A 63,626-nucleotide genomic window follows, 5' to 3' on the forward strand; every position below is an offset into this window, starting at 1 on the left:
TCTACTTTTTTTTTAAGGTTTTTATTTTATTGATTTTAGACAGGAGACGGGGGGGGGGGAGGAGAGAAAGAGAGAGAGAGAAGAGTTGGGGGAGTGGAAAACATCAACTTGTAGTTGTTTCTCTATGACCCTTGACTGGGCAAGCCCGGGGTTTGGAACCAGTGACTTCAGCATTCCAGGTCAATGCTTTATTCACTGTGCCATCACAGGCTAGGATGGACTCTACTTCTTTTTTTTATATAACGAGAGAGACAAGAACAAAGAGAGACAGAGAGAAGGACAGATAGGGACAGACAGGCAGGAAGGGAGAGAGATGAGAAGCATCAATTCTTTGTTGCAGCTCCTTAGCTGGGGCTCCTTCATCTTTCATTGATTGCTTTCTCATATGTGCCTTGACCAGGGGGGATACAGCAGAGGAAGTGACCCTTTGCTCAAGCCAGTGACCTTGGGCTCAAGCCAGCGACCTTGGGCTTCAAGCCAGTGACATTTGGGCTCAAGTCAGCGACCATGGGTCATGTCTATGATCCCATGCTCAAGCCAGCAACCCTGCACTCAAGCTGGTGAGCCTGTGCTCAAGCCGGCCACCTCAAGGATTTGGACTTGGGTCATCTGCAACCCAATCCGATGCTCTATCTTCTGCGCCACTGCCTGGTCAGGCTGACTCTACTTCTTGATGAGAGGATAGAATGTGCATATTGGAAAAAGAAATTCTTGGTGACCATCTTTGTAGACTACCTACCACAAGTGGCTTAAACTAGAAGTTTCTTGCTCACATAACAGTTCAAGGCTGGTCTGATTCCTCTCCTCCAAGCTAATGGGCACTCAGACCTCTTCTGTGTTGTTGCTCTCTTTTGTTCTTATGATGTTGCCCTCATCTACTTGTTCCAAGATGACCCCTCCCACATTCAAAGTTCAGCAAATGAGAAGACAGAAGAAAATGCCTTGGCTGGATAGCTTGGTTGGTTAGAGCACTGTCCTGAAGCACAGAGGTTGTTAGTTTGATCCCCAGTCAGGGCACACACAGGAACAGGTGGATGTTTCTGTCTCTCTCTCTCCCTTCTTCTCTCACTAAAGTCAATAAATAAAAATAAAAAAAGAAAGAAAAAGAGTAGAGTGTACCCTTCACCTATAAATTGATCATTCACTTCCCATGCTACCCATCAGCCAGAAGGAGGTAATAGGGCTACTCTAAATGCAAATGAGGCCAGGAAATATAGTCTTTTTTTCCCAATTGCAGTTTACACTCAATATTATTCTGTATTAGTTTCAGATGTATAACATAATGGTTAGAAAATCATGTATTTTCAGAGTGGTCCCTCTAATATTTTCAGTACTTATCTGACACCATATATAGTTACTATAATATTATTTACTATATTCCCCCAGCTATAATTTACATCTCTGTGTCTATTCTGTAACTGCCAATTCGTACTTCCTAATCCCTTCACCTTTTTCATGCAGCCCCTACCTCCACCCCAACCAACTTCCCCTCCGTCACATGGCAGTCTGTTCTCTGTACCTATGTACTCTTGCCCTACTAAAAATTACAGGGAAAGAGCAGGAGGATACTAGTGTATGCTAGCATTTCTATTTGCCAAGTGATTAATTCAAGAACAATTGTGTACATGTCTGAGATCTGCAGAGATGAAGAGCCCTATTTAATCTCTCCTGTTATCACTGGTGGTCATTCGGTCCAAGTCAAAGAATATTTGTTGAGCATCTTATTTTGTCTGCTGGGGACACAACAGTGAACAAGACAGAAAAGTCCCTATTTTCATGGAGTTTCCTTTCTAGAGGAAGTGACAGACAGTAGAAATGGGAACACATACATCCTCTGTGAAGGTATGACATTTGAACTGAAACCTGGGAGATGAAGGGGCTGGTTATACAAAGACTTTGGGAAAAGCATCATGGGCAGGGGAACAGCAGGTACAAAGACCCTGAGGTGAGGATGAGCTTATTCAAGAAATAGCCACGAGGCCAGTGTAGCAGGAGTAGGGTAGGTAAGGGGAAGAGTGGTAGAAGGGGGGATACAGAGATGGGCAGATCTTTATGTGAACATGTTGTTTTGTTTGTTTTTTTACAGAGATAGAGAGAGAGTCAGAGAAAGGGATAGATAGGGACAGATAGACAGGAACGGAGGAGATGAGAAGCACCAATGATCAGTTTTTCGTTGCGACACCTTAGTTGTTCATTGATTGCTTTCTCATATGTACCTTGACCGTGGGCCTTCAGCAGACCGAGTAACCCCTTGCTCAAGCCAGCAACCTTGGGTCCAAGCTGGTGAGCTTTGCTCAAACCAGATGAGCCTGCACTCAAGCTGGCGACCTCAGGGTCTTGAACCTGGGTCCTCCGCATCCCAGTTCGACGCTCTATCCACTGCACCACCGCCTGGTCAGGCTGAGATTTTCAATTGCTCCACATCTCTACTGACAGAGTCAGTCTTTTTTTTTGTGTGTGTGTGTGTGTGTTTGTGTGTGTATTTTTCTGAAGTTGGAAACGGGGAGGCAGTCAGACAGACTCCCGCATGCACCCGACCGGGATCCATCCAGCATGCCCACCAGGGGGCAATGCTCTGCCCATCTGGGGCGTTGCTCTGTAAGCATGCAGTGTGAAGTGTCCGCAGTCTGTGCGGTGTTTGCGGTATTTGCAGTGTGCGCAGTATTTCCAGTGTGCAGGTCTGCACAATATGCAGTGTTCGCAATGTGTTCAGTAACTTTGCAGTGTGCAGTGTTCTCAGTATTTACAAAAGGCAGTGCAAAATGTCTGCAGTGCGTGCAGTGTGTAGTGTGCACACTGTGTGCAGTGTGCAGTATATGAAGTGTGCACGCAGCGCTTCTAGTGCTTGCAGTGAGCTTGTGGCATGCAGTGTTTACGCTGTGCATGGAGTATGCAGTGCGTGCAGTGTTTGCAATGTGAAGTGTGCACACGGTGCACAGTGTATGCAATGCCTGCATTATGTGTTGATAGTGCAGTGTGTGCAGTGATTGTAGTGTGCTTGCAGTGCGTGCAATATGCACAATGTGTGCGATGTGAAGTGTGCGCAGTGCCTGCAGTGTGCAGTGTCCAAAGCATGTGCAGTTTGCAAACTGCTTTGCGCAGTGTTTGTATTGTGTGCAGTGTTTGAGTGTGTGTTAAGCGTGCAGTGTTTACGGGGTGCACATTGTATAGTGTCTGCAGTGTTTGCGGTGTGCATAGTGCTTACAGTGTGCAGTGTTTGCAGTGTGACGTGTTTTCAGTGTTCACAGTGTGTGCAGTCTTTGTAGTGTCCACAGTTTTTATGGAGTGCAGTGTTTGCACTATGAGCGCTGTGTGCAGCATACACTGCATGCAGTGTTTGCAGTGTGAAGTGCGTGCAGTGCGTGCAGTGCTTCCATTGTGCAGTGTCCACAGTGTGTGTTCTGTGTGAAGTGTTTGCAGGGTTTGCGTTGTCTGCAGTGTCCGCAGTGTGCAGTGAGTGCTGTTCACAGTGATCACTGTGAAGTGTTTGCCATGTGCAGTGTCTGCAGTGTGTGTAGTGAGTACTGCTTGCAATGCTCACTGTGTGCAGTGTGCGCCATATGCTGTGTGTGATGCAGTATACCACTGTGCAGTGTCCAGAGTGTGTAGTGTGTGCAGTGAGTGTGTAGTGAGTTTGCAGTGTCTGTGGTGTGCGCAGTATCCAGAGTGAGCAGTAAGTATGCAGTGTGCAGTGTCTGCAGTCTATCCAGTGTGTGAAGTGTGCAGTATGTGCAATGTCTGCAATAGGAAGTGTACAAAATGTGTGCAGTGTGCCGTGTTAGCAGTGCATACTGTGTACAGTGTCTGCAATATACAGTGTCCACAATATGTGCAGTGTGCAGCGCGTGCATATTCCAGAGTGAGCAGTGAGTATGCAGTGTGCGTTCTGTGCGGAGTTTACAGTATTTGCAGTGTGCAGTATTTCCAGTGTGCAGGTCTGCAATATGCAGTGTTTGCAATGTTTTCAGTAATTATGCAGTGTACAGTGTCTGCAGTATGCAGTGTCTGCAGTGTTCAACGTTTGCTGTGTGCGCAGCATGCAGTGTTTGCAGTGTCTGCACTAATAATGCAGTGTGCACAGTTTTTCAGTGTGGTGTCTGCAGTATTCACAGGGTGAGCGGTGCACAGTGTACAGTGTTCACAGTGCACACTGTCTATAGTGCCTGCAATATGCAGCATCTGCAGTGTGTGCAGTGTGCACATTTTGCACCGAGTCCAGGATTCCAGTGTGTTGCAGTAGTTGCAGTTTGTGCACTGAGTGTGCAGTATGTGCAGTGTTTGCCATATGCAGTGTGTGCAGTATCCGCAGTGCATGAAATGTGCAGTGTCTGCATAGTGTGCAGTGTTTGCATTTTGTGCATTTAGTGCTTGAAGTATGCAGTGTCTGCAGTGTCTGAAGTGTGTGATGCAGTATACCAGTGTGCAGTGTCCAGAGTGTGCAGTGTGTGCAGTGAGTGTGTAGTGAGTATGCAGTGTCCGTGGTGTGCGCAGTATCCAGAGTGAGCAGTAAGTATGCAGTGTGAAGTGTCCGCAGTCTGTGCGGTGTTTGCGGTATTTGCAGTGTACGCAGTATTTCCAGTGTGCAGGTCTACACAATATGCAGTCTTCACAATGTGTTCAGTAACTTTGCGAACACTGCATACACTGAAGACAGTAGACATACTGCAAGCACTGCACACACTGTGGACAATGCGCACTGTATGCACACTGCACACCACATAGTGCAAGCACTGAACACTGCACGCACACTGTGAAACTTTACACTGCAGTACAAAAACACTGCACACACTTCAGACGCTGCACGCCGTGCACTGCGCACACACTGCAAAAACTGCGGATACTACATGCCGTACACACTGCACAGTGCAAACACTGCACACACTGCAGACACAGTGAACACTGCACACTGCACACACTACACGTGTACTGCACACTGTATGCCATACATACACTGCACACACTGCAAACTGCGCTCTGCACACACACTGGACACTGCACACAGCAAAATTGCACACTACAGTGTGCAAAGACTGCAAGCACTGCACTCTGGACGCTGTACACACAGTATGCTGCAGTTTGGAAACACTGCAAGCATTGCACTCTGCTCATGCAGTGAACACTGCAAACTGCAAACACTACACACTGAAGACACTGAAAACTGCACGCACACTGCACGCACACTGCACGCTGTACACAGAACACTGCAGGTTTTACACACTGCATGCATTTCTATCTGCACACACTGCAAACACTGCAGACTGCAGTTTGCAAAGACTGCGCACACTGCATACGCTGCACGCACAGTGCACACACGGCAAACACTGCACACTGCGCTCACACTGCACACACTGAGCGCCATAAACACGTTGCACACTTCAAATGCACTCTGCTCACTGTACACACAGTGCGGACACTGCACACTGAAAGCACTGCACACTGAAAACACTGAACATAACGTGCACACTGATCATTGCACCTTCCAGTTTACAACACAGCACACTGCAGACATTGCACACTGCACACACTCTGCCAACACTGAGCACCGCACTTTGCAAACACTGCACACTGCAAGTACTGCACACGGCACACTGCACACACTGTGAAACTTCCCACTGCAGTTTGAAAACACTGCGCACACTGTGCACACAGTGCACTGCACACACTGCATACACTGCACGCCATGCACTGTGCACACAGTGCAAAAACTGGATGCTGCATGTCGTACACACTGCAGAGTGAAAATACTGCACACACTGCAGACACAGTGAACACCACACACTGCATGCAAACATCAAACACTGCACACACGGAACACTGCAGTTTGCGAACACTGCACAGTGTGTTCACTGCACACTGCATGCCATAAAAACACTGCACACACTTCAAACTGCACAGTGCTCAGTGTACACACACTGCAGATGGACAGTGCACACTGCAACCACTTCATGCTGCAGTTTGCAAACACTGCTGACACTTTACACACTGAAAACACTGCCCACATTGCTGACGCTGTGTACTGCGCACACTGCAAAAACTGCACACTGAAGTTTGCAAACTGCACACGGTGCCCACTGCAAATGCTGAATGCCGCACACTGCGAACTGCACACTGCACAATGCACACACTGCAGACAATGCACACTGAAAGCACTGCACACTGCAAACACTGAACACAGCACGCACACTGTGATCACTGCACATTGCAGTTTGCAAAAAGCACAGTGCGGACATTGCGCAATGCACACACTGCCAACACTGAGTTTGCGAACACTGCGTACACTGCGGACTGTGGACATACTGCAAGCACTGCACACACTGTGGACAATGCGCACTGTATGCACACTTCACACCGCACACACTGCACACTGCATGTACTTCACACTGCACGCACATTGTGAGACTTTACATTGCAGTTCGAAAACACTGAACACACTGCAAACACTGAACTGCGCACACTGTAAACGCTGCATGCGGCACACTGCACAGCACACACACCGCAAAAACTGGATGCTGCATGCCGTATACACCGCACAGCGCAATCACTGCATGCACTGCAAACACAGCAAGCACTGCACACTGCACACACTGCAGGGGCACTGCACACTGCACACCATTAACACACTGCACACATTGCAAACTGCAGTGTGTGCACTGTACGCACAGTACACACTGCAAACATTGAGGACACTGCACACACTGCATACGGCAGTTTGCAAATACTCCCCACACTGCTGACGCTGCATACAACACAATTCAAACACTGGACACTGCAGCTTGCACACACTGCACACACTGTACACTGTGCATACTGCAAACGCTGAATGCCACACACTGCACTGCACGCACACTGCATGCACTGAAAACAATGCACACTGTATGCCATACACACTGCACACTGAAAGCACCGCACATACAGTAAACACTGCTCGCACAGAGAACACTGCACTGAAATACATGAACACTAAACACACTGCATACACTGCACACTGCAAGCACCGTGCTCACTATAGACATTGAACACTGCACGCACACTGCGAGCACAGCACATTGCAATTTCCAAACGCTATGCACAATGCAAACGCTGTACTCTGAACACTGCAAACAGCATATTGCAGTTTGCAAGCACTGTGTACGCTGTGGACACTGCACACTGCACGCACACTGCATGCCACACACCGCACACTGCAAGCACTGCCCATGGCAAGCCATACTCACAGTGAACACAGTGCAAACTGCACACTGCACTCACACTCTTGACACTGCACGCCACAAAAATTGCCCACTGCAATTTGAAAACACTGCGCACACTGTGTGTACCGCAAATACTGCACACACTGCAGACACTGTGAACAGAGGACACTGCACGCACACAGCAAACACTGCACATTGCAGTTTACAAACACTGCACACCCTTTGCAAACTTCACGCTCTACACACAGCACACTGCAGTTTGAAAACACTGCAAACACTACATACCGCACATTGTGCACTGCACGCACACTACACACTGCTAAAACTGAATACTGCCCTCACACTGCACATGGCATGCCATAGACACACTGCACACACTGCAAACTGTGCCTTGCGCTCTGTACATGCACTGCGGACACTGTAATCACAGCACGCTGCAATTTCAAAACACTGCACACACTGTTGACACCGCACACTGCAAACACTGTAAACAGAACCCACACTACTGACACTGAATACTGCACACAATACAGTTTGCAAACACTGCCCACACTGCACTCACTGTATACATACTGCACGAAGGACACTGCACACACAGCATTCACTGCACACTGCAAACACGGCACACTGACACTGCAAGCTGCAGGTTGAAAGCACTGCACACACTGCAAACACTGTACACTGGATGCATACTGCACGCCTCACACTACCCACACTGAACACTGCACGCACACTGCAAACAGTGCACACACTATGATCACTGCGCACTGCATGCACATTGCAAATACTGCACACTATTGTTTGAGTACACTGTGAACACTGGACACTGCACTCTGCAAGCACTGCATACTGAATATTGCAAAATGTGCACACTGCACACTGCAAACACTGAACACCAAGTGCACACTAAATACTGCGCAATGTAGTTTGCAAGCACTGAACACTGCAAACACTGCATGCTGCAATTTGCAAACACTGCAAACGGCGGACACGGCGTGCTATACACACCGCACACTAAATGCACTGCAATGTACAGTGTTTGCTGTGTACAGAGTGCGGCAATTGCACTGTGTAAACTGTGCAGTGTGCGCAGTGTTTGCCAATTGAAATGTGCAGTGTTCACAGTGTGCCTGCACTGTTCGGTGTGCAGTATTCAGTGTTTAGTATTCAGTGTCAGTAGTGTGGGCACTGTTCACAGTTTGTGTAGTGTGTGGTGTCAGCAGTGTGTGCAGTGTTTGCAAACTGCAGTGCGAAGTGATTACAGTGTTTGCAGTGTGTTTACATGGTGCAGTGTGCAGTGAGTGCAGTGTGCATATGGCATGCCGTGCACAGTGTGAGTGTAGCATGCAGTTTTTGCAGTGTGTACAGTGTGCTTGCAGTGCATAAGGTGTGGCAGGCAGGGTTTGCAGTGTTTGCAAACTGCAATGTGCTGTGTTTGCAGCGTGCTGTCCTCAGGGTTTGCAGTTTTTGCACACTGCAGTGTGCAGATTTTGCTGTGCGCAGAGCGTGCGCAGTGCACGGCGCAGTTTTCAGTGTGCACAGTGTGTTTATGGCGTGCCGTGTGCAATTCTTGCAGTGTGCACTGTGTGGCATGCAGTGCGCATGCAGTGCACAGTGTCCACAGTTTGCACATCGCTTGCAAAATGCAATGTGCTGTGTTTGCAGTGTGTGGAGTGCAACGTTTGCATTGTGCACAGTGCACATTGTGCATAGTGTTTCAAAATGGCAATGTGCAGTGATCACTGTGCACATTGCACACGGCATGCCTTAAACACTGCACACATTGCAAACTGCACTGTGCTCACTGTACATACACTGCGAACACTGCACACTGTGGACACTGCACACTGCAAACACTGAACACAGTACGCACACTGTGATCACTGCACATCGCAGTTTACAAACAGCATACTGCGGACATTGCACACTGCACACTGTGTGTTCAAACTGCACTGTGAAGATTTTACAGTGCATGGAGTGTTTGCAAACTGCAATGCACAGTGTTCATACTGTGTGTTCAGTGTTCAGTGTTTGTTTTGCAGTGTGCAGTATTTGCAGTGTGCACAGAGTGTACGGGGTGCAGTGCGAGCAGTGTGAAGTTCGCAGTGTGCAGTGCGTTTATGGCATGCCGTGTGCAGTGTGAGCGCACACAGCACACTGCAGTTTGCAAAAACTGCACACATTGCGAACACTGCACACACTGCAAACACTGCAGTTTTCAAATACTTCACACACTGAGGACACTGCACACTTAAAACACTGCCCGCCGCCCACGCTGAACAGTGCACACATACTACACAGAGTGAACAATGCACACTGCAAACACTGCAAACACTGCATACTACAGTTTTCAAACAATGCGCACATTGTGCACACTGCATGCCGAACTGAGCACACCACACACAGCAAACACTGCACACTACACATTAACTGTGGACACTGCGTGCTGTACACACTGCACACTGCAAAAACTGCACACTGCGAACACTGCACACTGGACACATTGTGCATGCCACACACTCAGCGCTGCGCACGCACTGAAAACACTGCACACTGCTGTTTGCTTACACTGCACATACTGCAGAAATTGTGCAATGCGCAATGCGTGCTCGGCAAACACTGCACACTGAAGTTTGCAAATACTGCACACATGCTGCGGAAACTACACACTGCACACATTACGCATACTGCAAACATTACACACTGTGTATGCTGCCCACACTGCTTACACAGCATGCTCTGCACAGTGCTGACAAAAGATTCCGTGCACACTGCACACAGCAAGCACTGCATACAGTGTAAATACTGCACACACTCTGCCAATACTGCGCACCGTGAATACAGTGCACAGTGTTTAAAGTGTGCACACTGCAGTTTACAAACACTGAAAACACTGCAACCACTGCACACACTGCAACCACTGCACACAATGTAAACACTGCACGCCATATGCACACTGCAAAAACTGCAGTTCATGAACACTGAACACACAGTGTTTCCAGTGCGTGCAGTGCTTGCAGTGTGTTCAAGGTGCAGTGTTTACAGGGTGCGCATTGTAGTGTCTGCAGTGTTTCTGCAGTATGCAGTGTTTGCGGTGTGCACAGTGCTTACAGTGTGCAGTGTCTGCAGTGTGTGCAGTGTGACACATTTGCAGTGTTCAGTCTTTGCATTGTCCACACTTTGTGCAGCGTGTAGTGTTTGCACTATGTCTGCTGTGTGCAGCATACACTGCGTGCCGTGTTTACAGTGCAGTGTGTTCGGTGAGTGCAGTGCATTTACTGTGCAGTGTCCACAGTGTGTTTTCAGTGTGAAGTCTTTGCAGTGTGTGGAGTGATTGTGGTGTTTGCAGTGTGAGTCGTAAGCAGTGTTGGTGCAGTGTGTGCGTGTAGTGTTCTCTCTGTGTGTGCAGTGTACAGTGCGTGCAGTGTTTGTAGATTGTGCAGTGTGTAGTGTCCACAGTGATTGTGAAGTGTGCAGTATACGCACAGTGTGCAATGTTTGCAGTTCTCACGTTGATAACACTGCACGGCTTGTACACTTCGAACATTGGGCACTGTGCACTGCTCATTCTGCACACTGCATGCACCACAAACATTGGAAGTGCGCTGCAAGCACTGTAAACACTGCAAACACTTCACACTGCACACTGCGGACATTGCATAGTGTGTGGCATGCAGCGTGCGCAGTATCAGCAGTGATTGCGCAGCGTGCAGTGTCTGCAGTGATTTTGCAGTGTGCAGTGCATGTAGAGTCTAGTGTTTGCGAACTACAGTGTGCAGTGCTTGTGGTGCACGCACTGTGCGGTATCCGCAGTATTTGCAGTGTTTGCAAACTGCAGTGCGCACTGTTTGTAGTGTGCAGTTTGTGTGCTGTGCAGGATTTTCAGTGCGTGCAGTATGTATTGTCTGCAGCAGTGATTTTGGTGTGTGCACTGTTCGCAGTATTTACAAAAGGCAGTGTGCAGTATGCACAGTGTGCAGTACACAATATCCGCAGTGTGCACAATGTGTGCAGAGTTCTCAATGTGAGTACTGCAAACATTTCACACGGCGTGTACACTGCACACTGCAAAATCATTGCGGGCACTGTAAGCTGCGCACACTAGAAACACTGCACACTGCACGCACAGAGTGAACACTACGTGCCGCACACACTGCACAAACTCTGCACACCACTCACACTGCATACACCACAACCACTGCACACACTGCACATTCATTTTGCAGATTGCAAACACTGCAACACACTGGAATTCCGCATAGTGTGGACACTACACACTGCACGCACACTGCACATTTCACGCACTGCAGATACTGCACACACCGAAACACTGCACACACTGCATATTGCAAACACTGCACATACTGCACATTCAGTGCACAAATTGCAACTACTGCAACACACTGGAATACTGGACACGATGCATAATGTGCATTCTGCACACATTGCGAAAACTGCATATTGCAGACACTATAGACAGTGTGCACTGCGAACACTGTACACTGTGCACTGCACACCCTCTGAATACTGTGGACACCACACTGAAACACTGCGCACACTGCATTATTAGTGCACACACTGCAAACACTGCGTGCTGCACACACAGCACACTTTGAACACAGCAGATGCTGCATACTCCAGGCCCTGTACACTGATTACTTACTGAACACTTTGCGAACACTGCATATTGTGCAGACCTGCACACTGGAAATACTGCGCACACTGCAAATACCGCAAACAACGCACAGACTGCGGACACTGCACACTGCATACTTACTGCTCACTCTGGATACTGCACACACCACGGACACTGCATACTCACTACACACACACTGCACACTCTGGACACTGCACACTGGTATACTGCATCACACACTTCAGACACTGCAGACACTGCATACTTCAAGCACTAAATGCACAAAATGCAAACACTGCACACTATGCAGACACTGCACATTTCATGCACTGCGGATACTGCACACACTGCATATGGCAAACACTGCACATACTGCACACTCAGTGCACAAACTGCAACTACTGCAACACACTGGAATCCTGGACTCGGTGCAAAATGTGCACACTGCACACACTGCAGAAGCTGCATATTGCAGGCACTATAGACAGTGTGCACTGTGAACACTGTACACTGTGCACCGCTCACCCTGTGAATACTGCGGACACCACACTGAAAAACTGTGCACACTGCATTATTAGTGCAGACACTGCAAACACTGCATGCTGCGCACACAGCAAACGTTGAACACTGCAGACACTGCATAATGCAGACACTGTACACTGCATAATTACTGAAAACATTGCAAACACTGCGGATATTGTGTACTGCACACTGTGCATACTGCACACTGCCTTTTGTACATACTGCGAACAGTGCACACACCAAAATCACTGCAGACAATACATACTGCACGCACTGAAAATCCTGCACAGCACACAAACTGCACACTACAAACAGTGCGCACTGCAGTTTGCAAACACTGCAAATACTGCGGATACCGCACAGTGCGTGCACCACAAGCACTGCACACTGTAGTTCGCAAACACTAGACTCTACATGCACTGCACACTGCAAAATCACTGCAGACACTGCACGCTGCGCAATCACTGCTGATACTGCGCATGCTGCATGCCACACACTATGCAATGTCCGCAGTGTGCAGTGTGAAGTGTTTGCAGTGTTTACAGTGCTTGCAGCGCACTTCCAATGTTTGTGGTGCATGCAGTGTGCAGAATGAGCAGTGCACAGTGCCCAATGTTCGAAGTGTACAAGCCGTGCAGTGTTATCAACGTGAGAACTGCAAACATTGCACACTGTGCGTATACTGCACACTTCACAATCACTGTGGACACTACACACTGCACAATCTACAAACACTGCACGCACTGTACACTGCACACACAGAGAGAACACTACACGCACACACTGCACCAACACTGCTTACGACTCACACTGCAAACACCACAATCACTCCACACACTGCAAAGACTTCACACTGAAAACACACTGTGGACACTGCACAGTAAAAGCACTGCACTCACCGAACACACTGCACAGTATGCAGTGTCTGCAGATAGAAATGCATGCAGTGTGTAAAACCTGCAGTGTTCTGTGTACAGCGTGCAGTGTGCGTGCAGTTTTCAGTGTCTGCAGTGTGTGTAGTGTTTGCAGTTTGCAGTGTTCACACTGCATGAGCAGACTGCAATGCTTGCAGTGTTTCCAAACTGCAGCATACTGTGTGTACAGCGTGCAGAGTGCAGTGCTTGCAGTCTTTGCACACTGTAGTGTGCAATTTTGCTGTGTGCAGTGTCTAGTGTGTGTGCAGAGCGCAGTTTGCAGTGTGTGCAGTGTATGTATAACATACAGTGTGCAGTACACGTGTAGTGTGTGCAGTGTGCAGTGTTCACTGTGTCTGCAGTGTGTGCAGTGTTTGCACTGTGCAGTGTGTACGGCATGTAGTATCCGCAGTTTTTGCAGTGTGTGCGCAGTGCACGGCGTGCAGCGTCTGAAGTGTGTGCAGTGTTTTTGTACTGCAGTGTAAAGTTTCAGTGTGCGTGCAGTGTTCAGTGCTTGCACTATGTGGTGTGCAGTGTGCATACAGTGCGCATTGTCCACAGTGTGTGCAGTGCTTGCAGTATGTCTACTGTCTGCAGTGTATGCAGTGTTCGCAAAGTTACTGAACACATTGTGAACACTGCATATTGTGTAGACCTGCACACTGGAAATACTGCGTACACTGCAAATACCGCAAACACCGCACAGACTGCGGACACTTCACACTGCATACTTACTGCTCACTCTGGATACTGCGCACACCACGGACACTGCATACTCACTACACACTCACTGCACATACTGCACACTCTGGACACTGCACACTGGTATACTGCATCACACACTTCGGACACTGCAAACACTGCATACTTCAAGCACTAAATGCACAAAATGGAAACACAGCACACCATGCAGACACTGCACATTTCATGCACTGCGGATACTGCACACACTGGAAACACTGCACACACTGCATATGGCAAACACTGCACATACTGCACACTCAATACACAAACTGCAACTTCTGCAACACACTGGAATACTGGACTCGGTGCATAATGTGCACACTGCACACACTGCAGAAGCTGCATATTGCAGGCACTATAGACAGTGTGCACTGTGAACACTGTAAACTGTGCATCGCTCACCCTGTGAATACTGCGGACACCACACTGAAAAACTGTGCACACTGCATTATTAGTGCAGACACTGCAAACACTGCATGCTGCACACACAGCAAACGATGAACACTGCAGACACTGCATACTGCGAACACTGTACACTGCATACTTACTGAAAACATTGCAAACAGTGCATATCGCAGACCTGCACACTGGAAATACTGCACGCACTGCAAATACTGTAAACATCGCACAGATCATAAAAACTGCACACTGCATACTCACTTCTCACTCTGGAATATGCACGCACTGCACTCTGAACATTGCACACACTGCACACTGCACATATTGTGGACACTGTATATTGCAGACACTGCACACAGTATGCACTGCTAACACGGCACACTGCACACATTTTGTAAACTTCCTATTGCAGAAATTGCACATACTGCACACTTCACACACTGGACAGACGGCAGACACTGCACACTGCATACTTACTGCTAACTCTGGATACTGCGCACACCACGGACAGTGCAAACTCACTACACACTCACTGCACACACTGCACACTCTGGACACTGCATAGTGTTGTACTGCATCACACACTGCATATGGTGCACACTGCACACAGTGAGCATTGCAAGCAGTACTCACTGCACACAGTGTAGACACTGCACATGGCAAAAACTTCACAGTGATCACTGCGAACAGTACTTACTGCACACTGCGGACACTGCACAATGAAAGCACTGCAAGCACTGCACGCACTTCACACTGCGAACACTGCATGCAGTGTATGCTGCACAGCGCGCATAGTGCAAACACTGCACGCCATACAAACTGTGGACACTGCAAAGACTGCACACACTGTAAACACTGAAAACACGTCACACTGCAAACACTGCACACTGTATGCACTGTGCACACCACAAACACTGCAGACACTATACAATGTGCACCCCGTAAACACTGCACGCTTAACACACACTCAAACACTGCACACAATACAAACACTGTGCAAAGCAGTTTGCAAACTGCACATGCTTTGGACACTGCGCACTGCAGGCAGTGCACACACTGCACATCGCACACATTGTGCATATTGCACGCACTGCAAGCACACTACAAACACTGCGCATACTGCACTATCAACACATAATGCAGACATTGCATACACTGTGCACCGTGCGCACACTGCGGACACTTCACATTGCAAACACTGCACGCACTGCATAATGCACGCACAGCGTAAACACTGCATGCCGCAACCTCACTGCAAGCACTGGAAGCGCTGCATGCACACTTCATATACTGCACACTGCACACAGTGTGCACACTACACACTGCACGCACTGCAGACATTTTGCACTGCCTTTTGTAAATACTGAGAACACTGCAAAATCACTGTGGACACTACATACTGCACGCACTGCAAATCCTGCACACCGCACAAACTGCACACTGCAAACGCTGCACGCCATAGCTTGCAAACACTGCACACGGAACACTGCAAGCACTGCGTGCTGCACACACTGCAAACACTGTACACTGCAGTTTGCAAACACTGCACACACTGCGCACGGCAAACACCGTGGACACTGCACAAACACTGCACGCTGTGCGCACACTGCAACACTTTACACTACACACACTGCGGACACTGAAAACAGTGCAAACACTGCATGCTAAGCGTACTGCAAGCAGTGAAAGCGCTGCATGCACACTTCGTACACTGGAAGTTTGTGAACACTGAACACACTGCAGAAACTGTAAACTGCAAGCACTGCACACACTGCGAATGCTGAATGCCACACACTTTAAGCACTGCGCATGGCGCAGCAAAAACACACTGCACACACTGTAAACTTTACACTGTACACAGAGCAAACACTGCAAACTCTACGCACTGCAGGCTGTAAACACAGCACACTGCAGCTTGCAAACACTAAGAACGCTGCATGTCGCACATTGCACACTGCGTGTGTACTGCACACACTGCGGAAACTGCACATGGCACGCCATACGCACACTGCACACACTGTAAACTATGCACTGCGCCCTGTACACACACTGCGGACACTATAATCACAGCACATTGTAGTTTTCAAACGCTGCACACACTGCTGACACTGCATACTGCACACATTATAAACAGTGCCCACACTACTGACACTGAATACTGCACACAATGCAGTTTGCAAACACTGCACACACTGTATGCGTACTGCACGAATGACACTGTACACACAGCACACTGCTTGCATTGCACACACTGCAAACACTGCTGGCTGACACTGCAAACTTCAGGTTGAAAGCACTGCACACACTGCCCACAGTGAACACTGCACGCACACCGCAAACACTGCACACACTATGACCACTGCACACTGCATGCATACTGTGAACACTGCACGCTACTCTTTGCGTACACTGCACACAGTGCAAACACTGCGCTCTGCAAGTACTGCACACTGAATATTGCAAACTGCACTTTGAATCACTGCAAACACTGCACACTGCAAACATTGAACACCAAATGCACACTGTGAGCACTGCGCAATGTAGTTTGCAAGCAGTGCGCACACTGCACACCGCAGTTTGCAAACACTTCACACGGCTGACACTGTGTGCAATACACACTGCACACTGCAGTTCATGAACAATGAACACACTGCAGACACTGCACACAGCAAGCACTGGAGACACTGCACACTTCACTCACGCTGCACACGGCAAGCCATACAAACACTGCACATTGCAAATAATGCACACTTTGGTTTGCAAACACTGAGGACACTAACGACACTTCACTGCACACATTCTGCAAACACTACACACTAGTTTTGAAACACTGCAGTTTGCAAACACCGCAGACACTGTGCATACTGCAAGCACTGCAAAATGCTGTTTTCAAATACCGCACACACTGCAAACACTGCACACTGTGAGCTCTGCACACTGCACACATACTGCAGACACTACTTTGGAAGCACTGCAAACTGGAACATTGCAAACTGCAAATTGCAAACACTGCAATCACTGCACACTGCGCTCACATTACACATGGCACACCATACAAACACTTCACACGGCAAACTGAAAACTGTGCGCTGTACACAGACTGCAGACACTGCACACTGCAAGAACTGTATACTGCCAAAACTGTACACTGCACACACTGTGAACACTACTCATTGCAGTTTGCAAACACTTCGTACACTGCAAACACTACACACTGGTTTGCAAACACTGCCCACAATGGTGACACTGCACACACTGCAAGGACTTTGCCGCACAATGTGCACTGCAAGCACATTGCACAAACACTACCGACTGTGGACAATGTGAACACTGAACTGCACACACTGTGAACATTGCACACAGCAGTTTTCAAACACTGCAAGCACTGCACACTGAAAATACTGCACACTGAAGTTTTCAAAAAACTGAACACACTACAGACACTAAACACCACAGATTCTGCAAACTCTGCACGCTGCCTGAGCACTGCACACATTGTGAACATTTCAAGCTGCAGTTTGAAAAATCTGCAAGCACTGCACACTGCAAACACTACACCCTGCGGTTTGCAAACACTGAGCACACTGCAGATATTGCGCATGGCATACATTATGCAAACACTGCACACTGTGCACAGTGCGAACACTACATACTGCACTCACACTACACATGGCAAGCCATAAACACACTGCGCACACTGGAAACTGCTCACTGTACATACACTGCACGCCATTTACACTGTACACTGAAAACACTGAACAGTGCAAGCACACTATGAACACTGTGCATTGCAGTTTGCAAAGACTGCACACTGCATTCACTGCAGACACTAAATGCTGTGCACGCACTGTGCACACTTTGAATACTGCACACTGCCAACAAATTACACACTGTAAACACTGAACACTGCACACACACTGCAAACACTACACATTGCAGATTGCAAACACTGTGCACACTGCGATCACTGCACACTGCAGTTTGCAAAGACTGCCCACACTGCTGACACTGTTTACTGCACACACTGCAATCACTTCACACTGCAGTTTGCAAATGCTGCGCACAGTGCGCACTGCATGCACACTGCACGCATTTCAAACCTCAGACTGTGAGCAGAGCAAACACTGCACACTGCAGTTTACGAACGCTGAACACAGTGCATACACTGCACTGCACACGCTGCGAACACTGCTCACTTTACAGGCACTGTATACAGTGCATGCTGTACACACTGCACACTTCACGCAAGCTGTGAACACTGCGCATTGCAGTTTGCAAACACTGCGCACAATTCACATTATGCGGACTGTACCGTGTTTTCAGTGTGTGCAGTGTGAAGCATCCGCTGTGTGTACAATACAGTGTGCAGGTTTCAGCATTTGCAGTGAATGCAGTGTGTGGTGCGCAGTGTTCGCAGCATCTGCAGTGTTTGCAAACTGCAGTGTGCAGTGTTCGCAGTCTGTGCAGTAGGCAGTGTCAGCAATGCAGGCAGTGTTTGCAATGTGTAGTGTGTAGAAAGTGCAGTGGTCTCCGTGTGTACAGTGTGCAGTGTGCAGTTTGCAGTGTGTATGGCAAGCCGCATGCAGTGTACGTGCAGTGTACAGTGTTTGCAGTGTGTTCAGTGTTTGTTTACTGCAGTTTTCAGTGTTTCATGTGCGTGAGCAGTGCGAACAGCATTGTGCTTGCAATGTGTGTAGTTACGTACAGTGCGAACTGTGTGTGCAGTGTGCAGTGTGCACAGGGTGTGCAGTATTTGCAAACTGCAGCCTGCAGTGTTTAAAGTGTATGCAGTGATTGCAGTGTGCAGTGTGTATGGCGTACAGTGAGTGTCCACAGAGTATGTACACAGTGTTGCAGTGTGTACGGTGTGTTGTGCGCAATGTGAGCGCAGTGAGCTAAGTTCGTGAACTGCAGTGCGCATTGTTTGCAGCGTAGACTGTTAGCAGTGTTTGTGCAGAGTGCAGTTTGCAGTGTTTGCAGTGTGTTCAGTGTCCACTCACAGCACTGTGCAGTGCTCACAATGCACATGCAGTTTTCACAGTGGGCAATGTGTGCAGTGTATGCAGTGTGCAGCATTCGCAGCATATGCAGTGTGCGCAGTGCAGTGCAGCCTGCAGTGTTTGTTGTGCTTGCAGTGCACAGTGCCCTCAGTGTGTACAGTGTTTGCAAACCACGGTGTACAGTGTTTGTAGTGTCTGCAGTGTGTACAGTGTGAAGTCTGCAGTGTGTGCAGTGTGTTTTTGGCATGCCATGTGCACTGCTCGCAGTGTGTGGTAGGCAGCACTCGCAGTGTGCATGTAGTGTTTGATTTTTGCAGTGTGCAGTGCTTGCAGTGTAGTTTCTGCTGCGTGTTCAGTGTTCATGAACTGCAGTGTTTGCAGTGTGCATACGGTGTGCAGTGTTTACAGTGTGTACAGTACTTGCTGTGTGCAGTGTATATGGCATGCAGTGTCAGGGGTATGGGCAGTGTTTCAGAACTGAAGTGTGCAGTGTTTTAAGTTTGGGAAGTGTTTGCTAACTGCAATGCAGTGTTCAGAGTGTGTGTGTAGTGTTCAGTGTTTGCAGTGTGTACAGCGTGCAATGTCCGCAGTGTGTGTGCAGTGAGCAGTGTGCAGTTTGCAGTGTGTGCAGTGTGTTTATGGCATGCTGTGTGCAGTGTAAGTGCATTGCACAGTGTTCACAGTGCAAACAGTGCGCAGTATGTGGCGTTCAACGTTTGCAGTGTGCGGCATGCAGCATTTACAGTGCACAAAATGTTTGCAAACTGCAGGGTGCAGTGTTTGCATTATGTGCAGTATGCACTGTCAACAGTGTAGGCAGTGTTTGCACTGTGTGCAGTGTGCACGGCGTGGAGTCCTCAGTGCGGGCAAAGTTCATAGTGTTCAGTTTTGAGTGCGTGCAGTGCATGCATGGCGTTCCGGGTGCAGTAAGAGCACAGTGCGCAGAGTTCAGAGTGTATTCAGTGTTCGTGACTGCAGTGTGCAGTGTTTGCAGGGTGCAGTGCACATGCAGTGTTCGATGTTTGCAGTGTGTGCAGTGGTTGAAGTGTGTTCAGTGTTTGCAAAGTGCAGTGTGCACACTAAACACTGTGCGCTGTATTCACAGTGCGCAGTATTGGCAGAGTGCACTGTTTACAGCGTATGCAGTGCTTGCTGTGTGCAGTGTGCACGGCATCTTGTGTCAGCAGTGTGCAGTGTTCAGAGCATGCTGTGTAAGCAGTTTGGGCAGCATATACAGTGTATAATGTTTGCAGTATGCGTTATGTGTGCAGTGTATAGTGTCCGCAGCATGTGTGCAGTATTTGCAAACTTCAGTGTGCAGTGTTTGCCGAGCACGCAGTGCGTATTGCACAATGTCTGCAGTATGTGCAGTGTAAGCAAACAGCAGTGTGCAGTGTTTTCAGTGCATGCGCAGCGCTCAGTGTGTGGCATGCACAATGTGTCCAGTGTGCAGTGTTCACAGTGTGTGCAGTTTTTGCAGTGTGCAGTGTGTACAGCATGCAGTGTCCACAGTTTATGTGTAATGTGCAGTGTTTGCTGTGTGTGGTGTGCTCAGTTCGGCATGCAGTGTGCACAATGTGCGCATTGTTTGAAAACTGCAGTATGCAGTGTTTGCAGTGTGTGCAGTGTGCAGTGTTCACTCTGTGTACTATGTGTGCACTGTGCAGCGTGGGCATCGGGCAGTGTTTTAAGTGTGCAGTGTCCTCAGTGTGTGAAATATTTGGAAACTGCAGTGTTTGCAGTGTGTGCAGTGCTTGCAATGTGTGCAGTGTTTGCAAACTGCAGCGTGCTGTGTGTGCTCACACTGCACACGGCATGCCATAAACACACTGCACACTGCAAACTTCACACTGCTCGCACTGCACGCCGTACACTCTGCGCACACTGCAAGTACTGCACACTGCAAAACAAACTCTGAACACTGAACGCACAGTATGAACACTGTGCATTGCAGTTTGCAAACACTCCATGCACTGCAAAAACTTCACACTGCAGTTTGAACACACAGTGTGCAGTGCGTAATGTCCACAGTGTGCTGTTTGTAAACTGCGATGTGCAGTGATCACAGTGTGCGTGCTGTGTTCAGTGTTTGCAGTGTGCAGTGTCCGCAGTGTGTATACAGTGAGCACAGTGCAGTTGGCAGTGTGTGCAGTTTTTAAGGCGTGTCGTGTGCAGTGCGCACACTGTGAACACTGCACATTGCAATTTCCAAACACTGTGCACAACTTGCACTGCGCACACTGCAAACGCTGCACTCCACACACTGCAAACACAGCACATTGCATTTTGCAAGCGCTGTGCAAACTGTGGACACTGTGCACTGCATGCGCACTGCATGCCACACACTGTGCACTGCAAGCATTGCATATGCCATGCCATAAACACACTGTGCACACTGAAAACTGTGTGCCGTGCACTGCACGCACACTGCGGACACTGTGCACAGCAAAAACTGCACACTGCAGTGTGCAAAACTGCAAACCCTGCGCACTGCACGCTGCAAACACAGCACATTGCAGTTTGCAAACACTGCAAACCCTGCGTGCCACACCTTGTGCACTGCAAGCACACTGTACACACTGCAAAAACTGCATACTACACTCACTGTGCATGGCGCGCCATACGCGCACTGCGCTCACTGCACACTGCACCATGTACACACACTGCAAACACTGTAATCACTGCGCACTGCAGCTTGCAAACACTGCACGCACTGCTGACACCACACACTACGCAAATTGTGAACAGTGCCCACACTACTGACACTGAATACTAAACACTGAATACTGCACACGGAACACTGCACGCACACTGTGATCACTGCGCATTTCAATTTGCAAACACTGCGCACACTGCGCACACTGCAAATGCTGCATGCTGCACACCGCCAACACTGCACATTGCAGTGCATTTAGTGTGCAGTGTGTATGGCACGCCGTGTAAGCCGTTTTCAGTGTTTGCAGTTTCTGCAGTGTGTACATTATGCACTGAGTCCAGTATTCCAGTGTGTTGCAGTAGTTGCAGTTTGTGTACTGAGTGTGCAGTATGTGCAGTGTTTGCAATATGCAGTGTGTGCAGTGTTTACAGTGTGTGCAGTATCCGCAGTGCGTGAAATGTGCAGTGTCTGCATTGTGTGTAGTGTTTGCATTTTGTGCAGTTTTTAGTGCTTGAAGTATGCAGTGTTTGCAGTGTCCGAAGTGTGTGATGCAGTATACCAGTGTGCAGTGTCCAGAGTGTGCTGTGTGTGCAGTGAGTGTGTAGTGAGTATGCAGTGTGCGCAGTATCCATAGAACCATCCTCAGCACCCCAGCAAACTTTGCTCCAATGGAGCCTTGGTTGCGGGAGGGGAAGAGAGAGACAGAGAGGAGGGAGAGGGGGAGGGGTAGAGAAGCAGATGGGCGCTTCTCCTGTGTGCCCTGGCCAGGAATCGAACCCGGTACTCCTGCATGCCAGGCCGATGCTCTACCACTGAGCCAACTGGCCAGGGCCAACAGAGTCAGTCTTTTTAGTTTCAGTCATTCTAGAGGATGTGTTATGGTATTTCATTGTGGTTTTAATTTGTAATCCCCTAATGACTAATGATGTTGCGCACTTTTCACATGTTTATTGGCCATTCATATTTCTTCCTTTCTGATGTGTGCAAAATCCTTTAGCTATTAAAAAAATTGGGTTCTTAGTCTGATTTTTCAAAAGTTTCCTCTGGTTACTGTAGACAGGATGGGCTGTAGGAGGCAAAAATGAAAGCGGGGATAGTGAGGATGGCTGTCACTTCCACAGAGATGAGCTTGTCACAGGCTCAACACGTTGCCTGCTTTTTGGGAAAGTCAGCTTTGACCTTCTCCAACTCTTGGGCTGCTGCCAGGATAGATTGAAACACTTAACAGATCTCATGGGGACAGAGGGGATAGCCCTGCTTCCTGGAGTGTGGCACTGTGGGGTGGGGTGGGGCAGTACTCACTCAGCTGACTGCACCTCCATCTCAGCCTGTTCTTTATCTAATGGAGTAGAGACCATGGCTGGCATTCTTTGGCCTGTACCAGTACAGTTACACTGGTTGCTATATCGAGATACTCCTTGTATGGCCAGTAGCCTCCAGCAAGGCCACTCCCTACCCCCATCAGGATATTTCACATTGTTCAAAATCCATAAGTCCATCCAACAAAGGAGCCAGTGCCCACTCTGGTCGTAGTCCAGGAAATCAGTCCACACACATGGGGCCTCAGCCACTTCCCTCATCCCTGCTGTCCTGGCAGGTCAGGTCTTACACTGTCCCAAAGAGGAGCACGTGGCAATGGCAGTCAGCATTTCCATCTTTGCTCTGGAGAGCATGATGGCATTCACCCCTATGTCCCAAATCTCAGAACTACCAGGAGCGTAGTAGGTACTCCTTGCTGCTGGGTTCTCACCTTCTGGAGACTGCGGATTGCAACTCCAGCCCAATTCTCCTCATCCTCCAAAGAGGAGCTGAAAACATCAGTTCCCGCTGCCGAGCTTGAACCCCGGGCTGCCACCTTCTGCTCTGTGGGCCTTGCAGCCCTGGCCCTGGCCTCCCGCCACTGCTGGCTCTCCACAACGTCCAGGGCAATCTCCAACTCACAAACCTGTGATTCTTTTTCCAGTGGCTGCTCCATTTCCAAGCGAATCTCACAAACCTGGTCAGCCTCATTCGGGGCTTGCTCCAGCTCCAGAGTCGGCATCTCTTTCTCCCACGTTTGCTCCAGCTCCTTCCACTGCAAGGTTTGCAGGTCCCGGGAAGCCTCTTCCACAGAGCTCTTGGTTTCCTCATGCATAGCTGTAAAAATCAGCCAGCCTACGGTCCCCAAAAGGACAGCCATGGGAACCATAACAGCAGCCAGTTCTCTACTCCACCACTCAAAGGTGGTGGTGGATCCTTGCTGATCTGTATTGAATCCTGCCACAGACTACGCCAAATGTATGGCCAGTAGCCATGGCTACCATCACAGCTACCTGGCCCATGCAGGTTCGTATTTGGTTTGGACAGACGGTAATGAAACAATGGAGCCAAGAACTGGTGGGCCATTAGCTTTAATCCTAGCTTGCACCCAGCGGGCAAGAAATACACACAGCAGGAAAACACTTCCCTTTCCATTCAGGGCTCCCAATGCCACTGACTTATTCGAGTTTCCTAGAATCAAAGGTTTCTAACTTCACCAGCCTTATTCACCTCTGTTCCCCATCTCCTTCTCTCTGCACAAACTCTGCACTAACTGGCTTCTCCTTCAGCACTCTGCCATCTTGGCTGATTCTCCTCTCTTCCACATGGCCTTTCTCTGCTCATCTCCAGCATGGGCTCCTCTGCCCCATTGTATAGTGTAGAAATCAAAACCTTTAATCCAATATACAAACAAGGAAGTCTCTGATACAAAGTCACTTATCTGAGGCATAATGGGAATCCTCATGAGAGTGCATCACCCCACATCATGCAACAAGTCAAAGGTGTTGGGAAAGCTTAGTTTTGAAAAGATCTTAGTATTAAAAGGGTAGGAAAGGCTTAGTCTTAAAACTAAGCCTTAGGTGCCTGACCAGGCGGTGGCGCAGTGGATTGAGCATCAGACTGGGATGTGGAGGACCCAGGTTTGAGACCCCGAGGTCACCAGCTTGAGCGTGGGCTCATCTGGTTTGAGCAAGGCTCACCAGCTTGAGCCCAAGGTCGCTGGCTCGAGCAAGGGGTCACTATGTCTGCTGTAGCCCCCCCTCCCATCAGGGCACATATGAAAAAGCAATCAATGAACAACTAAGGAACTGCAACGAAGAATTGATGCTTCTCATCTCTCTCCCTTCCTGTCCATCTGTCCTTATCTCTCCCTTTCTCTGACTCTCCCTGTCAAAAAAGAAACAACAAACAAAAAACTAAGCCTTAGGGCCCAGGGGTCTCCAAACTTTTTACACAGGGGGCCAGTTCACTGTCCCTCAGACCATTGGAGGGCTGCCAAATACAGTGGTCCTCTCACTGACCACCAATGAAATAGGTGCCCCTTCCAGAAGTGCAGTGGGGGCTGGATAAATGGCCTCAGGGGGCCGCATTGCGGCCCGCGGGCCGTAATTTGGGGACACCTGCCTTAGGCTATAAGGACCCTGCCGGCTTACAGCCTGTCCCCCACACCCAATGCAAACTATAAGCAAGCAAACATATACATCATATTTACAAACTTTTTTTTTAAAACTATATTTCTTTTTATTTTATTTTTTTTATTTATTCATTTTAGAGAGGAGGGAGGGAGGGAGAGAGAGAGAGAGAGAGAGAGAGAGAGAGAGAGAGAGGGGAGGAACAGGAAGCATCAACTCCCATATATGTCTTGACCAGACAAGTGCAGGGTTTTGAACCGGCAACCTCAGTGTTCTCAGATCAATGCTTTATCCACTGCGCCACCAGAGGTCAGGCACAAACTTATTTGACCAACACTCCTCTATTGGTTAATGCCTCTACCCCACCTCTCACAGGTATCTGTCACCTCCTCAGTCCATTCTATTGGGACACCTTGGACTTCCCCACATCTCAGGAACTAAAGGGGAGCACAGGACTCTTATCCAGGCCTATGGCCACACCTGTTCTAATTGGATGGTGCCCAGGTATGCCAGCTATTAGACTGTAATCTGGGGACAGCATGAGCTGGTGGAAGCTAGGAGGACCAGATCAGGATGCTGAGGCTGAGGGTTGAGGGAAGATTCTTATCAAGGTGAGTCTTGAAGTACTATAACAATAACAATAATATATTTACTTCTCATAAAAATTAGGGGATATTTCAACACTTCGTATTCACTTTGACATATCCCCTAATTTTTGTGAGCAGTGTAACTAACATTCATTAAGCATATAGCATATGCCAGGACCCGTCTAACGGGGATGGGCGGGGACTGGAGGCCACACGTGGGACTGGCTATCCACTGGTCCCCTTCCAATGTACAACGGGTGTTGGCCTTGGTGGGTACAGGTGAAGAACGTTCCCTCCTCTATGGGAACCCAGAGTGGTTTGCTGGGACCCCAGTGGCCATTGATGGTTATGGGGGCCAAACTGTTCAGGTGAAGCCAATAACTATTCCATTGGGGATAGGAAGACTGCCTCCTAAGCCATATAATGTGTATGTATCTCCTATTCCTGAATATATTTTGGGGGTAGATGTCTTGCAAGGACTGTGGTTGGAAACTATAGCTGGGGAGTTCCAGCTGCAGATCAGGGTTGTGAAGGCAGTGTTGCGGGGACACGCATCACATTCCTGTTTGCAATTACCTGTTCCCTAGCATGTGACTAACACCAAGCAGTACCGCATGCCAGCTGGTTATGAAGAAGTCACAGGGACAATCCTCAAACTAGAAAAGGTGGGGATCATCTGGCCAGCACACAGTCCTTACATCTCCCCAGTATGGCTGGTGTACAAACCAGACGGAACCTGGAGAATGACAGTAGATTACAGAGAACTTAATAAAGTTGTTTCCCCTTTGCATGCTGCTGTTCCTTCTATAGCTAACATGATGGATCTGCTAAGCCATGAGTTGGGGACATACCACTTTGTGGCAGACTTGGTCATTAAGGTTTGGTATGCCCACTCAGGGCGGCCTCTGGTACCAGCTACGGTGCTGTCTGCAGACAAAATTCTGGCCTGTATTCTGCCAGAGGGAAAAGATTTGCCTCTCTTGGTGCCACTGACAGCTCTCTCATTTTGCCCATAGTTTTTGATTTGTTAATCCTATTGCTGTAGTTGGTACTGTTTCTGTTTATGCAATGTACCCCACTCCTTGCACAGTGACCATCATGGAAGATACTTGTGGTTTAGATTGTAAAGCAAGCAAAAGGGGTGGAATGTTGGTCAAATAAGTTTTTAAATATGACATATATGTTTGCTTGCTTTGGTGTGGGGGACAGGCTGTAAGCTGGCAAAGTTATTATAACCTAAGGCTTAGTTTTAAAACTAAGCTTTTGCCCACACCCTTGACTGTTGCATGAGAGGGGGTGGTGCACTCTTATGAGGAATCCCATTTATGCCTCAGATAAGTGACTTTGTATCAGAGACTTCCTTATTTGTATATTGGATTAAAGGTTTTGATTTCTCCCTGGCTGGATAGCTTAGTTGGTTAGAGCATCATCCTGCAGCACAGAGGTTGCTGGTTCGATTCCCGGTAAGGGCACATACAGGAACAGATGAATGTTTCTCTCTCTCTCTCTCTCTCTCTCTCTCTCTCTTTCTTCCTCTCTCACTAAAGTCAATAAATAAATTTTTTTTTTTAAAAAGGCTTTGATTTCTACACTATAAAATGGGGACAGAGCGGGGGCTCGCTCTCTCGGTTCCTGCTATCACCATTGCAGGGGCCTCCCTGATCCCTTGCCCTCCATGGATAAAGCAGGTTTTCTGCTTTTCCCTTGGCTTCTCTTGTGGCTTGCCTGTCTTGGTGAGACACCAATAAACAGAATGGCCCACCATCCTCCGACTCCGCCATTTCTTTACTGTCTGCCCGAATCCAATGGGAACCTGCATGTGAATGGCCATGATGGTAGCTCCTGGCCATACATTGGCGAATTAATAAACTCCTCAAAGATTTCTTCTGTAACCTGCCTTGATATCTCTATGTAATCCGTGGGTTAAAGTACACTACTTTACAACATTAGCAGTGTTAAAAATCTTTCACAGATGAAAGTTTTTCTGAAAGAAAGTGTTCCTGAGCCAAATGCTAGCCAGAAAAGGACCAGGTTCTGGGCCGTGAGTCTAAACCACCAGCAGCACAGCTGCATAGAGAAGACAGCATGTCCTCTGTCCTTCAGTTTATGGGGCTCTTTTTATTTTATTTTATTATTATTTTTTTATATAATTTTATTTTTTTTAATGGGGTGACATCAATAAATCAGGATACATATATTCAAAGATAACAAGTCCAGGTTATCTTGTCGTTCAATTATGTTGCATACCCACCACCCAAAGTCAGATTGTCCTCTGTCACCTTCTATCTTGTTTTCTTTGTGCCCCTCCCCACCCCCTATCCCTCTCCCATTCCCCCCTCCCCCCCCCGTAACCACCACACTCTTGTAAATGTCTCTTAGTTTCACTAATATGTCCCACCTACGTATGGAATAATACAGTTCCTGTTTTTTTCTGATTTACTTATTTCGCTTCGTATCATGTTATCAAGATCCCACCATTTTGCTGTAAATGTTCCGATGTCATCATTTCTTATGGCTGAGTAGTATTCCATAGTGTATATGTGCCACATCTTCTTTATCCAGTCATCTATTGATGGGCTTTTTGGTTGTTTCCATGTCCTGGCCACTGTGAACAATGCTGCAATAAACATGGGGCTGCATGTGTCTTTATGTATCAATGTTTCTGAGTTTTTGGGATATATACCCAGTAGAGGGATTGCTGGGTCATAAGGTAGTTCTATTTTCAGTTTTTTGAGGAACCACCATACTTTCTTCCATAATGGTTGTACTACTTTACATTCCCACCAACAGTGTATGAGGGTTCCTTTTTCTCCACAGCCTCTCCAACATTTGCTGTTACCTGACTTGCTAATAACAGCTAATCGAACAGGTGTGAGGTGGTATCTCATTGCCGTTTTGATTTGCATTTCTCTAATAGCTAAAGAAGATGAGCATCTTTTCATATATCTGTTGGCCATTTGTATTTCTTCCTGGGAGAAGTGTCTATTCATATCCTCTTCCCATTTTTTTATTGGATTGTTTGTTTGTTTGTTGTTGAGTTTTATGAGTTCTTTGTATATTTTGGATATTAGGCCCTTATCTGAGCTGTCGTTTGAAAAAATCATTTCCCATTTAGTTGGCTTTCTGTTTATTTTGTTATCAGTTTCTCTTGCTGAGCAAAAACTTCTTAGTCTGATGTAGTCCCATTCATTAATTTTTGCCTTCACTTCTCTTGCCATTGGAGTCAAATTCATAAAATGCTCTTTAAAACCCAGGTCCCTGAGTTGAGTACCTATGTCTTCTTCTATGTACTTAATTGTTTCAGGTCTTATGTTTAGATCTTTGATCCATTTTGAGTTAATTTTTGTACAGGGGGAGAGACTGTAGTCCAGTTTCATTCTTTTGCATGTGGCTTTCCAGTTTTCCCAGCACCATTTATTGAAGAGGCTTTCTTTTCTCCATTGTGTGTTGTTGGCCCCTTTATCAAAAATTATTTGACTATATATATGTGGTTTTATTTCTGGACTTTCTATTCTGTTCCATTGGTCTGAGTGTCTATTTTTCTGCCAATACCATGCTGTTTTGATTGTCGTGGCCCTATAATAGAGTTTGAAGTCAGGTATTGAAATGCCCCCAGCTTCATTCTTTTTCTTTAGGATTGCTTTGGCTATTCGGGGTTTTTTATAGTTCCATATAAATCTGATGATTTTTTGCTCTATTTCTTTAAAAAATGTCATTGGAAGTTTGATGGGAATTGCATTAAATTTGTATATTGCTTTGGGTAATATAGCCATCTTGATTATATTTATTCTTCCTAGCCAAGAACAAGGTATATTCTTCCATCTCATTATATCTTTTTCGATTTCCCTTAACAATGGTTTATAGTTTTCATTATATAAGTCCTTTACATTCTTTGTTATGTTTATTCCTAAGTATTTTATTTTTTTTGTTGCAATCGTGAAGGGGATTGTTCTTTTGAGTTCCTTCTCAGTTGTTTCATTGTTGGCATATAGAAAGGCTATTGACTTCTGTATGTTAATTTTGTATCCTGCGACCTTACTGTATTGGCTTATTGTTTCTAGTAGTCTTTTTGTGGATTCTTTGGGGTTTTCGATGTATAGTATCATATCATCTGCAAAAAGTGATACCTTTACTTCTTCTTTTCCGATATGGATGCCTTTTATTTCTTTGTCTTGTCTGATTGCTCTGGCTAGAACCTCTAGTACCACATTAAATAAGAGTGGAGAGAGTGGACAACCCTGTCTTGTTCCTGATTTAAGGGGGAAAGCCTTCAGTTTAGTGCCATTTAATATGATGTTAGCTGATGGTTTATCATATATGGCCTTTATCATGTTGAGATATTTTCCTTCTATACCCATTTTGTTGAGAGTCTTAAACATAAAATTGTGTTGTATTTTATCGAAAGCCTTTTCTGCATCTATTGATAAGATCATGTGGTTTTTGTTCTTTGTTTTGTTGATATGGTGTATTACATTAACCGTTTTACGTATGTTGAACCATCCTTGAGATTCTGGGATGAATCCCACTTGATCATGATGTATTATTTTTTTAATATGTTGTTGTATTCGATTTGCTAGTATTTTGTTTAGTATTTTAGCATCTGTATTCATTAGAGATATTGGTCTGTAGTTTTCTTTTTTTGTGCCATCCTTGCCTGGTTTTGGTATGAGGGTTATGTTGGCTTCGTAAAATGTGTTTGGAAGTATTGCTTCTTCTTCAATTTTTTGGAAGACTTTGAGTAGAATAGGAACCAAGTCTTCTTTGAATGTTTGATAAAATTCGCTGGTATAGCCGTCAGGGCCTGGACTTTTATTTTTGGGGAGGTTTTTAATGGTTTTTTCTATTTCTTCTCTACTGATAGGTCTGTTTAGGCTTTCTGCTTCTTCTTGACTCAGTCTAGGAAGGTTGTATTTTTCTAGGAATTTATCCATTTCTTCTAGGTTGTTGAATTTAGTGGCATAAAGTTTTTCATAGTATTCTACAATAATTCTTTATATATCTACAGTGTCCGTGGTGATTTCTCCTCTTTCATTTTGGATTTTGTTTATATGAGTTCTTTCTCTTTTTTCCTTGGTAAGTCTTGCCAAGGGTTTGTCAATTTTGTTGATCTTTTCAAAGAACCAGCTCCTTGTTCTATTAATTTTTTCTATAGTTTTTCTGTTCTCTAATTCATTTATTTCTGCTCTGATTTTTATTATCTCCTTTCTTCGGCTGGTTTTGGGTTGTCTTTGTTCTTCTTTTTCTAGTTCCTTAAGGTGGGAAGTTAAGTGGTTCACTTGGGCTCTCTCTTGTTTGTTCATATATGCCTGAAGTGATATGAACTTCCCTCTTATCATTGCTTTTGCTGCATCCCATAGATTCTGATATGTCGTATTGTCATTTTCATTAGTCTGTATATATCTTTTGATCTCTGCACTTATTTCTTCTTTGACCCATTCATTTTTTAAAAGTATGTTGTTTAGTTTCCACATTTTTTTGAGATTTTTTTCCTCTTTTTTGCAGTTGAATTCTAGTTTCAAGGCTTTATGATCAGAAAATATGCTTGGTACAACTTCAATTTTTCTGAATTTGCTGATGTTGTTTTTGTGGCCCAACATATGGTCAATTCTTGAGAATGATCCATGTACACTGGAGAAAAATGTATACTCAGTCACTTTGGGATGAAATGTCCTGTAGATGTCTATCATATCCAGGTGCTCTAGTGTTTTGTTTAAGGCCACTATGTCTTTGTTGATTCTCTGTTTGGATGACCGATCTAGAGCCGTCAGCGGTGTATTGAGGTCTCCAAGTATGATTGTGTTTTTGTCAGTTTTTGTTTTAAGATCAATAAGTAGCTGTCTTATATATTTTGGTGCTCCTTGGTTTGGTGCATATATATTAAGAATTGTTATGTCTTCTTGATTCAGTGTCCCCTTAGCCATTATGAAATGGCCATTTTTGTCTCTGAGTACTTTTCCTGTCTTGTAGTCAGCATTATCCGATATGAGTATTGCTACACCTGCTTTTTTTTGGATGTTATTTGCTTGGAGTATTGTTTTCCAGCCTTTCACTTTGAATTTGTTTTTATCCTTGTTACTTAGATGAGTTTCCTGTAGGCAGCATACAGTTGGATTTTCTTTTTTAATCCATTCTGCTACTCTGTGCCTTTTTATTGGTGAGTTTAATCCATTTACATTTAGTGTAATTATTGATACTTGTGGGTTCCCTATTGCCATTTTATATCTTGCTTTCTGTTAGTTTTGTGTCTTGTTTGATCCTTCTCTTTTGTTTTTCTATCTTTTGTTTTTATTTGGTTGTATTCCATACATCTTTCCACTGTTGCTATCTTTTTTATCTCATGTGCTTCTGTGGTGGTTTTTTCAATGGTGGTTACCTTTGAATAATGAAAAGGGTCCCTACCCTGTTCATTGTAGCAAACTATTTTGTGAGTACTTTTGCACTCCATCGTCCTTTGCTACTGTTAATCTCCATCTTCTCCCCTCTTTCTTTTTGTTGTTGTCACAGTTTAAATTTGGTTTTATTGTGTTCTTCTTGGAGCTTTTACTTGTGGCTCTGTTTTTTTTTTTGTTCTTTGTATCTGATTGGAGAACCCCCTTTAGTAATTCCTGGAGTGGGGGTTTTCTGATGATAAATTCCCTCATCTTTTCTGTATCTGTGAATGTTTTTATTTCTCCTTCATATTTGAAGGATAGCTTTGATGGGTATAGTATTTGTGGCTGAAAGTTCCTCTCTTTCAGGACTTTAAATATTGGGGTCCATTCTCTTCTAGCTTGTAGAGTTTCTGCTGAGAAATCTGATGATAATCTAATGGGCCTTCCTTTATATGTTGTATTCTTCTTTTCCCTGGCTGCCTTGAGAATTTTTTCTTTGCTGTTGGTTTGTGTCAATTTCATTATGATATGCCTTGGAGTAGGTTTGTTGGGGTTAAGAAAACTTGGAGTTCTGTTTGCTTCTTGAACTTGAGGCTTTAGTTCTTTCCACAGGCTTGGGAAGTTCTCATCTATTATTTGTTTGAGTATGTTCTCCATTCCATTTTCTCTCTCTTCTCCCTCTGATATACCTATTATTCTTATGTTATTCTTTTTGATGGAGTCAGATAATTCTTGTAGGGCTATCTCATTTTTTTTAATTTTTGAGTCTCTTTCTTCTTCTCTCTGTTGTGCCTCAAGTTGCTTGTCTTCTATTTCACTAATCCTCTCTTCTATCTGACCTGTTCTATTAGCTAAGCTTGTTACTTCGTTTTTCAGCTCGTGAATTGAGTTTTTCATCTCTGTTTGATTTGTTTTTATAGTTTCAATTTCCTTGGACATATATTCTTTGTGTTCATTGAGTTGTTTTCTGAGCTCCCTAAATTGCCTTTCTGTGTTTTCTTGTATATCTTGGAGGATTTTTAGGATTTCTATCTTGAATTCTCTGTCATTTAGCTCCAAGGTTTCCAATATATTAAATTTTTTCTCCATAGATTTTTCCTCATCTAGCTGTGTTACCTCTCTTTCTTTTGTATCCATGATATTCGATTTTCTCTTCCTTAATGGCATCTGAGGGTGGTTTTGTTGATAGTATTAATGAGATTTAATAAAGAATAAAAAGTTTAAAAAAATAATAAAAAAAAATCGAAAAAAGTTGTTTTTTTAAAAAAAAATTAATAATGAAATAAAGAAAAATAAAATAAAATAAAAATTAAAAAAAAAAAAAAAAGGAAATTATTCCCCCCCTCCTTTTTTCCTCTCCTCTCCTCTCCCCTCTTTCTTGATAAAATCTTGTGGTGGACTTTGAATTATAACAAACAATGCCTGTGATGGAGGGCCTGAATTGGGGAAAAGTAATAAAGGGGCAAACAAAAAAAAAAAAAGAAAAAAGAAGAAGAAAAAAAAAAAAGAGCGTATGGACCCACAAAAAGCAAATAAGGAAAAAATTTGGGTCAAGAATAAAATGATTTGCTTTTAGGTGTTGGTTGTCTAAGAGTTATGATGAGAGGATTAAGAGGAAAACGGAAAAATGGGGGGACAAATTAAAAAATTACTATTGTATTTAGTGGAACAAGAACTAGATAATATGGAGAGCCAGGGATGGGAGCACTGCTAGTAAGTTAAAAAGGTGAAGTAAAAACCCCCCAGAATGCCACAAACATAAGTTTGAGTCCCAGATAAGATAATTTGTTTGTTATTGAGGTTTGAGTGAGAGGAGATGTAAAGGAGAAAGGAAGAAACTAATATAGAGGGAGAAAAGAAAGAGAGAGAGAGAAAAAAAAAGAGGGAACCACTAAAAGAAGAAAAAAGAAAGGAGAGAGAGAGAGAGAGTTAAGGGTTTTGGAGTGCAACCCTCATAGAGAGAAAGGAAGAGAAGAGAAAAGATAATGGGAGATGTAACACTTATGGGTAGTGTAGTTCAAGGAGAGGAGAGAGTAAGACCGGTAGAGAGTTAATCGGCCAAATTGGAGGAGGAAAAAAAAAGTATCAAGAATGAAGATAAGAGAAACAAACGAACAAATATAATAAAATGGGATAGGTTATAAAGTCTGCAGATTATTCTTGATTTTGAGAGGTTATCTTCTTGCTTTTTCTTTTCTCTCCCTCTTCCTGGTCGGTGACTCTGTACCCCAGGTTTTGCCCCTTTGCCACGCTCAGGTGGAGGTTTGCAGTTGATAAGTCTCTATGGCAATGTCATGTATTGTGCTTTAGTCTCGTTGGCAGTCTAGGCTATTAGCATTTATAGGCTCCGACAGTGAGAGAGTATGGGGCTCTTTTTATACATGAGTTTGGAGAAGAAAAATGTAAGTTGTTTTTAGAAAATTTACATTGACTACAGATAAAGAGGGTGGCAGAAGTAGAAGCAGGGTTAGTTCTGGGGTAGGTGCATTGCCCATAAGAAAAAAAATTTGCTCCTTTGGATTGGTTGTGGACAACCTTACACAAAGTTCACGTGTAAACAAGAAGCCACGTCTACGGATGGTGGTGCCTGGTGGTGCCTGGTGGCCGGCTATCACTGGATAAGTGAAGAAATAGCCTGCTGGAAATTAATTCAACGTACATTCAAGAATGTCAGCAGTCTTTTGTTGCTTTTGCCCTTCAATTATTAATTAAGTTCTCTTGTCTCTTCCTTTTACCCATTGGCCTTCTGTAATTTAATGTCAGAATTTCCTCCTTGTCAGCAGCTAGTGCTGTCTTGGACTGGCTGGGCCCTGACTGTCCTCCAGACTCCAGGTCTTCCCCCCTCCCCCCTCCTTCCTTCCCCCTCCCCTTTCCTTCCCTTCTTCCTCCCCACTCCCACCCCCAGCAAAAGGCTACTGCGAATCTGTCCCATGACCAGCATCCCATTTCCTCTTTTCTCTCTTTAGCCTAGGCCCAGGAAGCTGTGGGGTGTGACGCTTGGATGGGGGAGGGGAGCTTCCTGTCACTGGCCCATCCCCCAGTGTCCTAACCTCAGGTTCCTCCTTTCCCAGCACCTCCTGCTGAGGGCTAGAAGTCCCTGTCTCCTCCTGGGTGGCGTCTCTTAATCCTCCCAGCAACTTCCTCATTTGGGGGGCAGCCCAGCCCAGCCAAGTAGTCGCCACTTTATCCTCTACCTGCCTCACCCCACCCCCCAATCTTGTGTCTGCGTTGTGTGTATCTGTGCTAATGTCTGTTCCTCTCCCTCTTTCTTATCTTACCATCCATTCCTCCTTCTCTCTTTTATCTTGGCTCTTTTTGCTTTTTCTCTAAGGGTCAAATATCTGTTTTGGGGTCCTGAGTTTCATTTTCCACCTTTATTTACTATGTGACCTTTGACAAATGTCTTTACTTTTCTGTAAAATGGGGATAATAAGAGCATCTATACCTGACCAGGCAGTGACGCAGTGGAAAGAGCATCAACCTGGGATGCTGAGGGCCCAGGTTTGAAACCCTGAAGTCGCTGGCTTGAGCGTGGGATCATAGACATGACCCTATGGTCACTGGCTTGGGCCCAAAGGTTGCTAGCTTGAAGCCCAAGGTCACTGGCTTGAGCCAAAGGTCACTGGTTTGAGCAAGGGGTCACTGGATCAGCTGCAACCATCCGATCAAGGCACATATGAGAAAGCAATCAATGAACAACTAAAGTGATGCAACTAAGAGTTGATGCTTTTCATCTGGCTGTCTCTGTCTCTCTCGCTCTCAAATATAAATAAATAAATAAATAAGAGCATCTGTTTTAGAAGGATGTTGTAAGGGTTAAATGACTTAATGCTTAGGACATAGTTCCCACACTTTAGTTATTAGTGTTTATACCCTGATGGGCTATGCTATAAATATCACAAGGTTCTGATTATCTAATAATTAAAGCTTGCACTTATAAAAAGCTACAAATGTCAGTCCCTGTTCTAGAAACATTAGTTCATTTGATCCCACAACTCCCTATAAATTAGGTACTATTTTACTCCCCATTTTATAGATGAGGAAACTGAGGCTCAGAGAAGTTGAGTGACTTGCTCAAGGTTGCCCAGCCAGAAAGAGGCAGAGCTGGCTTTAATCATACTCAGCCACTGACCCTTCTGTTACAATGTCTGACCTCTGATTGGAGATGAAGGTTGAACTGATGTATGTACCCTTGCCCCTTCATGTCCAGCCACTGGGGGCTATAGCATTGCCCTTGGGGTGTCTGGGCCTGATTCATTTTGGTGTTATTTGTGTCTGTCTCTCCTCCCCTGTTGTCCCCTCCTCCCTTCTGCCACCACCCACCTCAGACTTCCTCCTTCACTTGGTGGCCACATCTTGCTGGCCCTTGGACTTAGTATCCAGCAGTGTCGCCTGCATCATGGGGGACCTTGTACCCTCCAACAAGCTCCGGCTCCTGTCTCTCCTTCTGACTGTGGGTGGTGAGTTGGGGGCTTCTGCAGCTGCCTTCTGAATCTCTGGCTCAGCTTGGGGCAAGGTAGGGAACAGGGTGGAGAGAGAGAACCAAAGAGGAAGGTTGAGATGGGAGCAGGTCCCCAGCCCCCCAAGCCCTATGGGTCTCTCCTAGAACCTGAGACCACAATATTTGGCCTCCGGTAGAAGCAGGGGGAGGGGATTCTAAAGCTGTTGTAACAGGACAAGTCTGTGTTGAAGTAACAGAGTCCAGTGGCCTTTATGTCAGCCACAGGTCTGACATAAAGACAGAGGTTGCTCGCCACCCTTAGCCCTGGCTGTCAGGACTCACCCTCCACAGCTCCCATGCCCGCCCTTCAGTCATGGCGTCACAGTCCAGTTTACCTTCTTTTCTCTCCTCAGGCCTCAGCCCTGTCCAGGCCCAGATCGGTAGGCCTAAGACCTCATTTCTTTCCATATTTTTTCAACCCTCCCCTTGCTGACGCCTCCTTCAAATTACTAACTCCCACTGACCTCCCCTGACCCTTGTGCCACATACATTCCCAGAATGCAACTGCTCCGTGGTGAGCCCTGGTGTGCTGGCAGGTATCGTGCTGGGGGACCTGGTGCTTACCCTCCTCATCGCCCTGGCTGTGTACTCTCTGGGCCGGCTGGTCCCTAGAGGGCGAGGGGCCGTGGAGGGTGAGTGGGGCTAGAAGGGGATGGGACACTTTTGAGGACTTGCCTGGAGGGGTGGGTTAAGTTCCCAAGTCACAACCATCCAAGGAGATGGTGATGGAGGGGCTGATTTTGCATTAACCAAATAATCCCAATTTACCACCTTGTCTGTCTCTGTACCCTGTGACACTCCCCACTCCCTGCAGTGACCCGGAAACAGCGCATCACTGAGACAGAGTCACCTTATCAGGTAAAGAAACCAGCTTCTCTTCCTTCTATCTCATTTCTGCCCTGTGGGTGTCTGTCCTAAACACCCCCCTTCAAGTCCCTCTAGAACATAGGACCCTAAAGCCATTTTCATAGCAGCTCTCAAAACCATGAAGACTAATGGGCCATGTGTCCAAAACAAATTTTAATGATCAATCATGCCCTTATGCTCAGCTTAAAATGTGTGGAGAGGCCCGACCTGTGGTGGCGCAGTGGATAAAGCATCGACCTGGAATGCTGAGGTCGCCAGTTCAATACCCTGCACTTGCCTGGTCTAAGGCACATATAGGAGTTGAAGCTTCCTGCTCCTCCCCCCTTTCTTTCTCTCTCTCTCTCTCTCCTCTCTAAAATGAATAAATAAAAATTTTAAAAAAATGTGTGGAGAGGAAATATAGAGATGGTTTGCCTTAGCTAGAAGGCAGCCTCCAAATTATTCTGGAAAAGCCTGGGCCAGGACAGGATGATTTCTGGGAGAAGCTCTCATCAGGGCAGAGGATATAATTCAGTCCTGTTTGTTAACTCTAAAGAGAGGAATTCTAGAATTTGGAGGCAGACATGGGATGTTAGGATCCTGTATTCCTTTGAAAAGTTGGTGAAAGCTGAGACTCCTAGAATAATCCAAGCAAAAAATACAAAATTGTGCATACAATCTAGGAGTGGTGCAAATATCCTTGGAACCCTTCTTAAAAACTACGATGTAGATAGAGGCATCTTTCCACCTCTTACCTATGTCAACATTATTCTTTTTTTCTCCTTCTACTGATGTGAGAGAGAGTGAGAGTGAGCAAGAGAGAGAGAGGGAGACAGGGAGAAAGTGAGAGAGGAAAGAGGTGAGAAGCATCAACTCATTGTTGTGACACTTTAGTTGTTCATTGATTGCTTCTCATATGTGCCTTGATGGGGGCAGAGGGGTGAGGGGCTCTAGCTAAGCCAGTGACCCCTTTCTCAAGCCAGCAACTTTGGACTTAAGCCAGCAACCTTGGGCTTTAAGCCAGCAACCTTTGTGCTCAAGCAAGCGACCTTGAGATCATGTTGCTGATCCTGCATTCAAGCCAGCAACCCTGCACTCAAGCCTGTGACCACAGGGTTTTGAACCCGGGACCTCAGCGTCCCTGGTTGATGCTCCATCTACTGCGCCACCACTCATCAGGCTATCAACATCATTCTTAACCCTTTAGAGGGTTATGAATTCCTCTGTGACTCTAATGGAAGCCAAACAGACCCTTCCCCAGAAAGATACACACACAGACCAGCCATATATATATGATTTCAGAGGTTCTGATGATGTCTGTCTTTTGAGGGCATAGACGTTCCTTCTGCAACTGTGAGCACTGCTCTGTGAAATCTGTTTTACTTGTCCAAAACCAGCTTTGCTTTGCCTCACCTCATTTGTGATAAAAAGTCTCTTTGTAAAGTGTAAGAATCTTGAGTCTGGCTCTGTGAGGTCCAAAAGACTGAAGGAAGGGGCTTTCCAGTTTTCCAGTTACTGGGGGCAGTGAAATATTAGGGCAAAGTATTGCTCCACTTTATTTGTTGAGCACTTATATGTACTAGATACTGAGGATGCAGCAGCAGAGCTTATATACCAGCCGGGGAGACAGAAGAGGCAAATAAACAAACAAGATCATTTTGGGTTTGGCCTCTGGTGTTGCAGTGGATAAAGGGTTGACCTGGAGTCCTGAGGTTGTTGGTTTGAAACCCTGGGTTTGCCTGGTCAAGGCACATATAATAATCAATCAAAGAACAACTAAAACAAAGCAACAATGAGTTACTTCTCACTCCCACCCGTTCCTCTCTCTGTAAAATCAGTAAATAAAATAAAGAAGAGATCACTTTGAAGTCATCATGAAGGAATAAAGCATGCTGATGTGACAGTGACTGGGGTGTGGGGGGAAGAAACTACAGGTGAGGAAATCAAGAAATGCCTTTCTGTGGAAGTGACATGAACTGAGACTTGAAGGGGGGGTGAGGAATAATCCAGGGGGATATTTAGGGGCCAGTGTTGCAGGGAGAGTAAACAGTATGTGCAAAGGCCCTGAGGCTGGGAGATGAGGCAGAGGAGAAAGAGGAATTCTGAAGGCACTTGAATAAAAATCTAGATGTCTAATATGATTGCAAGTTTGAAAAAGCACCAAGGGGCCTTTTAGGCCACTGGAAGAAGGTTGGATTTTGTTTTAAATTTACTTGGTGGACCCCTTCCACTAATGGCCCCCCATCTTGTCCATCTTTTCAGGAACTCCAAGGTCAGAGGTCGGATGTCTACAGTGACCTCAACACACAAAGGCAGTATTACAAATGAGCCCAAACCATGGCAGTCAACAACCTGATACCTGGATCCAGTCATTCCTGATGCCTAACTAGCACCCTATTCCTGTTCCCACCAAGATACAGATCTACAGAGTGCCCCCTTTGAGAGATCAGATTTTCCTCCACTCCTGCCCTGAAATAAACACGGAGCACAAAACACTGTTGAATTATTCCAGATCCTTGGGCTGAGGAGATGAGGATATGTGGCATTCTGAGAGGGAAGGTCATGGACCTAGAAACAGCTAAATGGGAGGGAGGCTTTGGGGACCCTGGGTTCTTTCAGGAAAAATTAGAAGAAGAGGTATTTTAATTGTTTTATTCCAACCCAAATGGGGGAGTGGGTTTCCTGTGCCATCACACACAATCCAGAATGAGAGTGTCGCAGTTCCAGGGGGTCAGCCCCTGCCAGGCATGTTGATGTAGACTTTACCATCTTCTGAGGGTGGGGGAGAGAAAACATGAGGCCTGACCAGCCTCCACCCACCCACATCTCCACCTTCCCGGGGACCCCCTGCCTCAGGGGTTTCCTCAGGAGTTCCCCCAGCAGCGCCTCCAGGGTTTCCCCAGCAGCGCCTCCAGGGCTTCCCCAGGGACCCCGCCCTGGGGAACTCTTCCCTAGGGACACAACCCCCACTCCAGGCCCTGCCCTGTCCCTGCCCTCACCTCGGGTGGGCCTGTTCCGTTGGCTGGCACACAGAAACACCACCACCACAATTAGCAGAGACACCACTGCATCAGCAGCCATAAGGCCCGTTAGGAGGGGCAGGGGGAGGGGCCCACATCCAGAACAGGAACCTGGAGGGCGGGGCCAAAACGAGAAGGAAACTGAGGGGGGCTCCAGGCTTCCAGGGCTGTTCTTTGGGCATATGGGCAAAGGAAGTCCTTGAGAGGTGACCCAGATTCCCTGGGGTGGACACCTGGGGGATAAAAAGGGAGATGGAAATCCAGAGTCTGGTGTATTGCGTCCTAGAGAGACATATACTGTGACTTGGGCATAGTAGGAACTCCTGAAGGGGGACGCTGGGGGTTGGCTAAGTCCCTGGGTCTTCAGTTTGGTGAAGAGGGCAGTGAGATGGGGATTTGGAGAGCTGGAGAGGACTGCAGACCATCTGGAGGCTCCAATCTGGGGAGAAGAGGTGACCTGGAGATGGTGACCTGGAGAGCCATGAGGATATTCCAGGATCCTCAAACCACCCTTCAGGGAAGGAAACAGTGACTGAAGTAGCATGGCAAAGGGAAGGAGTGTTGATTTCTCACCTGGGGTTATCTGAGCTGTAGCCACTGTGGAAAGAGAAGGAAGGTAATCAGTGGGGAGAGGTAGTTCCCAAAATAGAGCGCAGGGAAAGGTGATATCCTGAGAAGTAAGCTCCACTCCAAAAGATCAAAACTAGAGCCTGAGCAGGCGATGGCACAGTGGATAGAGTGTCGACCTGGGATGCTGAGGACCCAGCTTCAAAACCCCAAGGTAGCCTGCTTGTGTGCAGGCTCACCAGCTTGAGTGTGGGGTCGCTATCTTGAGCATGGGATCACAGACACGACCCAAAGGTTGCTGGCTTGAGTCCAAGGTCACTGGCTTGAGCAAGGGATCACTTGCTCTCCTGGAGCTCCCCGGTCAAGGCATATATGAGAAAGCAATCAATGAATAACTAAGGTGCCGCAACGAAGAATGGATGCGTCTCATCTTTCTCTCCCTTCCTGTCTGTCTGTCCCTCTCACTCTCTCTCTCTATCTCTCTGTCTCTCTCTCACTTAAAAAAAAATAGAAAGAGGGCCAAATGGGAGAGGAGCCCCCAGAGAAGCAGAGAAAGACAGGAAATCAGAAGAGGCAGAGACCCAGCAGTGAGAAGGGGAGATTAACAGGCAGGCACTCTAGAACTCAGCTTCTCTTCCCAAAGATCCAGGCACTGAAGCCAAATGAATCTCCAGGAAGGGAAGGGAAAGGGCACTGGGAGAAGGATCTGCCCTCAGCATCCCTCCCTTCAGTGCTACCCAAGACACCATTTCACAAATACTTGGCCTTCCACTCTTCTCCCCGCTTCCCCCCAATTCTGCTGGCATTACCTGGGAGCAAAAGCAGGAGCAGAACGTGGCCTGGAGGGATCATGATTCTGGCAAAGGGCTTTGGTCCAAAGAGGTTCTGAGAAACAGTGGGGGAGTAGAGAGGCACTAAAAGCGGATGTCACACTGGTGGTGGGAAGACCAACAGCTTCCTGTGTCTGTGTGGGGGGAGGAGTGGTGGGTCCCTGTGACTGCCTTTGGGGATAAACTGAGGGAGTAGCTATGATTATCTGGGTGGGAGATGACAAGTAACAGGGTGTGGGCACTGGGGAGATCCTGGGAAGATTTTGGAGGTAGAGCCAACAAAAGTTGTTGATGGAGGCGCACGATTTGGGCCTGCAAATACCCTGTCAGCCATATGCAGCTGGCATATTTAATAAATCTCCTCCTTTAATAAAACCTTTCAAAATTAAAAAAAAAAAGTTGTTGATGGAGTGGATAGGATACGTGCAGGAGAGAGGGATTCATGATGACCAAATCTTCTGGCCTAAGCAACTGAAAGATGGAGCATTCTTTGACAGGATGGAGAGGGGAAGCAGGTTTGGGGGAGGGGGTGAGTGCCAGAGGTTTGGGTACACTGAATTGGAAATGCCTGATCTCCCTGTGGAGAAGTTGAATGACCACAGCTGCCTTTATGAGTTCAGGGGTTAAGCCTTGCCCAGAGATGTAAATTTGAGTGTTGATGGCTTATGGATAGTATTTAAAGCCACGAAACTGGATGAGATTGCCAAGGAAGTGAGTACAGATGGAGAACCCTCCCTTCCCCAAGAATGGTTGACCAGGAGGAAACAGCCAGAGAAACTGAGAAGTGAGGGAGGAGAACCAACAGGAGAGCATGGATTCTTGACAACAGGGAAGAAGTGTGATGAATGTTGTCAGTGCTGTGAATAGTCACCAAGATGGGAACTGATAACAGCCTCTCCCTGAAATGTCAGTCAGCTTGAGGGTGGCAATTTCTGTCAGCCTAGTTCACAGCAAAGTGCTTCCCCTTCGGTAATACATTATTTTAAATGATGAATGAATGAACTGACCCCTGAAAAAGGAGAAGGTGATGTGGGGAAAAGGGAGAAATTTATCACTCTAGCTGCAGACCTTTCCTGGAGACCAGAAAGTCAGGATTCCCAGGTCCCTACTCCTCCAGGACCCAGTAATACTACCCTCACCCCAGCCCCAGCCCAGGAGTCGAGGTCTCCAGCATCCCCTGGACAGACACCCATAAGTCCAGGTACCCAGTGTCCTCCTCCTTCAGGAGTCCAGTATCCCAGGCCGTTTTCCTTCAGACCCAAGAGGGGAGTCCCCCAGCTCAGAGGCGGATTTAACAGCAGGCACACAGGGCGCCCACCCTAGGCCCCGACTTCTGAAGGCACAAACCCCCAACTTTACACTTTTTTCTAATGACACCGTTTGGTTTCATATATGCAATTTTAACATTAATAGTGCATAATATTTTTTATTTATTTAAAAATAAAATTAACATGTATTTTTATTTTCTCTATCTCTTTTTTTTAAGGGGCCCAATATTTTTTTCTGCGCCGGGGGTGGGGCGCTTAACCAACCTTAACACGCCTCTGCCCCAGCTCTCCCACACTCTGGAGTTGGGCACTCAAAGTCAGCTGAGCTCACGCAGAGCCTTGGCTCGCTAGTGCGCGACGCGGGGACTCCCCGGCTGTGGGCGGGGCCCTAACAAGGACAGGCGGTGCCAGACCCGTTTAAAAACTCGCGGCAGACCAGACAAAAGATCGGGGACCCGGCGGCGGCTCCGCGGGTTATCAGCGAGGCTGGCGCAGCGCCGAGTCCGGGGCCCTGGGGGCCTGCAGTCCACGCAACGGAATCCCCGAGGTAACGGAGGGGCGGGGGACGAGGCCTGCTGGGCTCTGAAAGAGGGGATGGGAGTGGGGCTCTTGAGGCCCTGAGCGACGGAGCTGGAGCATCAGGACCTGGGTCTTGCGACTGAGAGTACCCAGTGTTTGGAGGGGAGCACAGGGCTTGGGTTTTGGGGTCATGATAGAGGAGCAGCTGCGATTCTGGACGCCTGGGTCCTGGGGTAGGGGGACTGGGGTCTGGAATCCTGGGTCCCGGGAGTGAAAAGGCTGGGAGCCCTGACCTGTGGGTCCTGTGGGAGGAGGGGGCTGGCAGCCGGGATTCCTTCCCTTAGAAAGCCGGGCCGGATTGAGCCCTTGGGGGGCGTGGCTGGTTAAAATCATTCTCGGGTCTCAGTGGGAAAAGTCCGGCGCCCAGCCGCAGGGTCCACGCTGGCCGTGACTGCCCCCGCCCCGGGGCTTCCTGAGTCACCACCGGCCCCACGTCCCGAAGCTGAGAAGGAATTCCCCCTGTGTGGGGATTCCACAAGCGCCAAGCTTGGCCGGGCGCCCCGCCTCCGAACCTGACACCTGGGGGGCGGGACTGAGAGAGGAAGAGGGAAATGGAAGATTCCCTTGCGTGAGCGCCGTGACGTCGGCGCGTCGCTTCTGGGCTGTTTCCGAGGCTGCGCTCCTTGCCTTAACCCTTCCTCCGCCGGAACTGGGGAGGGTGAGGGTTGAGGGTGCTGACCTGCCCGGTTGTGTGAACGGGGCGTCTGGGGACTGGGACTCCCAGGTCCTAGGGAGGAGGAGGCTGAAGGTTCGGACTCCTGGGTCCTAGGGAAGGGGCTGCTAAGCTTCCGGACTCCTGCGAGATGGGCCTGGACTCCTAGGTCTGAAGATGCGGATGGGGTCTGGAGCCCTGGACCTCTGAGGAGTTAGGGGGCTATTGACTCGTGGTTCCCGGAAGTGGAGCTGGGGATGCCTGATTTTGCGAGAAAAGAGTATTTTTAGGGTAGCTTCTTGGGCAGAGAGACGTTAGGAACCTGGACGTGCGTACCCAGGACGCGATGCCAGACAACCGCGGAGGCCTCGAGACTGGGAGATCTAGAGGGTGGGATTTTTCACGGAAGTTAGGGTTGGGGCGCAGAGGGGCACCCTCCTCCTCTGTCCTCAGTTTCCACGACGCTGGTGGAAAGTTGGGTCAGAGGGGAAAGTGCGGAGCATGAGGAAGGAAATGGTGGAGGCGGGCGCCCGCACCTGAAACCTTAGATTGGCTTTGGAGTTCTCAGGCGGCATTAGTGTGCCAATTTTTCCGCGCGAGAGTGTGCGGAGGGCGTCCTAATTTCCTCCGTTTTCTCTCCAACTTGGGCCCTTGATTACTACCCTTTCCCCTTCTCACAGTGAGCCGGAATGACCGCAACCACTGCCCATCACAGACGGTGAAAAAGCTCCTGGAAGAACAGAGGCGCCGGCAGCAACAGCCTGACGCTGGTGGGGCACCGGTGAGGCGCATGCAGCCCTGTTCAGTACAGCTCTCAGGACGCCATGTTTTGTTGGGCAGGGACTTGCTGGATCCTCAGAGCTGATAGAGATGACTTAGACACCCTATAAGTGGAGAATGAATGCTGAGTAATTTCCAGATAATTTCAACCGTGTTCTTTTTTTGCTTATGTCTCTATAGGGACAGTTCCCACCTCCCCTGGCCCAGCCCCTGCCCCCATCTGTGAATGAAGGTGAGGTTGGTAAGTGGAAACTCACCTGGTTTCTTTAGCTTCCAGGCCAATATTCCCTCAGTGAGTCACATCCTAACTCTTAGAACTTTAGGAAACTTAGGAGTCAGGCCCTGATTCTTTCTGGGACCCAGTGGAAGTTTAATCTTCCAGAGGTTCTCTGCAGCCCAGTAGTGTCTGCACACAGTCCTTTGGTGTTCTACAGACCCAGGCCCCCAGCCTTTTGGTGCTCTGGGAGTCTAGGTCCTCAATACCTCAGCATCCTAGGAGTCCATATCCCAGAAGTCCAACCTTCCAACCCTGTGGTGTCCCAGGATGCTAGATCCCAGAAGTACTAGCGTTTAGTACCTTGGAAGACTCCAGGTCCTCACACAGGCCCTCCAGCCTTGGCTGTGACTTCCCTAGCTCTGATAACCCGGCCTGCCCCTGCTCTTCCTCTCATACGCAGGCCATACTCACTTCCCAGCACATCAGGAGACTGTGAGCTCTGGACTCGGCAGCCTGGCCCCCGCCACAGGCTTTCCAGACTGGAACCCCAGCACGCATGCTGCCTACCCAGACAGCCCCTACTCTTACCCTACTTCTGCTGCTGAAGTTTTCCTGACTTCTGACTTCTGCCCACACTCGGATCCAGGGCAGCCATATTCATTTTCGCTGGGGATGGAGGTGAGATACAGAGTCGGGACAGATGCTGAAGGGCCCCCTAAATTCCCATTTGCCTTCATGCAGCATTCTGAGATATCGAGGGCTGGGTTAGGATCCTATTCCTCAGATGGCCAAAACTAAGACCCAACTTTCCAAGTTCACTTGGCACAAATGGGGACACACAGCAACTCTACCTGGAGTGCTACATGTATATGTGTGTGTGGTGGGTTGGGTTGGGAAGAGGGAATCTTCAGCTGACTGGCTCTCCCTACCACCTGCTCCCTTCAGGAGCCTCTGGATACCCGGCTTTATGTAGACCCTTCCCTGCCACAAATGGGATCCTGGAAAGGTTCTGGACTTCCCTCAGTACCCCCACAGTTGCCCCCTGTGGTCACCGGACCATCCCTGGACACAGCCCGTGCTCATATGCGGGCATTAGGGCCACAGCAGCTGCTGGCTCAGGATGAAGAGGGAGACACGTGAGTACAAGGGAATGGCATGTGTCTGTGGGCTCTTGGTCCAGCTGTTGGGCTGTGCTCACTGCTGTCCCTACCTGTCCTCAGGCTCCTGCACCTCTTCGCAGCTCAGGGGCTGCGCTGGTTAGCATATGCTGCAGCTGAGATGTTCCGAATATACAGACATCTGGACATTCGTGAGCATAAGGGCAAGGTGAGGGCCTGGGGCCTGGACTTCTTCCTGAATCTGAGGGCAGAGGGTGTGGGGGCCTGGAAGAGGGGAGGGGCCTGGGAGAGGGGAGGGGGCTGGGAGAGGGGAGGGGGCTGGGGACCTAGACTGACTTTCCCTATCACCTGCAGACTCCTCTTCTGGTGGCTGCTGCTGCCAACCAGCCCCTGATTGTGGAGGATCTACTGAAACTGGGAGCAGAGCCCAATGCTACTGACCATCAAGGACGTTCTGTTTTGCATATGGCTGCTACCTATGGGCTCCCAGGAGTCCTCTCGGTATGGCTGTGGCAGTGGGGTAGGCTGATTGCCCAGATCGTGGCTTCCAGCATTGGGAGGCCTGGGGAGACCCTAACCCCACACTCTGCCTTCTCTTCCTCCTAGGCTGTGATTAACTCCGGGGTTCAGGTTGACCTAGAAGCCAGAGATTTTGAGGGTAAGTTGGGTTATGGGCAGGACCAGTGTGGCAGATAGGGCTGGGCAGGATGAGTGCTCAGATGCAGAGCCCTCACTGTCTCTATTGCACAGGCCTCACCCCCCTCCACACAGCCATCCTGGCCCTCAATGTTGCTATGCTCCCACCTGACCTGTGTCCCCGGATGTTGAGTACTCAAGCCCGAGACAGGCTGACTTGCGTCCAAATGTTGCTGCACATGGGTGCTGATCACACCAGCCAGGTGAGCTGGGCTATGGGCACCAGCCCCTACAAGGGCTTGTGGGATGGGGGCACCTGGATGTCCAGGGGCTCCAAACAAACCCCGATTTTGACTCTTTCCACTGTGTCCTGGAGCACTTTACTTCTCTGTGCCCCTCTTGTCAACTGGAAATAATGTTACTGATCTAGTTTATATTTATCAAGCACGTACTATACATTAGCACTGAGTTTTACAGATTAATTTATTAAGTTCTCACAAACAGCTTTTGATGTGGTGCTATTATTTCTCTATTTTACTGATAAGGAAACTGAGTCATAAGGTGTCAAAAATCTTACGCTTATTAGTGTCAGAGAGGGGATTAGAACACAGGTAAGCTGATCCCAGAATCGGACTCTCTCTCTCTCTCTCATTTATTTATTTATTTATTTATGACAGAGAGAGAGAGAGAGAGAGAGAGAGAGAGAGGGACAGACAGGGATAGACAGACAGGAGGGGAGAGGGATGAGGAGCATCACCTCTTCATTGCGGCACCTTAGTTGTTCATTGAGTGCTTTCTCTTATGTGCTTTGACGGAGGGGCTACAGCAGACCGAGTAACCCCTTGCTTAAGCCAATGACCCTGGGTCCAAGCTGGTGAGCCTTGCTCAAACCAGATGAGCCCTGTGCTCAAGATGGCGACCTTGGGATTTTGAACCTGGGTCCTCTGTGTCCCAGTCTGACGCTTTATCCACTGCGCCACCGCCTGGTTAGGCTTCTCACTTTTTTAAAAATAGATTTCAGAGAGACACAGAAATGTTGATCTGTTCCTGTATGTGCCCTGACTGGGGAATCAAACCCACAACCTCTGCCTTTTGGGACAACGCTGTAACCAGGCGAGCTATCAGCTCAGGGCCAGAACTGAGCTCTTAACAATTATATTATCCTCTTTCCCCTGACAGTAGCTCCTTTACAAGGTAGCTGAGAGAATTAAACATTTATGAGTTGTTTTTAGTTAAAGAATTTTGACATAGATAAAGTACGGAATAATAAACTCCATGTACCAAACAAACGTCAATAACCAAGCAACTTATAACTACTCTTGCCCCATTTATTCCTCCACTCAGCTATATTATTTCTAAGTAAATCCAAGCATATAATTTTGTCCATAAATATTTGTGTGTCTTTAAAAGTTAAGAATTCTTCACCTCAATACCATTATTCCACCTTAAAAAAAATTAACAGGCCCTGGCCAGTTGGCTTAGCGGTAGAGCGTCAGCCCAGTATGTGAAGTCCTGGGTTCTGTTCCCAGCCAGGGCACACAGGAGAAGTGCCCATCTGCTTCTCCACCCTTCCCCCTCTCCTTTTCTCTCTCTCTCTCTCTCTTCCCCTCCTGCAGCCAAGGCTCCACTGGAGCAAAGTTGGCCCCGGGCACTGAGGACAGGCTGAGGTGGGCTCTATGGCCTCTGCCTCAGGTGTTAGAATGGCTTCTATTGCAGTGGAGCAATGCCCCCTAGTGGGCGTGTTGGGTGGATCCCAGTCTGGCGCATGGAGGAGTCTGCCAACTCCCCCACCTTTTCACTTCAGAAAAATACAAAAAAAAAAAAAAAAAAAATTAACAATTTCATAATGTCAGTTATCCTGGCTGTGTTCAAATTTTGTTTGGCTCTGAAGTAACATATTTATTTTTTTTATTAAAAAAAGGCCCAGGATTCAAATAAAGCTCACATATTGCAATGATGTCTTTTAAGTCACTCTTAAATGAGAACTTCCTCCTCCATCTCTGTATTCTCTTCATAATTTATTTTGTGAGCCAACTAGGTTTTTTTACCCTACATAGACAACATTTTTTATGTTATCATTACAGACTCTTTAAAGGCACATATTAAAGTTTTATTGTGGAAAATGGCCTCATTTGCTTCAAAATATGAAGAGAACAAGCTTAATATGGAAATGGATATAGGCTTAGTTAAGCCCACTGATTAATGTTGTTCAACTGCCATCCTTGTAAATAAAGTACAGTCCAGGTGGGATGTGGGTATCTTTTACTGTGCTTGATGGAATGTAGGATGGCCAGGGAAGCTCCCAGCCCAGAGAGCATGTTTGGAGGATTAGGAAAGGAGCCTTTTTTTCTCAGACACTTAGGCTGGCACAAATGGGCACAGATGTAAAGTTCTGTGATTTATACAATGTGAGTGGCACAACCCATACAACTGTATAAGGCAGTGGTCCCCAACCCCCGGGCCGTGGACCAGTAACGGTCCGCAGGCCATTTGGTACCGGTCCGCAGAGAAAGAATAAATAACTTACATTATTTCCGTTTTATTTATATTTAAGTCTGAACAATGTTTTATTTTTTAAAAATGACCAGATTCCCTCTGTTACATCTGTCTAAGACTCACTCTTGACGCTTGTCTTGGTCACGTGATACATTTATCCGTCCCACCCTAAAGGCCGGTCTATGAAAATATTTTCTGACATTAAACCGGTCCGTGGCCCAAACAAGGTTGGGGACCACTGGTATAAGGTACTGGATGCTTATTAAGGAGAGGCAGGATTTCTAAAGGCTCTTGGGCTCTGTGGGAGGGGCCTGGGTGTAAGGACTGGCCTGACTGCTGTGTTCCCTTCCCCACAGGAGATCAAGAGCAATAAGACAGTTCTGCATTTGGCTGTGCAGGCCGCCAACCCCACCCTAGTTCAGCTGCTGCTGGAGCTGCCACAGGGAGACCTGCGGGCCTTTGTCAACATGAAGGTGGGGGCCCAGGCTAGAATGTGCAGATTATGAAAGGTTAGGTCAGAGGGTAGTGGGATGTTGGGAGTCCCACGAGCTGTGACTATGAGGGGACATTGTATGGACCTTGATGGGGACTGTATAGGGTGTGGATGTGGATGTAGATTGAGATGGTAGGATGTAGACAGGGGTGCATGGAATGTGATGGTAGAGAGGGGTCTGGAATGTGAAAGGGTGTGTGTGGGATGTGGATGTGAAGGAGACATGCGCTGTGGATGTGGCAGAATATAAAGTGTGATGTTGAAGGCCCTGGCTAACTGAGTCTGAATCCTTATCAGTCCTCCCCTCACTGTCCCCAGGCCCATGGGAACACAGCCCTACACATGGCAGCCGCCCTGCCCCCTGGGCCAGCCCAGGAGGCCATAGTGCGGCACCTGCTGGCAGCCGGGGCAGATCCAACACTGCGCAACCTGGAGAATGAGCAGCCTGTCCACCTGCTGCGGCCTGGCCCGGGCCCTGAGACGGTAAGCGCTAAGCACACCCTGACTTCAGGGAGGCCTCTGACGTATCAGCGTCAACTGACCCTACACATTCCTGACCTTAGAGGGTTACTTGTTATCTTAGAAGATGACCTTGACCCCTATTCTACTCTGACTTGAACATATGACCTCTTACCCCGGTGTTTGATCCCTTACCTTGCAATGGTAACTCCTCCTGACCTGTATTTCAACCCTGATCTCAAAGTCAGGGTTGATCTCTACTTCTGAATCCTGACCTCAAGGTATATGACCTTGATACCCAAGTATGACTTAAAATCCCTTTTCATTAACCCTGAGTCCTGACCTCAAAGTTGGACTTCTGACTCCCAAATGGGACCTCTCTGACCCCGTGTCTCCACCCTTCAACTCCCAGTCCTCAATGCAAACCCAAAGGTGGGAACTCCAACCAGCAACAACTTTCCCTTCAGCCCCAGTTCTGGCTCCTGAGCCTTTTCTTGATGTGTGAACCCAGACCTTCACCCCCAACTTCACATCTTGACTCTGAACCTCTGATCTTCAAACCGAAAGGACCCCACTCAGCTTCTCTTCTTTAACCCTCAACCTCACCAGCTGTGGCTCCCTCATCTCTCCTTACAATATTCAAAAGATTTCCCCTGCCTTGTCTTGTTCACAGCTCCGGCAGCTATTGAAGAGGAGCCGCGTGGCGCCCCCAGGCTTGTCCTCTTAGGACTCAAACCCAGAACCTGGACTGATTTTCCAGTCCCCACCGTCCTGTGGGACAGCCAGCGTATGCTAATGTTGCAAATCCATGATAATGTATGTGGAAAGTCCTGCCATTGGGGTCTTACATTAAAACCCCAAAGTGGCTGTTGGGATGGTAAAGGGTCCCCAATATTTGGGGTGTTGTGCTATCCCTCCTCCACCCATAAGGAGCCCCCTTGATGATTTCTGTGAAATCGAGGCCCCTTGATTGTTTCTGTGAAACACCCTGGACTCCTAACCTTTTCCCCACTGGGATCTTTTGGGGTCCCCTCCCCTAATACAGCTCTTCACACCTAAACCTGAGATGTACTACTCATACATGGTACTTGGGGCATCCTGAAACAGCTTCCAGTACCAGCCCGATAGATTGAGCTCTTAAGATGAACCCCCAGCCTTCTCATGTCCTTAACCCTGTGATACAGGAAGGACTCTCCTAGAATAGTTTCCTAGGACCTTCAGCTTTCTGATTCATAACTCAACCAGGCCTGTCCCAGACCTCTGCATTTCCAATGAATCCCTCCTTGAAACTCCCTATTAAACTCAATTTGGACCACAACTGTCATTGTCTAATTTCTGGAGGCATTGGTGTTAGGGTGTGGCTGTGATACCTGGCTGAGGAGTGGTGTTTCAATAAATGTGCTCGGGTGGGAACATGTAACTGGGGGTGCATGTCCAAATCTTGTCACACTCCTATCCACATAGGGTGGTTTGACAACCAGTGCCAGCACATGAAACTTTGCCCATGGGCATTCTCAAACCTCTGGCTGCCCAGATAGGACTATGCTGAGCCTTCAATGTCAGGGAGTTCATGCAACTTCCAACTCTTAACAGCCTTCAACCAGTGACTGATAGGAGATAGTATATAAATATGCCATATCCCTCACCTCTCTGTGGTGATAACTAAGATGTGTGTTGTAAACGGGCTCTTAAAGTTCCCCAACAGAAATAAGCTCCAGTTCTTTACAGAGTTTCTGGCTTGTTGGCTGCTTTCCCTTTCCTGTGTTACTTTCTGTCTCCCCTGCCAAAGTTTGCCTTTTCCAAATAATCACAAATCCTTGCCTCAGCATTTGCTTCTGGAGAAACCCACACTAACAAGAGCTCCGCAACGTCTTCTCTTTTTTTTTTTTTTTTTTTTTTTTTTTTGTATTTTTCTGAAGTGAGAAGCAAGGAGGCAGAGAGCTAGACTCCTGCATGTGCCTGACTAGGATCAACCCAGCACGCCCACTAGGGGGCAATGCTCAGCCTGGCTGGCTGGTTGCTCCGTTGCAACCGGAGCCATTCTAGCGCCTGAGTTGGAGACCATGGAGCCATCATCCTCTTTGCCTGGGCCAACTTTGCGCTAATGGAGCCTTGGCTACTGGAGGGGAAGAGAGAAAAGAGAGTGGGACGGATGGAGAAGCAGATGGGCACTTCTGTGTGCTGTGGCCAGGAATGGAACCCAAGACTTCCATACACTGGGGCGACGCTCTACCAATGAGCCAACCAGCCAGGGCTTGCTTTTTTTTTTTTTTTTTTAAGAGCAAGAAAAACAGGAAGGGAGAGGACAGAAATGAGAAGCATCAACTTGTAGTTGCTTAGGTTTATTGATTGCTTCTCATACATGCTTGACTGGGGGGCTCAAGCTGAGCCATTGTCTTCTTGCTCAAGCCAGCTTCAAGATAGTGACCTATAAAAAAAAAAAAATTAAAAAAAAAAAAAAAAAAAGCCTGGCCTGTGGTGGCGCAGTGGATAAAGCGTCGACCTGGAAATGCTGAGGTCGCCGGTTCAAAACCCTGGGCTTGCCTGGTCAAGGCACATATGGGAGTTGATGCTTCCTGCTCCTCCCCCCTTCTCTCTCTCTCTCCCTCTCTGTCTCTCTCTCTCCCTTTCTCTCTCCTCTCTAAAATGAATAAATAAAAAAAAAAAAATTAAAAAAAAAAAAATTAAAGATAGTGACCTTTGGGTTCAAACCAGCAGCCTTGGATCATGTTGATGGTCCCACGCTCAGGCTGGTGACCCCAGGTGCAAGATGGCATGCCCATACACCTTCACTCTAGCCAGTGACTTTGGGGTTTCAAACTGGAGCCCTCAGAGTCCTGGGCTGGCACTCAATCCACTGTGTCACCATCAGTAGGGCCACAATGTCCTCTTATACCTGTTCCACAGCCTCTGCTCTGGCCTCCATTCCAATTTTTTTTTTTTTTTTTTTTTTTTTACTGAGACAGTCAAAGAGAGGGATAGACAGACAGGAATGGAGAGAGATGAGAAGCATCAATCATTAGTTTTTCGTTGTGACACCTTAGTTGTTCATTGATTGCTTTCTCATATGTGCCTTGTCCGCAGGCCTTCAGCAGACTGAGTAACCCCTGCTTGAGCCAGTTACCTTGGGTCCGAGCTAGTGAGCATTTTGCTCAAGCCAGATGAGCCCATGCTCAAGCTGGCGATCTCGGGGTCTCGAACCTGGGTCCTCCACATCCCAGTCTGAGGCTCTATCCATTGTGCCACCGCCTGGTCAAGCTCCATTCCAATCTTATCACCCAGCCCCAATCCAGAAAGCCTTGGGTGACATTGGTTAAGAGCAGTGTATAACTTTCAAGTGTACAATTCTATAATAGTCATCTGTAAATTGAATTGTGTGCTCACTGCCGAAAGTCTAATCTGTCACCATACTGTATTTGAACCCTTTACCCTCTTCATCCTCCCCCACCCCTCTTCCCCTCTGGTAACTTTCATAATATTGTCTGTGCCTGAGTTTCTCTTGTTTGTTGCTTTCTGTTTTATATCTCACATGAGTGAAATTCTGTGGTTCTTGTTTTTTTCTGTCTGATTTATTTCACTTAGCATGATAGTCAAGATCCATTCGTGCTGTCACAGATGGCAGTATTTTGTCTTTTCTTATGGCTGAGTAGTATTCCGTTACATGTGTGCCAGTGACCTTGAGTTCAAGCTAGTGAGCCTTGCTCAAACCAGATGAGCCCACACTCAAGCTGGTGACCTTGGGGTCTCGAACCTGGGTTTTCCACATCCCAGTCCGATGCTCTATCCACTGCGCCACCACCTGGTCAGGCTATGCCTTCTATTTCTTAGAGCAGTGTTTTTTGTTTGTTTTTTTAGTGTTCAGTGTATAGGTAGGTTACTTCCTTTTTAAGTTTATTTCTAGGTATTTTATTCTTTTTGTTGCAATTGAAAATGGGCTTTATTCATTTCTTTTTTTGATATTTCATTGTTAGTATATAGGAACACAACAGACTTTTGTACATTGATTTTGTATCCTGCAACTTGACTGAATTTGGTTATTGTTTCTAACTGAATTTTGGTTTAGTCTTTAGGGTTTTCTGTATATATAACATGTCATCTGCCAAAAGGAATGCTTTTACTTTTTCATTCCCAATTTGGATGACTTTTTATTTCTTTCTTTTGATGATTGCTCTGGCAATCAGTGGTGAGAGTGGGCATCCTTGTCTTGTTTCTGATCTTAGAGGAAATGTTTTTAGTTTTTCACCATTGAATATGAGATTAACTGAGGGTTTGTTGTGTATGGCCTTTATTCTATTGAGGTATTTTCCTTCTGTATCCATTTTATTGAGCATTTTAATTATAAATAGATGTATCTTGTCAAATGCTTTTTCTGTATTTATTGATATGATCATATGATTTTATTCTTTATTTTGTTAATGGGGTATATCATGTTTATTTGTATATGTAGAACCATTTTCACACCCCTGAAATGAACCCCACTGGATCGTAATGTATTGTCTTTTTAATGTATTGTTATATTTGATTTGCTAGGATTTTTTGCATCTGTATTCATCAGAGATATTATTGGCCTGTACTTTTCTTATTTTATGTGTTCTCCTTGCTGGGTTTTGGTATTAGGATAATGTTGACCTCATAAAATGAGTTTGGAAGTATTGCTTCTACTTTTGATTTTTGGAAGAATCTGAGAAGATTAGGTATTAAATCTTTAAATGTTTGGCAGATTTATTAGTGAAGCCATCTGGTCTGGACTTTTACTTTTTGAGCTTTTTTTATAACTATTTTAATTTCCTTACTGTTGATCAGTCTATTTAGAGTTTTCTAAATCACAATTTAGATTTTGAGTCAGTCTAGGAAGGTTATATATTTCTAAGCACTTGCCCATTTCTTCTGAGTGATCTAATTTAGTGGCACATAACCTCTTACAGTATTTTTATATAGTCCTTTACATTTCTGTGTTGTTCTTTGTAACTTCTTTTTTATGTCTGGTTTTGTTTGAGTCTTTTTCTCTTTCTTTCCTTAGTCTAGCCAAATAAATGTCAACTTTATTAATCTTTTCAAAGAACCAACTCTTTGTTGCATTAATTTTTCTGCTATCTCTTGTTCTCTATTTTAATTCTCTGATTTGTTATTATTTTCTTCCTTCTACTGACTTTGGGCTTTGTTTTTCTTTTACTAATTCTTTAAGGTGAAATTTTGTTATTGTTTAAGGTTTTTCTCCTTGATTGAGGTAGACCTATAATACTCTAACTTTCCTCTTATAACTGCTTTTGCTGCATCCCAAAGACTTTGATACATTGAATTGTCAGTTTTGTTTGTCTCATTTGCTCTATCCTTTAATTTCTTCTTTATTTTATTTTTATTTTTTCATTTTTATCAATTTTTAGAGAGAGGAAGGGGGAGAGAGAGAAAGACATTAATTTTGTTGTTCCATTTATTTGTGCATTCCTTGATTGATTCTTTTTTTTTAAAGGTGCCCAGTTGTCAAATGTGTTAAGATTTAAAAAATGATTGATTTTAGGCGTGGCCAGTTGGCTCAGTGGTAGAATGTTGGCCTGGCATGTGGATGTCCTAGGTTTAAGTCTTGGTCAAGGCACACAGAAGAAGCACCCATCTGCTTCTTCACCCCTCCCCCTTTCACTTCTCTCTCTTTTCCAGTTCTGCAGCCATGGCTCGATTAGAGCGAGTTGGCCCCTGGCACTGAGGATGGCTCCATGGCCTTTGTATCAGGCACTAAAAAGTGGCTCCGGTTGGGCCCTGGCCGGTTCACTCAGTGGTAGAGCATCGGCCTGGCATGCAGGAGTCCTGGGTTCGATTCCCGGCCAGGGCACACAGGAGAAGCGCCCATCTGCTTCTCCATCCCTCCCCCTCTCCTTCCTCTCTGTCTCTTTCTTCCCCTCCCGCAGCTAAGGCTCCATTGGAGCAAAGTTGGTCCGGGCGCTGAGGATGGCTCCGTGGTCTCTGCCTCAGGCGCTAGAATGGCCCTGGTTGCAACATAGCAACGCCTTAGATGGGTAGAGCATCGCCCCCTGGTGGGCATGCCGGGTGGATCCCAGTCGGGCACATGCGGGAGTCTGTCCAACTGTCTCCCCGTTTCCAGCTTCAGAAAAATACAAAAAAACCCCAAAAACCAAAAGTGGCTCCGGTTGTAACAGAGCAAGGGCCCCAGTGGGCAGAGCATCGCTCCCTAGTGGGCTTGCTAGGTGGATCCCAGTTGGGGCATGTGGGAGTCTGTCTCTGCCTCCCCTCCTTTCACTAAAAAAGTAAAAAAAAATAAAATATTGATTTTAGAGAGAGAATAAGGATGGAGAGAGAGAGAAACATTGATTTGGATTAAACCCACAACCTTTGTGTATTGGGAGGATGCTCTGAACAACAGATATCCAGCCAGGACTTTTGTTGATTTTTTATGTTCCTTGAATTGAGATTGAACCTCCAACCTTGGCATATTGGGATGACACTCTAACTAACTGAACTACCTGGCCAAGACTTCTTAAAATTTCTTCTTTGACACAATACAGGTGGCATGTTGTTTAATTTCCATACATTTGTGGTTTTTCCAGCTTTCCTTTTACAGTTGATTTTCAGTTTTAAAGCACTGTGGTTAGAGAATATGATTTCAATCTTTTTTAATTTGTTGAGATTAGTTTTATGCCCCAAAATATGATCTACCCTTGAGAATGTTTTATGTGCACTAGAGAGAAATGCATATTCTGGTGTTCTGGGATAAAAAAGCCCTATAAATATTGATTATGTCCACTTGGTGTATGTAATATGTCATTTAAGGCTGATATTTCTTTATTGATTTTCTGTTTGGATGATGTATTCATTGCTGTCAATGTGGGTATTTAGCTTCCTTAATATGATTGATTTTTTCTCAGTTTTTCCCTTTAGTTCTGTTAGTAATTGCATTATATATTTTGCTGCTCCCAGGTTGAATGCATATATATTGTGTTGTCTTTGTGATGTATTGCCCTCTTTATCATTATAAAATGCCCATCTTTGTTGTTACCTTTTTACCTTGAAATCTATTTTTGTATGATATAAATATGACTATGTTTGCTTTTCTCTGGATGCCATTTACTTCAGTATCTTTTTGCCCCCTTTTTTTTAAGTGAGAGGAGGGGAGATCGTGAGACAGACTCCCACATGTGCCCTAACTGGGATCCACCTGGCAACCCCCATCTGGAGCTGATGCTCAAATCAACTAAACTATCCTCAATGCCCAGGGCTGACGCTTGAGCCAATTGAGCCACTGGCTGTGAGAGCAGAAGAGAAAGAAGGTGGAGAGGGAGGGGAAGAGAAGCAGATGGTCGCTTCCTTTGTGTGCCTTGGTTGGGGACTGAACCCTGGACATCTGTACTCTGATCTGATGCTTTATCCACTGAGTTGACTGGCCAGGGCCTAGATTTTAGTTTGGTGGTTACCATTAAGTTTAATCAAAAAAGGATACATATAGCCCTGGCCGGTTGGCTCAGCGGTAGAGTGTCGGCCTAGCGTGCAGAGGACCCGGGTTCGATTCCCGGCCAGGGCACACAGGAGAAGCGCCCATTTGCTTCTCCACCCCTCCGCCGTGCTTTCCTCTCTGTCTCTCTCTTCCCCTCCCACAGCCAAGGCTCCATTGGAGCAAAAATGGCCCGGGCGCTGGGGATGGCTCTGTGGCCTCTGCCTCAGGCGCTAGAGTGGCTCTGGTCGCAACATGGCGACCCCCAGGATGGGCAGAGCATCGCCCCCTGGTGGGCGGAGCATCGCCCCCTGGTGGGCGTGCCGGGTAGATCCCCGTCGGGCGCATGCGGGAGTCTGTCTGACTGTCTCTCCCTGTTTCCAGCTTCAGAAAAATGGGGGGGGGGAAAAAAAAAAAGGATACATATATACAATACTCCTTTTTATTCAAATTGCATTTCCATTTACCTATGCAAGTTCAGTCTCTTTTGCCCTCCCTGTCATGTTTTTGTTGTCACAAATTATCCCTTTTTTATGCTGGGTAGTCATTTCCAAATTGCAGTAGCTATTGTCTTCTCTTTTAAAAATGCTTTTACCAAGTGAAACTAAGAGACATTGATAAGAGTGTGGTGGTTAGGGGGGGAGGGGCACAAAGAAAACTAGATAGAAGGTGACAGAGGACAATCTGACTTTGGGTGATGAGTATGCAACATAAGTGAACAACAAGATAACCTGGACTTGTTATCTTTGAATATATGTATCCTGATTTATTGATGTCACCCCATTAAAAATAAAATTATTCAAAAAAATAAATAAGGCCCTGGCCAGTTGGCTCAGCGGTAGAGCGTCGGCCTAGCGTGCGGAGGACCCAGGTTCGATTCCTGGCCAGGGCACATAGGAGAAACGCCCATTTGCTTCTCCACCCCTCTGCCGCGCTTTCCTCTCTGTCTCTCTCTTCCCCTCCCGCAGCCGAGGCTCCACTGGAGCAAAGATGGCCCGGGCACTGGGGATGGCTCTGTGGCCTCTGCCTCAGGCGCTAGAGTGGCTCTGGTTGCAACATGGCGACGCCCAGGATTGGGCAGAGCATCGCCCCCTGGTGGGCAGAGCGTCGCCCCTGGTGGGCGTGCCGGGTGGATCCCGGTCGGGCGCATGCGGGAGTCTGTCTGACTGTCTCTCCCTGTTTCCAGCTTCAGAAAAATGAAAAAAAAAAAAGAGAAAAAATAAAATAAAATAAATAAAAAATAAATTTTAAAAAATGCTTTTACCTCCTTTAACCTTTATTTTATATACTGCTCACAAAAATTAGGGGATATTTCTTTTGGGGGGGATATTTCAAAATGAATATGAAGTGATAAAAAATAAGCATTTGATTTTTTTAATTAAACAAAAACATCAAAAGCAAATGACAAGTCAAAGAAAATTTGTTCAATTATGCAGATGAGATGCAAAACCAACTTTATTTCATTGGTGAAAATGCACTATACAAAAGGCTGAAAGTACTGGTGTATCTGCACGTTCCCTCATCCCCCCCCCTTTTTTTTTTTGTATTTTTCTGAAGCTGGAAACGGGGAGAGACAGTCAGACAGACTCCCGCATGTGCCCGACCGGGATCCACCCGGCACGCCCACCAGGGGGCGACGCTCTGCCCCTCCAGGGCGTCGCTCTGTTGCGACCTGAGCCACTCCAGCGCCTGGGGCAGAGGCCAAGGAGCCATCCCCAGCGCCCGGGCCATCTTTGCTCCAATGATGCCTCGGCTGCAGGAGGGGAAGAGAGAGACAGAGAGGAAGGAGAGGGGGAGGGGTGGAGAAGCAGATGGGCGCTTCTCCTGTGTGCCCTGGCCGGGAATCGAACCCGGGACCTCTGCACGCCAGGTTGACGCTCTACCACTGAGCCAACTGGCCAGGGATGATCCCCTAATTTTTGTGTGCAGTGTATTTATGTGTTTAATAAACTATTCTGAACAAGAGTTGCAATTTCCTGCTTCTGTCTATTGTTAGGCATCTTACAGTGTTGTGTCCTTCTGTCTTTTGGTTTCAGGTAGAAGAGCACTTTTCAGCATTACTTGTAATGTGGGTCTTGTGGTAAATTCCTTCAGCTTCTGTTTGTCTGGAAAAGTCTTTATTTCTCTTTTATATAAAAAGGATGACTTTGCTGGATATATTATTCTTGGCTGGTGATCTCTCTTCAATATTTTGAATAGTTGATTACACTCTATTCTAGCTCATAGGGTTTCTGCTCAAAAATCCAATGATAATCTAATTGGATTTCCTGCAGAGATTACCATCTTTTCCTTGGCTGCCTAGGGGATTTTCTCTGCATCATTAATTTTGACAGTTTTACTATAACTTGCCTTGCAGGAGGCTTTTTTGGATTGAGATAATTATCAGGGGTCTCAAACTCGCGGCCCGTGGGCTGCATGCGGCCCGCTGAACAATTTTGTGCGGCCCGCAGACTAATCCACGAAGTTCAAAATATTTTGGATAAAATTAAGTAAGCCTAGGGGCCTACTTGTATTTGCTGAACGGCTGTGATCTTGCTCTGCGGCCCACATGCTGAGTTGAGTTTGAGACCCCTGAAGGTGTTCTATTAGCTTCTTGGATTTGAGGATTCAGTTCTTTCTACAGGTTTGGGATATTTTGTTGATTAGGCTCTCTTTTTTTCTTCCTCTTCTCCATCTCATTTAAATATATACTCATTTAAATTTTTTTCTATTTAATTATAGTTTGCATTTAATATTTTTTATTAGTTTGAGGTGTACATCATAGTGATTAGACAATCATATGCTTCACAAAATGTTATCCCCAATATTTCCAGTACTTAGCATACAGTTATTATAATATTATTGACTGTTTTCCCTATGCTGTACTTTACATCCCCATGAGTATTTTGTAACTACCAATTTGTACTTCATAATCACTTCATCTTTTTCATTCATTCCCCCAACACTCTAGTAACCATCAGGCTGTGTCTATGAGTCTGTTTCTGTTTTGTTTGCTCATTTATTTTATTCCTTAGATTCCATACATAAGTAAAATCATATGAAATTTGTCTTTTTTTGACTGAAATTTTCACTTAGCACAATACCCTCAAGGTCCATCCATGCTGCCGCAAATGGTAAGATTTCTTTTTTCTTTTTTTTTGTGACAGAGACAGAGGGACAGATAAGGACAGACAGACAGGAAGGGAGAGAGATAAGAAGCATTGTTCATTGTTTGTTTTCTCATATGTGCCTTGACCGAAGGGCTACAGCAGACCGAGTGACCCCTTGCTCAAGCCGGCAACCTTGGGGTTTTGAACCTGGGTCCTCTGCATCCCAGACTGACGGTCTATCCATTGCACCACCACCTTGTCAGGCAAGATATTATTCTTTTTTAATGGCTGAGTAATATTGCATTGTATATCTGTAACACACATTTTTATCCGCTCATCTATGGATGGGCACTTGGGTTGCTTCCATATCTTGGTTATTGCAAATAATGCTGAAATGAATGTAGGGATACATACAATCTTTTGAATTAGTGTTTTGGGTTCTTCGGATATATACCCAAAAGTGGAATCACTGGGTCATTAGTAGTTCTATTTTTAGGTTTTTGGAGAACCTCCATACTGTTTTTCATAGTGGCTACACCAGTCTGTATTCTGATGAACAGTACACAAGGATTCCCTTTTCTCTACATCCTTGCCAACACTGTTATTTGTGGACTTACTGGTAACAGCCCTTCTGACAGGTATGAGGTTTTAACTCACTGTGGCTTAATTTCCATTCCTCTGATGTTTAGTGACCTTGAGCATCTTTTCATGTCTGTTGGCCATCTGTGGGTCCTCTTTTGGAGAGATGTCTATTCAGGTCTTTGCCCATTTTTTAATTGAATTGTTTGCTTTTTTAGTTTTGAGTTGTATGATTTTTTTTTTAATTTTATGGGGGATCAGTAGTGAGAAATATCAGCTCATAGTTGCTTAATTTTAGTTGTTCATTGCTTTCTTGTTGCTTGTCATATGTGCTTTGACCAGGCAAGACCAGTGTTTCAAACCAATAACCTCATTGCTCCAGATTGACTCTATCTACTGTACCACCAAAGGCCAAGCAAGTTATATAATTCTTTATAAGCTTTGCATATTAACCCTTTATTAGGTGTATTATTTGTGAGTGTGTTCTCCCATTCAGTAGATTGTCTTCTCATTGTGTTGATGTTTTTCCTTTGCTGTACAAAAACTTTTTAGTTTGATATAGTCCCATTTGATTATTTTTTCTTTTGTTTCCCTTATTGGAAGAGATATATCAGAAAAAAATATTGCTGAGGTAAATGTCAAAGAGTTTACTCCCTGTTTCCTCTAGGTGTTTTATGTTTTTGAGTCTTACAAGTCTTCTATCCATTTTGACTTTATTCTTGTTTATAGTGTAAGAAGAAGGTGGTCTAGTTTCATTTTTTTTTTGCATATATCTGTCCTATTTTCCCAACACCATTTATTGAGCATACTGTCTTTATCCTATTCTATGTCCTTGCTTCCTTTGTCAAATGTTAATTGACCGTATAAGTGAGAGTTTATTTCTAGGCTCTTTGTTCTGTTCCATTGATGTATATTTCTGTTTTTATGCCTGTACCATGCTGTTTTAATTACTATAGCTTTGTATTGTAGTTTGTTATCAGTCATCATGATACCTTCAACTTTGTTCTTCTTTCTCAAGATTGCTGTGGCTATCTAAAGTTTTTTGTGGTCCATATAAATTTAGGGGCTATTTGTTATAGTTCTGTGAAATACACCATTAATATATATTTTTTTAACAGAGACAGAGAGATAGTCAGAGAGAAGGATAGACAGGGACAGACAGACAGGAACGGAGAGATGAGAAGCATCAATCATTAGTTTTTCTTTGAGCATTGTGACACCTTAGTTGTTCATTGATTGCTTTCTCATATGTGCCTTGACTGTGGGCCTTCAGCAGACTGAGTAACCCCTTGCTCAAGCCAGCAACCTTGGGTCTAAGCGGGTGAGCTTTTTGCTCAAGCCAGATGAGCCCACGCTCAAGCTGGCAACCTCGGGGTCTCGAACCTCAGTCCTCTGCATCCCAGTCCGACGCTCTATCCACTGCGCCACCGCCTGGTCAGGCGCCATTAATATTTTGATAGGAATTGTATTGAATCCATAGATTGCTTTGGGTAGTAAGAACATTTTAATGAGCATGGTAGATGTTTTCATTTATTTGTATTTTCTTCTATTTCTTTCTTCACTATCTTATAATTTTCCAGGTACAGGTAGGTCTTTTACCTCCTT

The 63,626-nt window shown here is 46.4% G+C and overlaps 3 protein-coding genes and 1 long non-coding RNA gene across 6 annotated transcripts; 3 read left to right on the forward strand and 1 right to left on the reverse strand.

The window, feature by feature from the left end:
• The first annotated feature begins 36,776 nt into the window (after positions 1-36,776).
• Positions 36,777-40,290, forward strand: TYROBP (transmembrane immune signaling adaptor TYROBP). 2 transcript variants are annotated; one of them, XM_066348733.1, is made up of 5 exons: positions 36,777-36,910; positions 37,305-37,331; positions 37,449-37,583; positions 37,766-37,809; positions 40,060-40,290. In XM_066348733.1, the coding sequence occupies exons 1-5, from the start codon at positions 36,850-36,852 to the stop codon at positions 40,123-40,125; spliced, it is 333 nt and encodes a 110-aa protein (XP_066204830.1). In that variant the 5' UTR covers positions 36,777-36,849; the 3' UTR covers positions 40,126-40,290. The 2 variants fall into 2 exon arrangements, with proteins under 2 accessions (XP_066204830.1, XP_066204831.1); XM_066348734.1 differs by having other exon boundaries at positions 36,779-36,910; positions 37,449-37,487.
• Positions 40,291-40,434: 144 nt separating this feature from the next.
• Positions 40,435-42,282, reverse strand: HCST (hematopoietic cell signal transducer). Of its 2 annotated transcripts, none has more exons than XM_066349201.1 (4): positions 42,194-42,282; positions 41,391-41,414; positions 40,797-40,928; positions 40,435-40,566 (listed from the first exon to the last, which is right to left on the reverse strand). In XM_066349201.1, exons 1-4 carry the CDS (start codon positions 42,234-42,236, stop codon positions 40,529-40,531), a joined length of 237 nt encoding a protein of 78 aa, XP_066205298.1. In that variant the 5' UTR covers positions 42,237-42,282; the 3' UTR covers positions 40,435-40,528. The 2 variants fall into 2 exon arrangements, with proteins under 2 accessions (XP_066205298.1, XP_066205297.1); XM_066349200.1 differs by having other exon boundaries at positions 40,435-40,569.
• Positions 42,283-44,719: 2,437 nt separating this feature from the next.
• On the forward strand, positions 44,720-46,226 carry LOC136381173 (uncharacterized). The gene is made up of 3 exons (XR_010747023.1): positions 44,720-45,483; positions 45,674-45,734; positions 46,171-46,226. It is a non-coding gene; the product is annotated as an uncharacterized lncRNA (long non-coding RNA).
• A 35-nt stretch (positions 46,227-46,261) lies between these two features.
• NFKBID (NFKB inhibitor delta) lies at positions 46,262-52,223 on the forward strand. Its single transcript, XM_066349568.1, has 9 exons — positions 46,262-46,388; positions 46,656-46,846; positions 46,931-47,036; positions 47,183-47,329; positions 47,435-47,486; positions 47,579-47,727; positions 50,317-50,433; positions 50,772-50,936; positions 51,586-52,223. Exons 1-9 carry the CDS (start codon positions 46,383-46,385, stop codon positions 51,637-51,639), a joined length of 987 nt encoding a protein of 328 aa, XP_066205665.1. The 5' UTR covers positions 46,262-46,382; the 3' UTR covers positions 51,640-52,223.
• Positions 52,224-63,626: the final 11,403 nt, after the last annotated feature.

Source organism: Saccopteryx leptura, chromosome 9, assembly GCF_036850995.1.
Source record: "Saccopteryx leptura isolate mSacLep1 chromosome 9, mSacLep1_pri_phased_curated, whole genome shotgun sequence".
In the NCBI taxonomy this organism is placed as follows: Eukaryota; Metazoa; Chordata; class Mammalia; order Chiroptera; family Emballonuridae; genus Saccopteryx; species Saccopteryx leptura.

Excerpts from the sequence above, each read along its gene's own strand:
- TYROBP (XM_066348733.1), top strand. The coding sequence starts at position 36,850 with ATGGGGGACCTTGTACCCTCCAACAAGCTCCGGCTCCTGTCTCTCCTT. Across the intron at positions 36,911-37,304 it reads TCTCCTTCTGACTGTGGGTG|GCCTCAGCCCTGTCCAGGCC; the intron begins GTGAGTTGGGGG and ends TTCTCTCCTCAG. Across the intron at positions 37,584-37,765 it reads AGGGCGAGGGGCCGTGGAGG|TGACCCGGAAACAGCGCATC; the intron begins GTGAGTGGGGCT and ends CACTCCCTGCAG.
- HCST (XM_066349200.1), bottom strand. The coding sequence starts at position 42,236 with ATGATCCCTCCAGGCCACGTTCTGCTCCTGCTTTTGCTCCCAG. Across the intron at positions 41,415-42,193 it reads GCTCCTGCTTTTGCTCCCAG|TGGCTACAGCTCAGATAACC; the intron begins GTAATGCCAGCA and ends CTCTTTCCACAG. Across the intron at positions 40,570-40,796 it reads ACGGAACAGGCCCACCCGAG|AAGATGGTAAAGTCTACATC; the intron begins GTGAGGGCAGGG and ends CCCCACCCTCAG.
- NFKBID (XM_066349568.1), top strand. Across the intron at positions 47,330-47,434 it reads GGCTCCCAGGAGTCCTCTCG|GCTGTGATTAACTCCGGGGT; the intron begins GTATGGCTGTGG and ends TCTTCCTCCTAG. Across the intron at positions 47,487-47,578 it reads AGAAGCCAGAGATTTTGAGG|GCCTCACCCCCCTCCACACA; the intron begins GTAAGTTGGGTT and ends TCTATTGCACAG.